We start from the raw sequence: 72089 nt of genomic DNA, 5'->3' as shown, positions 1-72089 counted from the left end.
AATGGTTTTGTGGGCACACCTCTGGTAAACCCTCCCGAGATTAACTCGGTTTTATTTATTTTTTATTAGTTTTGCTCGAGGACTAGCAAATAATAAGTTTGGGGGTGTTGATAGACGCATTTATGTCTCCAATATGTCTCATTTGTATGTATTGTTAGTGCTCGATTTTGTATTTATTGTGTTATTTTATGTCTTTGTAGGAAATTTTAGAGAAATAAGTCCTTGCGGCGAAATGGGCTCGAAAAGTAGTGTTTTACACCCCATGACAAAGTACTAAAGGTACCGCAGAAATGCACCGGAAGCACCCCAGGAATGCACCGGAGGAACCCAGAAAAAAAATGTTGGAAACACCCCAGAAAAATTACTAAAGACACCCCAAGGGACATGTGTTATTCGGACTCCAGCAGCGGATAAGGGGCGACCACTGGATAAGGGGTGTCCTTCTTCTCAAATTCAAATTTCAGTTTTGGTTGGAAATTTTTTTTCTTCCCTGGCAGATTTCAATCGGATATTTGGAGGGGTTAGAGGTAGACTAAACCTCTGATTCAGGTTGGGTAGACGTGATATGGATATGGGAATCTATTTTGGTTGTTGGAATTGATCCAGTTGGGCTTGATTCTCGGTTTAAAGAAATCAGGGAGTACGTGGTTGAGAAAAGATACTCGGGATTGTGTCGATGTTGTATGGAAGATGGCATGCGTTTGCAACGTCTTGACACATTCCTTGATGATCTGGGAGCATGTTTGGAGCGTGTAAACACTGGTTGACAGCGTGAGTAGGCAAGAAAGGAAAGAAAACAATCCGAGAATATTTTCTCTTTACTGCCGAGTCATGGGAAATATTTTGAAGTTATGGAGAGATTCGAGGGCCCTGTTGAGTATAAATAAGTTTCTCCGGGTATAAGGAAGGGATGTCGAGAGTTTTGGGAGCTAGGGAGAGCTAGAGAAGACGAAATCAGAGTTTAACAAAACTCTGTTTCTGCTTCTGCATGAAGATGAACACGAAGAACGATAGACTGTAAGAGACTGTCGTTCTTCAACAGTGACAGCGACAGTGGAGTGTGGGTCGTGGTTTCCCAAAGACTACAACATTTCATATGTATCGTTCTTGTGTGACGCTTCCTGTGGGTCGCACATTAGCTTTTACACCATTTTCTCTTCTTCTCATCATTTGTAAACCATTTTTGATCCATAATAATTTATTTTGAGAGCATTTATACTATGATGAGCTAACTACCTCGTAACCAAGGCAATGGAGGAAGCTATTCACGCAACATAAATGAGTAACTATTTCATTTAATTATATAATTCACCTAATCGCTGCTTTTGCAGAGTTTTAAATTGTTTGAATGATTGTCTTAATTATTTGTTATTCAGTTTGATAGGTTATGCTTGGTTTAATCTCTTGATAATCTATGCTTAAGGTTTACAAATAATGTTTAAGAATCTGTATGATTGATAGTGAATTAAAGATAAAAGAGGAATTAAGAATTGAATAGAGTTTTGAAATATTTATCATTCAATTTTGCATAATAGTGGAATCTAGTGTCTTGGTTACCTCTCGCACCTATTGTTAATATTTTTGTATATATAATTTTATTAAATCTTTAAATTTAATCTTCACAAGTCTGAGAGTTTGAACCTATTTACTACTACAACCCCATCAAAAATATTAATCAGGATTCTCCAATCATCTTCTGCTCCGTCTGACATGGGCTGATCTTTGTCGGACTCGTCGACTTCATTATCTGGTTCTTCTATACCTTCGTCTTTTTTTTTCTGCTTCCCTCATGGCCCTAGTTTGGACGACCAAGGTTTCCTCAACTCCTGAGGTTATCCCTTCTTTCGAAGGTTCATATATCCTTCCGATTTGGACGGAGGTGGCGTTTTTGTCCCTCAGCATTGACGATATGAATGCTAAGGCATCTGCGTCTCTGTTGTCTTTCCGACATACATGTCTGGACATGACCTTGCTGATCTTTGATGCATGCTCATGTGTTAACTTTAGGAAAAAAGACAGTATTGGATCCAGAGTTTGATATTTGAGCTCGATTTGTCTAATGACCAATTGTGAGTCACTAGTTAAACGAACATATGATAAGCCTAGATCATGTGCCAAGCGTAGGCCATATATGACCTCCTCATACTCTGTTATGTTGTTAGTGTATTGTTCAAATTCTAACCTGAATGCATAGATGAGTCGGTTTCCGGTAGGAGTTGTTTTTACAATCTCTATACCTGCACCTTCTCCGTTGGAGGATCCATATACGAATATCTCCCACCTTCGTGAGAATTTTGCGGTTCCAAGAGGTCTTCTGGTTCCGGATTGTCTTCCTCCTTTCCTGGGATGTCATCTATCTCTGCTTTGTCGTTTAGAGGTAGGTCTGCTAGGAAGTCTGCTAGGATTTGTTATTTCTCAACTTTCCTTGTTTCGAAGATTATGTGAAACTGTTTGATCATGGCGTTCCATTTTGCCACTCTTCCAATTTTCTCCGTGTTGTCGACGATTTGACTTATCTGAGCCTTTGTGAAAAATCGGATGGTGTGTGTATCGAAATATATCCTTAGTTTCTGTGTCGCAACTACTAAGGCATATATGAGTTGTTCCACCTTGGTATAATTACGCTCCGCTGAACTGAGTGTCTTGATGATGTAGTATACGTGCTTTTCTCCTTGCCTTGGTCTCGTACCAATACTGCGCTCACAGCGTAGCTTGTTGCTGCTAGGTATAGGGTGAGTATCTCACCTGGATCCGGTTTCTGTAGGATGGGTACTAATGCTAAGTACTCTTTGATCTTGTGAAAGGCTTGTTCGCATTCTGTGGTCCATGTAAACCTGTTTCCTTTTCTTAGCGTATCGAAAAATGCTTTGCACTTATCCGACGACCTTGCTATGAATCTTCACATGGAAGCTAAAATTCCATTTAGCTTTTGTACTCCTTTTAGAGTTTGTGGAGATGGCATCTCCATTATTGCTCTGACCCTTTCGGGGTCTACTTCTATTCCTCGCTTAGTCACCAAGTGTCCCAAGAATTTTCCTGAGGTAACTCCGAACGTGCATTTCTCCGGGTTCACCTTCATGTGGAAGTTTCTCATGGCTTCGAATATCTCCCTTAGGTCTGAGAGATGGTTTTTTTGCTTCTTTGCTTTTGACAAGCATATCGTCTACGTGGACCTCTAGTATTTTTCCTATCCATGGCTTAAAGATTTTGTCTACTAATCGTTGGTATGTTTCCCCCGCGTTATTTAAGCCAAAAGGCATCTTTGTATGGCAATACAAGCCTCGTGGGGTAAAGAACGCAGTATGCTCCTGATCTTCTTCTGCAAGGACTATTTGGTTGTAGCCTGAGTATCCATCTATGAAGGATAGTCTTTGGTGGCCTTCGGTTTCCTTGACCAGCTGGTCGATGTTTGGCAGTGGGTAAATGTCCTTAGGGCACGCTTTATTGAGGTTTTTAAAGTCAATGCAAATGCGCACGCCTCCGTTCTTCTTAGGTACGATGACCATGTTGGATATACACCTGGAATGTTTGACTTATCGTATGAATCCATCTGCGAGTAGCTTTTGCAACTTTTTTTCTACCCCTTCGTGGTAGATATCTGCCACTTTACGAATGTGTTGCTTAAACGATGGTATCTCCGGTTTGAGCCGAAGGTGGATAGAGACCAAATTCGGGTCAATTTCTGGCATGTCTTCCATTGACCATGCAAAGACGTCTGGGTATTCCCTTAGTAACCTTTGCAGTTGCATCTCCTCTTCCTCTTCAAGTAATGTTTCGATGTTGAGCATTTTTGGTTTTGTCTCCGTCCCGATGTTGATTTTTTTTGTTAGTTCCACCGGTGAGCAGGTTTGTTGCTGAGGTCGTGAGGAGTGCTTTTCTGTAATTGTCATTTGGCAGAGACGTCTTCCCCTGGGGTGGCGGAGGTGCTTGTCTCCGGAGATGATATGGCTTCGGGTACTAAGGAGGCTCCGTCCTGCACTTCCCTAGTGTTTGCCTTACGTATTTTTCTTTCGTGTTTTTTGGAAGCAGTTCTTTCTTCGTTGAGTCTGACTTCCGCTAGATTGCATAGCCTTGCGTCTTGCTGATCGCCTTTGATTTACATTTCACCCATAGGTATAGGAAAGCGTGGGTATTGGTGATATGTCTAAGTTGTTCCTCGCAATCTATGAACCCATAGCCTGCCCATGAGTACATTGTAGGGCGAAGGTGCTTCCACCACGCAGAACCGTTTATTGGTTACTAAGGGTCCTGCATGTACCTGCAAGACAATTTCTCCTTTTGGTCTAGAGACTGCTCCATTAAAACCGTATATTGTATAAGTGGAAGAATCCATTTGCTCTTCTATCAAACCCATGCGTAGGTAAGGCTCGTAAAATAACACATTTAACGAACTTCCCCCATCCACGAGGACTTTCGTAACATTCCATCCGTGTATTGGAAGAGTGATCACTAGTGGATCGTTGTGCATTTCAATCTCCTGATTCACGTCCTTTGTTGATAAATTTAATGCTGTGGCCATCCATTCTTCCCAAGTGCTAGTAGGTGGTCTACTTAGCTTGAAAACCTCATGGGATTCTAACTTCTTTCTGTTTCGAGCTAACTCGAGGATGTCTTCGAGCATTTATTCTTGACCTCCGTTGGATAAGGTGATCATGTTGATGTATTTTCCTTCCTGAGGTAATTCTACCCTTTTCTTTGGGGCCTCCTCAGTTTCCACTGGTTGTAGCTGTATGTACTCCATGAATTTGCCTTCGTCGATGAATCTTTAGATCACGTTTCGTACGTGGTAGAATGCATCAGTTGTATTCCCGTAGTATTGGTGGTACCACAGTACTCCTTGGCCTCCTTCATTTTTTCTGGCTGCTTTCCCCTAGTATTGGGGTAAGGAAAGCCTGGATTTGCTCCCTCCTTGCTTAGGATGTGAGAGAAAGTTGTATTTAGCTTCGTGTAGATTTTATCCATGAATTCTTCTCTTCCTTTTCCTCTTTTGCCATCTCCGTATTTGGATCATTTGTCTCGAAAGTTAGTTCTTCCCCCGGCTTCGTTTTGTCGCTTAGGTATCTCCGTAATTGGCTCCAGGGAGTTGGTTCGCTGCGGAGCTGTTGTCGTAGTTGCTTGTGCCCTGGAGTTATCCTTATGGATTTCTTCGAGTCTGATGTAGTGGTTTTGGACAACCCTGAGCTCGCCTTCGGAATCGAGGGCTCTGTTGTGTATCTCGACGAAGATGGCTGAGGTTCTATCAAGTCCATACTTATAGCAGTTAATGCTAATTTCTGGATTGGCTTTTCCGATTGCCTGGCACGTCTTTTTCCACCTGTCTGTGTATTGCATCAATGTTTCACGGGGTCCGATAGCTAAAGAAAATAGCCTATCTAACCCTGCCTTTGTTGATTCATTGTACATGTATGTCTCCAAAAACACCGTAGACAATTTCTCGAAGGAGTCAATTGATTTTGCTGGTAAGTTGTCATACCAGGATAGTGCTGATTCTGTCAAGCTTGCAGGGAAGTACCTACAAAGTACTACCTCATCTCTTTCCCAATGGGCAAGGATACGAGTGTAATACCGTAGGTGCGCTGCGGGATCTGAGGTACCGTTGTATGCTTAGAACGTAGGTACTGGGCATTTAATAGAGATATGATCCCTTAAAATGCGAAACGACAATAGGGACGTGGTTTCCTCTTGAAGTACTTCTTCTGATCTTGCGCCTGCGTGGCCAGTTTTTAGGCCTTGTATCTCCTTCCGCATTTTCTCCATCTGCTCCATGACCATGTTCACATTGTGAACATCTTTGGAGAGTGCCTCATCGTAGTATTATTGAGAAGATTTGTATGTTGAATCTATCTCGTCTGGATCGTGTCGTGTTCTCCTAGTTTTCCCTGCTAGGTTAGCCTTCGGTGGGTTGGGATCCACCCTTCGTCTTCCTGGGGTAGCTACGTTCTCATGTCTCTTTAGCGGAGGGTGAGTTTGAGAACCTTCGATCTGTATGTCTAACATATCTTTTAGGTTCTGGTTCTCTTGGGCCATTTCGTGCATGGCATCCTCGTTTTGCTTGTTGCGGAGGAGCAAAGCTGCTACTTGTGCTGCCATTTGATCTTCGTTCTGGATTCTACCACCATGGGGAGTGTTGTCGGCTGGATCTTCAAAGTTCTCCTCTCCTTCTTCTACAATTGGTGCGTCTGGATCTATCTGGATTGGAGCTAAGTTCCCCAACCATCGTCCCGTGGGAACTAAGGTTCTGGGCAACCCTGCATTGGCCGCAGGTGGCTTTGTAGTGGTGGGATACTCCGGTAACGACATGTCGTAAAGTGGTTGCGATCCCGGTGTTTGCCCCATCCCTTCAGCATGAATAGGTGATTTGTTAGCAATTTTTCTTCTTGCTATTTCGCTTTGTTCGTCCTCTGCTTCATTCCTTTGATTCGCTTGAGACAGGCTTATGGGATCTCCCTCTGGTAAGTGCTAGTCGTGAGCTTGTTGGTACATCATTTGGTTTCTGCATGCCTTCGACTTTTTTTATCCTACGATCACAGAAAGTCGAAGAAATCTGCTACTTGGGTGCCTTCGTCAAAAGTAGCAATTAATGCTCTGACACAGAAGACGGCTAAGCAGATTTTTCAGAAAAAGGTCTGAAATAATTTCTTTAAAAGACAGGTATTTAATGTTTATGACACCCTTGGAAAAGATAACCTTAAAACGTTGATAACCAATAAAAAAGGGTGTCAGATCTCGCAAAAAACAAGGTTATTAAATACTTTAGAAGATCTTTCTTCCTTAAAATCTCACTGAGATTCCTCAGTCAGTCAAATGATCTCAGATCTAAAATATGCTCTTGTTAAAAAAGGTTGTTTTAGTATAAAACAAAAAATGTGGCGTTTTGTGAGAACGCTTTTGTGAAATTTTTGTAAATATGTAACAAGGTACGTCTTTAGAGGCTATAAACTCAAAAACATACACAAATAACGGATGAACAAATCACTAGAGAGTGAGATTCATCGTTTTGGAACACAGATCCCTTCGTTTCAGAAGATACATAAGTTAAAGGTAAAATTATGTCTAAACTCAAGCTCGTGAGCAAAACACGGTGGGCGCTAAACTGTGACTACTCGTTTTCCCGTAGTCTACGTAATGTATACAACTCAGAGGATCATATACTAAGTAGTATTGACGCCTCTATTGAACTGATGATGCTAAGTAATAAATGGTGATCGCAATAATAACGAAGAACACAAATATAATGTAAAAGCTTCTAAGTTATCATGAGACACGAGAGATTACGTGGTTCGACTTTCGTCTACGTCCACGGGGTAATGAGTGATTGTTTTGTATTGAGTATGGTGGTTACAAAGATCTTAATGGTGTTTACAAAGATCTTAAATGCTTTCCAAAGTAAAAGAGAGAACTCAAGTTCAATGATACTTAAGTTCCAAACATTAAAGAGGTATAAGCTTAAGACTAGATCTTCTCTCCTAGATATTGATGTCCCTAGTTTGTTGGTGAGGTTTGGTATTTATATCCCCTTCTGCTCCAGGTATATCTTTGCTGCTTCTGGGTCCATCGTTCACTGATATACCTTTCGTACCAATGGTACCTTCGTTCACCGCATGCTTTCTCCAATTGCATTCTGCCACCTCAGCTGACCCACGTTCCTTCGGGAACTTCCCAACCTTAGTACAGGTTGTACCTTCGTTCACCGCCAGCTTCTGCCAATCGGGTTCTGCCACGCCTTCTCTCTTCACTGCTTTGATTATGCGTGTAGACAAGAGATTTGTGCATTTAATGCTGATTAGGTGCGTCATCTAACTCTGTCCCTTCGCCAGCTGCCTCCTTGTAAACTAGGCTTTTACTCTTCTTATCTCAACCGTCGAGGCATCCTTCCTTGGGACGGGATAAAGTAAATATGTGAAGGTATCCTTTGTTACTCAGGCTTCTCTGTATAGCGAAGGCTACACAGTTAAGTTTGTATGCGGCCACTAAGATCGTGACACGTGCTCCTCGGAATATTGGTATTCACATGTGTCGTCTTTGGAGGCGTTATTTTCTTGGAAATCAGACATCCTTACGAAGTAGCTGTAATGTGCACAAAACACTCTACTTCAGTACATCATCATACAAGATGCAACTTAATATGATGGATCTATACAATCTGATGACAAAATGCTCATGCAAGCATCTACAAAATGGTAACTCTTAACTCTTACCTTTTTACGATTTCACTAACAATAGTGATGGTAATGTAAGAGTTAGCACTTCAATACTTGCTCGTTTCTTCGAATCTACAAAAGACGAGCAAAACTCAGGTTTTCATAAAATCATGAACAGTTACATCATACGAACATTAATCATCGAATTATTAAAACTAAATAAATATTTCATCATAAATAATTGTTTGATGTTAACATTGCTCAAAGTCAGGCTTTGATTTTCGAAAATATATATACATATATATGTATATATATATATATATATATATATATATATATATATAAACGTGATTAACTCACTAAAAAATAAAAAAAAATATTTTGACGTGAGCCCAGGCTCACGTGATTTTATTAAAAAAAATAAAATTGGATGCTCCACGGTTTGATAAAAAATATTTTTTCCTTTGTACGATTGTCTTTCTTTGAAACGAAAATTTATTTCGATTATGTGAAAAAGTTCACACCTTTTAAGATAAAGTTTTGGTTTCCATGAAAGCTCATAAACAAAATTTTATCACTGGACACGGGTCTATTTCAAAAATAAAATCTCTCAAGCTAGGGATTATTGCTAGTCTCTTGAAATAATGATCGAACGGACATATGTTTAATAAAATAAGGGTTTTTCTACAAAAATCACACTTAATATGTGCACATGTATATAATTTTAGCATGAACAACTCATGAATAGATCATCAAATTTCTGAAAAAAAGGAAAAAAATTGACGTACATGGTCGGCGCCGGAGTTGGCCGGAATTCGGCCGGTGATGGTGGTGACGATCGGCTCCAGCGTGCACAAAAAAAAATATTTCCCCTGATGTGAAGGAGATGAAGAGGTGATGAAGGTGGTGGTCGGTCTAAGTGAAATAAAAAAAAAGGGGATTAATCCCTTTTGGGCTCGGACCCGCGAATCTTAAACCGACCAAGGTTCCATCACCAAATCAGCGGTGCTACATCATTTTATGCTCGTTAGATGACACTCTATCATGCCGCTGGGATCTTCATCCAAGCCGTGGTTTGCTCGTGCAGTCGAAAATCCGGTAGCATCTTACCTTATGACTAAGTTCAATTACTTATTTCGTTTATAATTAGAAAATCACCATCCAGTGTTGACTGAAGAACATGACTGTCCCTCACTAAGCAGGGGACTTAATGTAGATGGTGGATTTTCAACAAGGGTTAAAATCATAAAAATGCTCCTGATCCAGCAATCATATGAGTAATGAGGCTCATGTCTCTCATCGAAGCATGAAATCTCATGCCGCATGAATCTCTGACTCAGAATGCTATCTCTCAGAGTATACAAAGATGTGCAGTCTCTCAGCTGAGGCAACAACGTATCTCATAAATACTGAGCAATTTCAGTAATTACTGCTATATAGAATCGAAGGATTATACGGATCCTAGACGACTTACCTGCTAGTACAGAGCAATAACGTCTTCAAGATGTAACAATGTTTTCCCTGACTATGTAAAGAAAATATGACGCTTCAACAATCTCATATCGTTCAATTCTCAGATAAATGCTCCTAGACAGCATGCCTGCTAGTATAGAGCCATCAATTAATTATTTATAATCTTTAAATTCATTAACTGAATATTCAGGAATATTCTACGTTCTTCATAATATTTCATTACTTCAATTCATGGTTTTCCCAGCAGAATCCCACGGGTTAGTAATAAATATTCAACGAACGGGCGTCTGAGCCGCTATCGAGTAAGCCTCGACCAAAATGGTGTAAGTGTTCTCAGCAATAATGCATAAGCGGGCAAATGAATGCACGAACGAGCATTCCAAAACACGAAGGAACGATGAACCTATGAAAAATCAGAATAAAAGTAATAATAATAATAAAATATTAGCAAAGGCGCTAGGGGACTGGGCTCACCAGCCGGCCAGTCACGGCGTGGCCAATCCCACGCCCAATTCTATATTTTATCATATTTTATTATTTTTCCCTCATGAAAATCCCTTCATTTGAACAAATCTCCTTCGTCTCAAGGAAACTCCCCAGTCTCATGGTGTTTCCTCGTATCAAAGAAATAATAATAAATTAGGAAAGGTGTCGCGGGACCCATCCTGCTAGTCGGCCGGCCATGTCCTAGCTGTGGCCGGTCCCACACCTCATGACTCATTAATATTTTATTATTATTTCCCTCATCCCATGAAATTTCTCTGATTTCATGATATTTCCCTCAACTCATGAGAATTACATAAAATTAGGGAAAAAGCTCACGGGACCGAGCTCATTGGCCGGCCGACCATGCCCTAGCCGTGGCCGTTCCCACACGCCCTTGTCTCATTATTTTAATATTATTTGTTTCCCTTAATTTCAACAAATTCCTTGATTTCATGATATTTCCCTAAAGTCATGAAAATAATATAAAATTAGGAAAAGTGCCATGGGACCGTGCTCCTTGGCCGGCCAGCCATGCCTTGGCCATAACCGGTCCCACACTTCATGAATCCCTATTTTATCATTATTATTTCCATAATTTCATGAAAATTTCTTAACCTCATGAAGTTCCTCAGTTTTATGGTATTTCGCTCACATCAGGGAAAATGCATAAAATTTCATAAAATTGAGAAAGGTGTTGCGGGACCGAGCTTGCTAATTACGGCCATGTCCTAGCCGTGGCAGGTCCCAAACCTAGCAATCCCCTATTTTATTAATTATTTTCATCATCTCATGAAGATTCCTCAGTTTCAGCAAAACCCTGAATCCTTCATATTTTCTCAAAATGTTGCTCAAACGCGCATCAGAAAATATCGAAACTCTCAAGACTGAGACACGGACATTATGTTGACACGGGAATGTCTCTTTGACCGACCAAGTCCGGATCTAAGGCTTTCAAAGATCCGGCCCCACATGTTTTAACAATTTTGACTTAATTTGATCAATTGCTCATATTGGGTCCAAACTTTCTCAAACAACTTGGAGTTTGCCCAAACGACCATCAGCTGGTCCCATGACCACCAAAATCCGGTTTCATTCCCTATTGGCCGGTGCCTCATCTCTTCATGATTAGGTTTCATCACCTAAAGCTGAGACGAGCACTATTTTAATAAATGATTAAACCAGAATTTAATCATCTTTTCACCAACTGGTCTTCAAGAGATTTTGGTATTTTTTCTCATTCGAGCATTTGGGAATTACATGGTCGACTCGTCATCCCATGTAGTTGGTACCTCCTTCACTCTGTGGTTAATTTTCAATAAATCATCAATTGATCAAAAATTAGGGTTTCGAATCAGAGCTCTGCAAAAAAATGATTCTTAGCAGATTCAAACACTAATGATTTTATGTTGATCATGTGATCAACACTTTAATAATTACGCTCGGCTCAGATGTCAGCATCTTAAATTAACATTTTTTGCTCAAACGAGCAATATTTTCTCAGACTAAGGAATATTAATTCAACTGTAAATATTCAATAATTTTCAGCAACATTTGCTCACCTTAAGTTATCAACATTATTTCGACAATGGTAACTTTGTCTCAACAGACATGTTCAATTCATGAGTCTTAGAACATTTGCAAATTACGTTCGACTCAGCAATACAAGGACTCATCGTCCCATAAAGTCAGCAACTGACTCCACAATCACGAGATGTCAATCGTGTCACATGGGGGATATTAACTAGGGTTTTGGTCTGGCGGTCTACGGCACGTGTGTTCATACACACGACGAGAATGTGAGCAAGTCGTGCAATAAGTTGGAGGAGTTAGCAAAGTAGTGGGTGGAAAATTAACCAAGTCTCCGCACGATGAGCAACTGGTTTTAACACGATTTCTAATTCCCCACTCTTTGACTCCAGCAACTGTCACACTTCATGGGATCAAGGTGTTTACAATTCTAGCAATATAAATAAGTCTCTGAATCATGATTGAAAGAACAATACAATCTCTCGTCAAGCAGATAAACAAGGGATTAAGAACTCAGCGTTCAATCAATCAGAACTTATTTTATTTCTTTACGTGGAATACACAACACACCTACAATATTTGATCACCATTGATGTCACACATTTCTCAGCTTCCCTCCTACATGTCGACCCATCCTCTCTTGTGACTGAATCGACTCTGGAACGGCCATTGTCTTGGTTTAGGCCGGAGTCTTACAAATTGATCTCTCGAACTTAAAGCACTCCCTTATTGCAGTGCATCTGTGTGAGGTTGAGCATTTGCTGGGTTCAAGGACTCTCCTCCGCACGGCCATCTCCTCAATTCCGTAAAAATCAGCAAATCGTTTTTCCCCATTTGCACCAACAATCCGCAGCCACGACCGCTTTACTTAAGAGAGAGGCACCCGAGGAAGGGGAAGTCTGCCGAGACGCCTATGGAAACGAACAATATCCATCCCAGTCAACTAGTATTGCCTTCACTGATGCAGACTCCTCAAGAGAAATTACCCTTCAGGAATGCGGTCCACTCATGAATCAATGATCGACCAAGCGTCAATTCCGCCTTCGAAAAGAGCCTTCTACCAAAGCCTGTCAGAACTCCCACCACAGCAACCGCTGACGCGAGAGAAGCCAGGTCCAGAATATCCACACTTCCCGCTACCTATCAGAAGAGTCATGGAGTTACTGGAAATTTGGGTACGGGAAGGGGTGGTCCAACTACCCTCGGAACAGCATCCACCAACTGATCAGGAGATGTTAGATTCAAGATATTTCCACTATCACAGGTTTATTCATCATCCTACCAACGAATTCAACGCTCTGAAGCGCATTGTCCAGGAAAAGATTGATTCAGGGTAATTACGCCTGGGGACTAGAGGTTCTCCGCCTCGCTGCGGATCGACATAGAGATGTTACATAGACAATAAAGGATGACTGGGAACTTCTCGCGGCTAGGATTGCGTCACACGATAAACTCGGATTTACAACCTGAAAATTCAGTTTAGTGGAGAGACCCCTAAGCGAATAGAGTATGTATCCATATCGGACGAGAACAAAAAGGGAATGGCCAACATCAATGTAGCATCCGCAAGCGAAGTCAACACGTCTCATGACATTACATCCTTTACCACTAACACCACCAGCATCGGAAGCATCCCATCTGAAGTGACGCCTCTTATTACCATATCTAGAGCCGCCGCTATTCTTAATATTTCTTCAAGTACGACGCCTCCAATCATCACCAGGGATGCCGCCACTTCTTCGTCAGGACGAGAGACTTGAGGAGCCAGGGGAAACCAACCTTCCCATTACCATTATCGATTTAATGGAGAGACAAGAAGTTCTTGCCAAAACTCAGACGGATATGGCCACAATACAGAAGCCGCTCCGCTTCAACGTTTCGATCCATGGGACGCTTTAATGTTTCACTCCAAGAGACGCTCCGCTTCAACGTTTCGCTCCAGAAGCCGCTTCAACGTTTTCTCCATAAGTCACCGCTCCTTCCTGCCAAGGATCGTGTCGAAGCCTCTTCAACGCCTCCTTCCTGCCAAGGATCATGCCGAAGCCTCTTCAACGCCTCATTCTTGCCAAGGTTCATGCCAGTATCCTCCACACTCCTCCTTGTCAAGGATCGTGATCACAGCTATCCAAGGTTCGTAATTGTGGCCACTTTTTGATCCATCTCGCCAAAGCTCGTGGTCGTGGACAATTTACTCGCGTATGCATCCATCCAATCCATTTGTTTCCATGGACGCCCATGCAATTCCATCCAACCTATTTTGTTTCCACGACAATGTAGTCTCTTCTGATCACATCTGCTGCCAAGAACTGTTGCTGCTCATTTGCTGATACCAGCCAGAGCTTTACCATAGCAACAACTACTACAAAGGTAATCCATGCTTCTCCGTGTTTTAGTTGCACATGAAATCAGTAATAGAGTCACCAGTACGGATGCAAGATGATATCTTTATCATGGTTAACTCACCGACCATACAAGATAGAGACATGTAAACCAAACTTGGGGACTAAGGCTCTACACGGAATCCTTTCACTGTCAAAGCTCAGGAGACATGATCAACCCAAAAGTCATATCCACGACAAGGTCATCTACTCTTCAAGGGTGTAGCGAAAGAATATCATCACCTCTCTGTCTAGAAGGCGCCTGCAACACTTTACGAGGCCTCTGCGGATCCCAAGCCTGATCAGAGAAAACAACTTCAGAAACTAAAGAGAAGTGCGACTGGGGACTGCTCATCGCAGTCCATCCCGACAACCATCAAAGATTCATGAGATAACTCCAGAGACGCGTCTGAAACATTTTCTTAAAGAAACAGAGGGAGCCACGATTAACAACATAACTCTCTCATTTCTACCTCTTCGTTATCCAGAATATTTCATCCATGTGATATTCCAACCCTCCCAGCATCACATCCAGGAGAGTACCACCATGGGATGTGTTAGGATTTCGGCTGAAACAAATCCCGTGGGCATGGATTCAACGCGATGCAGTAAAAGTAGGTTACACATGGGGAATACCACCATGGGATGTGTTAGGATTTCGGAAAACCCTATATGATAACCGCAATCGCACGGTGTCTAACTAGTAGACAGAGGCAAGTACGGGTCGTTCCAACGAGGAGCGGTGGAAATACTGTAATCAATATCTCTAATAATCAGAAATAATGTTTTTTTCTTAGATTTTTATAATTGAGAAATGTAAAATGAAATAATAAAATTAAACTAAAGTAATAAAAGAAATTCAATGGGAGAGTCGGTAACCAGGGTTTATAGTATCCACCACAACTTCTATTCAATTACTGAAATGAAACATAATCCATGAATATTTGTCTATTTTCGTTCTATCGACATCACCTATTATAAGTATTAGAGTCGCAAATATCGCCGGGACACCCTAAGCATGGTACATCAAAAGACTAAACCAAAACATGCACCATCAAATTGTGTTAGCGAGAAAATTACACGAAACTAAATATAAGTTCACAAATTTTATTTGGCTTTTCTAAGCATAACCCATCAAAGAAATTAACCAAGCATGGATCATCAAATAATAAGACAAACATATTTGTAAAACTATCAATTACGCACATAGGTTTTAAAACCGGTGAAGCAACAACTTGTATTTCGATTAATAAATAAATATTATTCAAGAATTAATCTAATCAAATCATAATAGTCTTTTGCTAAATATTATTCAAATGAAAATAGCCTAATACTCTAAGTGGTTTCAACATAAATCTTAGTTACAAGGATTTAGCTAGACATGACTTTCTCAAAAGCCATAAAAAAATCAAAGAGAATAACTAGCAAATCAAAATGGAAATTAAATCACAAGAATTGCAAACCCTTCTTTTCACTTCCGTAGCCGCGCCTCTCTTTTCTCTTCTCTGGTTTCAGCCTCTCGCAAGAGAGAGCTCCCAAAACCGGCCTCCCAAAACAGTCACCAGAACCCCCCTTTTCTTCTTCACAATACAGAAAATATATATCAAATAAAGGCGTGTCGTCATTCTCTTAATTATCCTTAATTGAAACTTGCATGGTGGTCATCAACGTGGTATCCCCATATATATTCTTCTTCATTTTGCTTGCATGCATATTTGGTAGACTTAAAAAGAACCCCACGGGTGAGAAAGCAAAATCTTTTTAATTCATTTTTCTCCCTCCAATAAGATATTCACGTGGACCCATTTATTTGTTCGAATATTCCACTACCTAACAAGATTTCCTTAACATCTAATTCCTTTTCAACTTCCCAAAAGTAGATGTGTAAATATGCGACGACACATGGCATAGTAACCCACTATAATGTTTTCTGCTTGCAATTTTCTGAAAATCACACGACTGTTCTTCTGAGCTCCACAAAACCATGATTCAGGGGAAAGCATGTGTACGTGCTTGACCTCCTTGTTTTCAATTAGACCGTCCCACTTGTGTATCATCCCTTCTCTGTCTCGTTTTGGTGTCTCGGGTAAGTTGTTTTGTGGCAAGTACTGTTTTAGTTTCACATTTCGCCATTTATTTTTGGATAATTGGATTTACTTCTACTTTCTACAAAATCATTAAAATAGTAATATTCAACAATATCGAGTTCTAGCTAATATAAATATGGGTACAAAATGTAGCACATACGTGCTTATCAACACCTCCACACTTATATTTTGCTAGTCCTCGAGCAAAACAAAGAAAATTATATCCGCTACACAGCTGGATATGAAGAGTGTGTATGCTAAACAGCGAGACGGATCCGCTAAACAGCAAGACCGAGAAATGTCTGCTAAACAGCGAGTGAGATCTGCTAAACAACAAGATCGAGAGATGTCTGCTAAACAGCTAGACAGATCCGCTAAACAACAAGATCAATAGATGTCTGTTAAACAGCTAGACAGAAAGACCTGATAAACAGCTCGTCATAGAAAATACTCTAAAAATAAAAATTTTTTTATGTAGACCCTCTAAACATCTGGTTATAATATGTTTTTTTTTAAGCCTAACGAAAATGCCACTCTCCCACACTTAAATATTACATTGTCCTCAATGTAATTGAGTCATACAACGTAGAAATTAAGATGGGAAATTCAAGCAAACAAATAAAATATAGAGGAAAGAAAACAAATCTGATGGGTTGACTCCCACGAAGCGAAATCTTATGGGTTGACTCCCATATAGCATAATCTTTGTGTATCTGCTCTCTCGAACAAGGTGATGATACACCAAATTAAGCTGCAAAGCATATATATATACAGTCTGAAAAGTTGGGGATCAATCCAACAAATCAGGTTAGTTGAAAATATGACCCTGCAACAATAATATTGATTAGTACCCAGAGAGCGAAAACTGAATTCAGTCTTATTCGGAAAACAATTTGAACCTTCCTCATCGTACGTGGTTATCTGAAGTAAATCTGAATCACAGATAATGAGTAAAGATTGTTTAGAGAACTCAACAATCGTTGTACGCTCTAAATCTGGTTCTAAATCCGAGGAAATAGCTTCCTTTGCTGAGTTGCCTATATTATTTATTGGGGACCGCATGCATTGTCAATGTCAATAAACATGGGGTCTTCAGAGTCTGCAAAATGGTCTAAACAAACTGAGATTGGTTCAAAATCAGCAATACCAGTATCAACCTGTTTAACATTCATATCAGCAATTAGAAGATCATAAGATGGGTCAGCAGCACATGAGCTCAATGGAGCAACAATATCATGAATAATCGACTAAGTGATTTATAGGAAGCTCACTATTCAAATGACTATAAGGTACCTCATTATGAATGTCTACTGTCTCTAAGTCATTAGACTCAACAATAGTATCCTCTGTATAAACAGGTTCCTCTAAATCATCATCTGCATATAACTCTTGGCATGCCAGAATTCTCAACCTTTGCTCCAAACTGAGCGGTGTATGCTCTCATATATCTCTAAAGGAGATTCTTCACTTACTACATATGGAGCAAAAACTCCATACTGTTGCCTATGCATATATTCACCAAGCGTCATCTCAGATGAGGTTGCCTGATAATTTGAATTTCTACGCTTATATTCCGCCAATGTCATATTAGGTGACGTCTCCTGAGAAAAAGTCATCATCCTCAAAAAGGTACCTGAAACAAAATTCTAAAAAAGAAAACAGGTCAAAAGGAAAAAGAAATCCTAAAATAAAAATATTGTACAAAAATAAAATAAAAAAAATAAAAAAACCTAACTATTTACAAAATCAAAAATACTAATCACAATATTCCTCAGCCGCTACCCGGCAGCGGCGCCAAAAATTGTTAGGATATCGGGAAACCCTATATGATAACCGCAATCGCACGGTGTCTAACTAGTAGACAGAGGCAAGTACGGGTCGTTCCTACGAGGAGCGGTGGACATACTGTAATCAATATCTCTAATAATCAGAAATAATGTTTTTTTTTGGAGATTTTTATAATTGAGAAATGTAAAATGAAATAATAAAATTAAACTAAAGTAATAAAAGAAATTCAATGGGAGAGTCGGTAACCAGGGTTTATAGTATCCACCACAATTTCTATTCAATTACTGATATGAAACATAATCCATGAATATTTGTCTATTGTTCGTTCTATCGACATCACCTATTATAAGTATTAGAGTCGCAAATATAGCTGGGACACCCTAAGCACGGTACATAAAAATACTAAACCAAAGCATGCACCATCAAATTGCGTTAGCGAGAAAATTACACGAAACTAATATACAAGTTCACAAATTTTATTTGGATTTTCTAAGCATAACCCATCAAAGAAATTAACCAAGCACGGATCATCAAATAATAAGACAAACATATTTGTAAAACTATCGATTATGCACATAGGTTTTAAAACCGGTGAAGCAACAACTTGTATTTCGATTAATCAATAAATATTAGTCAAGAACTAATCTAATCAAATCATAATAGTCCTTTTCTAAATATTATTCAAATGAAAATAGCCTAATACTCTAAGTGGTTTCAACATAAACCTTAGTTACAAGGATTTAGCTAGACATGACTTTCTGAAAATCCATAAAAAAATCAAAGAGAATCACTAGCAAATCAAAATGAAAATGAAATCACAAGAATTGCAAACCCTTCTTTTCACTTCCGTAGCCGAGCCTCTCTTTTCTATTCTCTGGTTTCAGCCTCTCGCAAGAGAGAGCTCCCAAAACCGGCCTCCCAAAACAGTCACCAGAACCCCCCTTTTTCTTCTTCACAATACAGAAAATATATACCAAATAAAGGCGTGTCGTCATTCTATTAATTAGACTTAATTGAAACTTGCATGGTGGTCATCAATATGATATCCCCATATATTTTCTTCTTTATTTTGCTTGCATGCATATTTGGTAGACTTAAAAAGAATCCCACGGGTGAGATAGCAAAATCTTTTTAATTCATTTTTCTTCCTCCAATAAGATATTCACGTGGACCCGTTTATTTGTTCCAATATTCCAAGACCTAACAAGATTTCCTTAACAGCTAATTCCTTTTCAACTTCCCAAAACTGGATGTGTAAATATGCGACGACACATGGCATAGTAACCCACTATAATGTTTTCTGCTTGCAATTTGCTGAAAATCACACGACTGTTCTTCTGAGCTCCACAAAACCATGATTCAGAGGAAAGCATGTGTACGTGCTTGACCTCCTTGTTTTCAATTAGACCGTCCCACTTGTGTATTATCCCTTCTCTGTCTCGTTTTGGTGTCTCGGATAACCTTGCTGGGTTTTTTTGTGGCAAGCACTGTTTTAGTTTCTCATTTCGCCATTTATTTTTGGATGATTGGATTTACTTCTACTTTCTACAAAAGCATTAACATAGTATTATTAGCAACAATATCGAGTCCTAGCTAATATAAATATTGGTACAAAATGTAGCACATACGTGTTTATCACTAACCTGGCTCTAACTCCTTAAATTTTTTAATAACTACATAAATTTTTTATTTTATTTTATAAACAGTACTTTGTCCATATATATTTATGGTTTAGTCCACCAAATTTTACATGTTTCTTTAAAAAAAAAAGTAAGCCGCCTCAATGTCAATTTTTGACTCCACCACTGCCACCATCACTGTCGCCCACCCTATGTAGGTTGTTGGACGCAATTCTAATTTTCAATCACAAAAGCCATGTATGAGGTTTAGATTGAACAAAATGTCGTCAATTGATTAGTTTCATTATTATTTTTTTCCGTGTATATATTCTTTTTTGTATTGCAATCAATTTTATTTTAACATTAAAAAATCATGATTTATACGATATAGTACCAAAGATAACAGGGGTACCATTTGGGTGATCCAACTACGGTCATGAAAATATTATCTTGTATGATATCATCCCTGAAATATATGGTACCTTCCTTTATCAAAAGTGTTAAAAATAACCAACCACATCTTCCAAACTACGATGTTATCGATGTTGTAACGACAACATAAAATTAATATTGTCCATCACTACTCACCAGCACTCACTGTCACTACTTCTTCCACCACAAACCAAGGGAGGAGCCAGGATTTTGAGGAAAGAGGGAGAAAAAACTCTTGGCAAGTTGGATACATGTGAAAATGGACTTTGTATCCCATTTTATGATAAAAGAACAAAATAAATATAATTGTGCTTGGCACCGCCCTTAACCACCACTAATCTTTAGGCCTCCACCTCTTCTACTACCCATTGTCGCCAAAAATGTCTATTGATATTATTTATCAAAATTACTTATTAATAGAAATAAATATTATAATTAATTAATAAAATATTTATAATTAAAAAATGATTAGTCATTTATTATGAGCAATTAGTGAAACACTAATTAATAAAACACTTTGTAATGAATAGATTATTTATTATGTGCAATTAGTGAAACATTAATTAATAAAGCAATTATGATATTTAAGTTGAACAAACCACCACCGTTGATTTATCTTTTCTATTAATTCCAACCAAGGTGGAACACTGGTTAGAGGTCACTCTTATGACATAATAGGTCATGAGTTTGAACCTCCCCGTTATAATTTTTGAAAATCCATATCTTGACTTGAGTATTCATTTTTCATTCATAATATTGGAATTAATGCCACGCGTGCGAGTTGTAGGGGGTGGTCAGGAGAACCACAACCCTTGATTTATCTTTGTATGGACAAATCCTGACCACCACTAACACAGGCTAACTTACAGGGTGTTAGTCCTCAAGGGAGTTGGGTGAGTTGGGTGTTGTTTGGTTTTTTCCTATTAGTCGTGGGGGAGTTCAAATGAGTCTCTCGAAATCTCTGTTAGTCGTGGGAGAGTTTAGAAGAGTCTCCCGAACTCCCTAGAAAACCTTGTTAGTCGTGGGGGGGTTTGAAAGAAACTCTCAAACTCCCTGTTAGTCGTTAAAATTAGAATGATAGGGAGTTGGTGTTTTTTGGGGAGTTCTGGAGAGTTCTAGGGAGTTTATAGTGTATTTTTTCCTCACTCCAAATCTCTCAAAAAAGTAGAGATTTCTGGAGAGTCTCTCAAACTCCCCACACTCAAAACACCAAACTCTCTCAAACTCCCCACACTCTCTTACACTCCCTCAAAATCCCAAAGATTCAAAATACATTAAACTCCCCCAAACTCACTCGTGGACTAACCCCCTGTTAGCCTAGCTTTGTTTTGTACTAATGATAAAAAAACTATTTATGATCTTTGCTTCCTAGTATTTCGAGAAAATAATCAACATTTCAAATTGAATTTTTTTTTTATATGAAGTATTTGAAATTAGAGAGATTCATTATCTTTTTAAAATGTTCACCAAAAATTTATAATAATATTATATGTGGAAAAAAAATCGATACGAAAAAAGAAAAGAAAAGAGAATCACATTGTACCAGGAAAATTATATGTAATAAGATATTATGACAGACTGTGATACATTTTGACAATTTAATTAGTAGTAATGTGCACAATAAACAAATTAATAAAGATAGTTGAATGCATTATCGAGTTTTGTCTTCCTATTTTTAACTATTTTTTGTAACTAATATTTATATAGTAATTAATATCATGCATTAGCTACTTCTTTATATTATCGCCTATGGAATTTACTTAACAATTGTTCATTGATGATAATTGCAATACTTGATCTTGAGTGTAAATTTGTGCCCCCTCAAAACCCGGGTACACATTACAACTTCCATCATTTGTCCACAAAATCATGCTAAACCACTAATTACTTTTTCATTTTACTTTTATATATTTTTTATTATCAATATTTTATTGACTGAATCTCTAGGCGGAAAATATGTTTACTCTCTCCAAAACTTCGACATTTCCGGTTCTATATTTCATATGTTTCAAATTACTATTATCAAATAATTCTTAAACCTGTGAACGTTCAATTTATGGTCTTTTAAACCTTGAAAATGTTGAAGAATTATGACAGTATAATTAATTACAGAAAGGAAAGCAAATTCAAGCGCATCAAAAAAAATTACATGCATAAATCAAAGAAGTGGAAGAGGCAGAAAACCAGGAATAAGTAGAAATTCTAAAAGATATGGAAAAATTGAATGCTCAAATCAAGTATTGCTATTCAGATCGGTATCATATTAATTAGAATAGTATTGATATTCTGATAGACTTAATTAGTACTAGTGGAAAAAGTTAAGGAAGAAGTAATTTAAGAATAGGGACCAGGAGGCAACAATTAGTACTAGTAACAATAGAGATTTCAAGAAGAAAAAGAACCCATCATAGAAAAGAGATCAGGAGGCAAATATCAACATTAAAGAGAAATGTAATTTAGTTGTAGATCCAAGCATGTGTTCAAAGATCTGAATGATTTTAATCCTAAATATTACCCATTTTTGAGGTGCTCTTTTGAATTTGGATTTTAAATAGAACTTATTTTAAGCTTCTGGTCAAAATTACTTTGAAACTTCTGAAAATGATGCCATTAATTGGGTTTGAAAAAAATTTATGGTTTATCTGATCATAAGCTTAATTTCAATTGCATCTCCATTGTTTTGGTTGAAATCTAAAGAAAATATTTGATTTTTATTTTATAAAATCTATGTTTTGCAAAGAAAATAGAGATCTCTGATCTGATATTGGAGGTCCAAGAGAGAGTGAGAAAAGAAAGTTATGAACGAATGGACATAGTTTTAATTCTTTTAGATTTTAACTTATTTCAGGGAATAAAATAATAAATTAAAATCTAGTAAAAACAGAAGGTGGTTTTGTAGATTTTGTTAGCGAATGAGAGGAGCCGGAATGTGCACCTCGGTTTTGAGGGGGTGCACAAATATTGACTCCTTGATCTTCATGAATAGATCTTATGCGCATTGTTTTCTATGAGATTATTATAAACTACCATTTTTCATTATGGCCGATCTCATGATAATCTTCAAAAGTCATGCTTATACCTCACTTTCTCTTCCTTGAAGAACTTAATGAATACTTTTCATGATTGATCTCTGGTTTACATCTTATTTTGAGATTTGTTAAAATCCTATATAGTCATTTTTCTGATAAAAAAAGATCGCCTATGTTGTTCTCTTTTGACACCAAATGGAAGAGAATTCTTAATTGAACTTGCGCTTGACATATCTTTGGAGGGGAATGTGGTAAACAAAAGTACCTTTAATCTCTCTATGGTGAAACAAACTAAGTTGTGAAACTAATTAGTGGAATCATCATTGACAATAGGATTGAATTCTTAGTCTCAATTTCTCTCCTAATGGCTTAATTCATGAGGAACCCAATTCTCGCTACCTTTGTCAACTTTGTGAAAAAAAGATGAGAGAAATTAACCTTCTACAACTAACAAAATATGGTTGTTCGAAGCATTATCTTAAGCGAAAGTTACTTAATGTGTGCTCTCATCGTCCTATCTAGCAAAAATAAACATATAAAGACCAAAGGGACGGGGAATATATTATGATAAGAACTAGTACCATTATATCTTAAAAAAAATATATTGTGCTTAAAATTGTGAAAAGGTACTCATTGTAATACCCTGATATTCGATAGTGGTTGGCCGAATGGAATATAAGTAATGATTTGTCATTTCCTAACATCGAGGCCTGATGGGTACGCTTGACTGAATTGTGGAAAAACTTCTCAGGTAAGCGTGCTCGACTGGGAGTAGAAACAGGATGGGTGACCTCTCGGGATGACCGAAGTAGGCGCCGTTAAAAATCTCACACTGCTGGATAACCGCAGTGGGTAATTGGGAACAATATTGGTGTTAGTTATACAACTAGGGGTAGTTCGCTTGTGCTCGGGTGGAGGAGTATATTGGGGGGTTATGCCAGATAATACTCTCATAGGAGACAAGGAACTTCTACATTATACCGAGGTCTTTTCAGCACAATTGGCTCCGGAGTTGGCAGAAAACTCTGCAGTTAAGCGTGTTCGAGAGGGAGCAATCCAAGGAGGGTGACCTCCCGTGAAGTTGTAACTGGATGACTGCAGCGATGCCCGTTGAAAACCCCACACTTCCAAATATCCGCAGTGGCTAAGTGGGGCCGGTATCGGTGGAGGGACGGGTCATTACAAATGGTATCAGAGCCGAAGACAAATCACCTACCGGCGGTGGGAAGGTACGCTGGATGGGGTTGTTCCAGGTGCTTCTCATGAGGTACAGTGAACGTCAGAGATCTGGGCTTGCGAATATATTCTGGAGCCGAGGACGGTTCCAATTTAAGTTGGTGGTATTGTAATACCCAGATATTCTGAAGTGGTTGGCAGAATGGAATATAAGTAATGATTTTTCCTTTCCTAACACCGAGGCCTGATGGGTACACTTGACCGAATTTTGGGAAAAACTTCTCAGTTAAGGCGTGCTCGGCTGGGAGTAGTCACAGGATGGGTGACCTCTCGGGAAGCTGTTGTTGGATGACCGCGGTAGAGCCGTTAAAAATCCCACATTGCTGGATAACCGCAGTTGGTAAGTGGGAACAATATCGGTGTTAGTTGGGATATGTTAGTTGGGTTACAACTAAGAGTCCCTCGTTTGTGCTCAGGTGGGAGATTATGCCAGATACTGCTCTCATAGGAGACAAGGAACGTCTACATTATATCGAGATCTTTTCAACACAATTGGCTCCAGAGTTGGAAAAAAACTCTGCAGGTAAGCGTGCTCGGACGGGAACAATTCATGGATGGTTGACCTCCCTGGAAGTTGTTGTTAGATGACTGCAGCAAGGCCCGTCGAAAACCCCACACTGCCGGATATCCGTAGTGGCTAAGTGGGGACTGTATCGGTGGAGGGACGGGTCATTACACTCATTGGGATAACAACTACACGCATAATGAAAGTCCATCCATGCAAATTCTAAATGTGAGGAAATGTTAAAGTTGTTATCTATCACTGTTGAATCTTCAATTATAGGTACTCAACGAACACATGAAGAACGTTGAATAAAAAAATTCAAGTTTCAAGAAAGCATCATGGCGTTTGTATTGAAAGTCAAACCTGTAAAAGTACATATGTATTTCAAAAGTTTTGTCACCAAAATTGATAAAGAGGGTATTGTTACATTGAATGCTCGTTTGAACCTCCAGGTATTGATGTGGCAAGTATTGTTGCCAAATTTAGATGCCAAAATATTTCTCGATTTATAGATTACTAAAGTTAGCTTCGGTCTAGATTAGATTAGGTAGTAAAGTCTTAGATTCATCCAAGTGACTCGTAGATTAAATATTGAAGATCAAGTGAAGGCATCATTTGAAGAATTTCATTAAATGTTAGTAACAAAGATTGATTTTCCTTTCATACTCTTTTCCCTTTTATCTATCTATCTTCACAGCAAACTCGAAGACTTTAGTAGATACACGAATTGCAAAGATGGTTCTCGTTATAAACCAGTTGTTTGGCTAAAGTCTAGTGAATTTTCAATTCAACTCATGCTTGTCGCTTTTTCGAAACTAAAGTCAAGTAAATATTCTCTCGCGAATTTTGAAAGTATAGGCTCACAAAGCGATTAAGAAATTTCTTTAAATTATATTTTTATACATACTGGGTTGCGAACCTATGTTTTAAATTCGCAAACCTAGAAGAGGGAAAAAGTTTTTAGAACACGTCGTTGGTTTGAGTTCGCGAGCCTAGTGGAGAGACAAAGGTTACTGAATCCAGACTTACTTAAGTTCGCGAACCTAGTTTTTGAGTTTGCGAACCTAGATTTGGAAAGTTTCTTCTAAATCTTTTTCTAATTGAGTTAGTGAACCTAAAATCTTAATGTCGTAAACTAAAGGTACAAAACTTCCAAAAACTCTTTTTTGACAATTTTTGTCCTTTATTTCTTTGTTTTTTAAGGAAATTTTTCACGCTCTTACAAATTTCTACTCTTGGTTAATTCTTTCGCGATAAAAGTTATATGTTATTTTCAAAAATTGATCAAACTTGATAATATAAGTTTGAGTCTCAATTCAGGAAGTTGCAACTTTTAATGCACACGCCTAACTTTAGCAGTTTGGAGTTATCTTTTAGAGTAATATACATATGGTAATCGCTTGATGCTTAATTGTTTCAAAACTTCAAACTATGGAGAGAACCCCGATGTAAGTAAAGTTCTATCTAAAAAAACAAACTTTTTATATCTGAGAACAAAAATTAAATTAAGCAACATTGAAAATCATTTGGATTGCATAAAATCATTGCTTACATCTAAAGTAACCTAGCCTTAATCCCTTACACGTTGTGTATCTTGTTGCAAAGTTTGTCTACCAATATTGAAGGTTCTTTGAGAACTACGATGAGACTTTGAAAAACTTCACTTGGAGATCCGTGAAGCACGGGTGGAACTATCTTCCTTCAATAGCTTCAGAACTTGTATCTTGATTTGATATATTTTTATAGGTCATTTTATTTTTCTATATGGACATACAAGAATTACTGATTAGAATAGAAGATTGAAAGAATTTCAAATCGATAGTGCATAACGCTTATCCATCAAAATCCAGATATGAAGATACCAAAAAATTCGTTTAACTTAATCTTTTGATTTAAATTCGTCTAAGTCTAAAGATACATTTTTTGGTCAAAAATAAATTAATTGCCGTCATGTTTGATGCAGGATAGTGCAGTCTTCACAAACCTCTATGGAGCAACTCCTATGCCCGTAAAGAACATTACCATGTAAATCAAATGTGTAGGTTCTTGTGGTAATCATGAGGCATATGGGCACAAATGCAACATAGTAACCTGGACGGTTTATTATGTCTCAAATATATTTCATAATGAAGCATTATAGTAGGCTAGTCCTTCTAGCGGCTTAATATATTGTGTGTTTAAAATGTGTTTTCTGCTATAGCAGTTATCCTCGTTCACAAAATTTCTGGTGTCTTACTTTTATTTGTTTCCGCATTATATTGATGTATTCCCCATTATAATTGAAGTACAAGCAAGTTGTACGTTAATCATCCTTGTGATTCAAGAATCTTAATTAGAGATTACCCAAGGATATTCCTTGTTTTCTTTTAAATTTAATTAAAGTTCACACAATGAATTTTTCTATTAGATTTCGAAACGAAAAATTTGGTGGTGTACTAAGTACTCTCGCATGTTCAAGATTTTGTCGCTCGCTAAAGATTACCTCAAGGTTCGCGTGACGATGAAAAACACATTACCAGTAAATTAACGTTTTATTATTACACGGTTAATTTACCACTAATGAAAGTAGTAGGCAATTCCATTGAGTTTCATTGACTAAGCTGGAGACAGTTAATGTACGGTTCAAGTACCAAACTCCTACCTGGAACCTTCAGCGTAACAATTCGATTTAATAAGAGTTCTTAGTAAATGTTTCTCATTGACTATGTTGAAGATAGTCAATGTACGATTCTAAGTACCAAACTTCTACCAAGAACAATGTTGGTACCAAGCGTAATTTATTGACAAAATCTAGGTACCAAACTACAAAAAATCCTTCAATCGGGAATTTCAAAAATGGATTCATAAAAAAGTGTAAACAGTGTCGATACTTATCTTTGTCTGTGCAAGAAGAATGAGAAATAAAAGAAAGTCGAAATCTAAACCAAGATTAATTTATATTTTTACATCGATTTTAGTTTTCATTCATATCAATCATGACATGAATAGTGGCTCAAACCTAAAATTATAAACATTGGTACGGATAGATATGTAATAAGACGTTTGTTTTTCCCCCTACAGTGCTGCGACCCATAATAAAAAGATGTTTATTTTAAGCACTTCCTCTATCTAGACCATGCCTAATCACTATCCCAATAGTGAATATCAAATATCACTTCCTTTTCGTAATACTACTAATATCTCGTATAAAAAGTCATACTACTAATATCTCGTATAAAAAGTCTATTTTATTCTTTTATAGATATATACACGATTTCCTTGCTTCTCGTCCTTCACAAAAACCCTTGAGCTTAAAATAATTGATTCATCAGAACTTGATGGATTGATCTCTTATTCACTAAGAACTCTGTAATAACAGAGTTTATCTCTGACCATGAAAATCAAACCAAATAAACACAAAACTACATTTTCGATTTCCTCTCGTTGATACCCATCACAAAGTACTTATGATCTAAATAGATGACCAAATTTGATCTTCTCCTAGTGGTATGCATTCTATTTTGAATGAATTTACTGGAAAGGGGAAGATTTGCCTGATATAGGAAATTTTAATGTTCTTACATAAAAGTTTACAAAAGTAATGGATAAATAGAATTGGAAAATATTACTTGGTGGTTACAAAGCAAACGGCCTTCAATGACTGCCAAAAAGTACGATTATCAACAAAAACAGTGGCAGACACTATGTCAGAGCACTGCCTATATGGTAACTATAACAAAAAAAAGGAAGAAAAAAAGTTCTAAGAAATATTAAAATTTTTGGGCCCCCACTATTGAGGCTCACAGCCTAGCTGGCCTAGTCCATAAGACGGCTCTAAGAATCATAACAAAAGTAAGAACTACTCTGAATCCTTGAGGCTCCCACTTGTTAACCAAATTTTCTTTCGAATGATAAGGACGGCCTCATCTTCATCCTGCTCTGAATCACCTTCACCAGTTGCAATTGCATCCCAGTGCAATGCTGATAGATACTTCTTAATGTATTCAACAATTGGTTTCTTGTCCCGGATAATAACAAACCCAGTAGGTCTGAGCATCCTGTCCATCTCAAGCAGAAGATCTTCCCCACTGCATCCTTTCTTCTCTATGTCAGAAAAGACATTCCAGGCATGAAGGAGATCGTAGGTCCTGGGGTAGGTCGAATAGGCTTCACACCTGTCAACAGTAAAATTCGTCCAGCATTCAGTTTTGCATTTGTTCCCTATTGTAATGAGTGATGCTATTGGAAATGTTAAAAAACTAACAATGATACATTGATGTATATATACTTCTTATACATGTCTAAGAATTGTTTTCAAATGAAACGCCCTAAAATGTCAAAATAAAACGATTAGACTAGCTCAAAAGAGGATGCTTTTGTAACAAAAGAAACATTCTTCTTTCGTGAATGTAGAGAAGGCATCATGTAACTCCTGAATATCATACGAAATGATAAGCTGAAGTCAAAACTAGATGGATATCTGAAACTCCTTAAATTGCTTTTAGTGGAACTAAAAGAGGCACGGTCAAGAGAAATTTCTTGGAGACTTAGCACCTAAGCTTGAAGTTACTTAGCTATCAGAGCCTAAAAACATAGTAGTACCATCACTTGCTATACAAGCATGAACTAGTGGCGAGTGGAGACGTATGTCAATATTATATTTCTGAAAACCTGGTGAGATGGGCCAACTGTCACTGATAAGAATGATATCAATCATTGCAACGAGGTCCTTGCATGTGAAAGAGGTGTACAAAGTTGGGAATCAGACAATCCAATGGGGGGCTTAAAATATAGAGATAACATGTAGCAAAGCTCACCAGTTATGCACAGAGCCTATCAGACCCCTGTCGTAAATTAGCTTTAGAGTGTTCGGTCCATCTTCAGACACAACATTCATCACCCAGACATCTTTGTCCTTTAAAGCTGCTGCAAATGATCCCAAGTTTGCTTTCATGTCCATTATGTTCCTTATCGTATTAGGCTTAATCTTTGGACTCAAAAGATTCCAATAACTCTCAACTCTTTGTTGCCATAATTCCTGTAACAAATTGCTTATTATATTAACATTTATCATCGGAAAATCTAAGTAAATAACAATCAAAGACATGATTATACCATGCATGGGCAATACAATTAGTTAAGAATGAGATTTCGTAGAAGTACCGTGTCTTTTGCAAACATCTCTTTAGAATATCCGAAATCAGCAAGACGGGGAGGAGGTGCAGTCGCACGAGATGGCCATGCAGCCAACCCACTCCCTTTAGTTCTGTGAACCTCTGATAAAGCCACCGATAAGAGATTGAATCAATATCAAGAAACAAACTTCCAGATGTAAATAGGTGCAGTAACAGAATACACTGCAACAAGGGCTCAAGTGAATTTAAAGTAGACTGGACGTGTTTTAAATTCATCATCAGCCCCTGGTATATGCTGGAATGTGTAATGCAAATATCAAACTATATCATGATTTGCCGTGCAGTGAGCTTAACTTCAACTAACTTAACAGAAATGTAAACTTCCATTTCCCAAAGAAGGAAATCTATATTCAGTTTTCATTTCAAGAGGTAGTAACCCTACAATAAATACTGGAATAAAAACATGACAAGAATAACACAAGAACTTGGGGTACTCACGTTCAGAGTAAGGTGTGATGCAAGCTTCCATCTTGACACCATAAACTGCATCTGGATCGTCATCAGATCTGCAGAGGGGAGGTTGAGTCCCTGGCTCTCTTTCCAAGTAACAATCATTTGTCAGAGGTTTTTGCCAGATTACAGTTTGGTTTCTTTTGGAAGCAATCCTCCAACACATCCGTTCTACAAGGGCACTCATTTCTTTCCAAATTCTAAGATCCTCTTCATCCTGTGCGTATGCCTCTGGAGAAGAGTAGGCAAAATAACCTCCTGGTCTGAGCAACCTATCTAGCTCAAGAAGAAGTATTCCATCCCTTTGTAGCCAATCAATTCTACAACGAGAACAATGAGCGAGCTCGAAGGATCTGCTAGGGTAAGGGAGTCTCATAGTCCCTAAAACACCAAGATATGCAGGAATTCCTCTCTCAAGAGCAAATTGGATCTGGTTCTGATGAACGTCATTTGGTGCTACAGACATTGCTATGATGTTGGAGGAGAGGAGATATGCTCCAAAACTTGCAACACCACAACCCACATCAAGAACAGTTCGGACGTTTCCATCGTTGTTTAAATTATTGTCAGAAAAGTTGAGCATCTGCAAATCCAAAACAGCTAAAGGATTATAGGTTTACCCATACAGAGCGCCAGAAGATGAAGAATGGCAGAGGAGCCAAAATTAGGCCAAATAATGCATACTGCTGAGAGAAGAATCAACTACAAGATGACAAAATTTTGGAACCACATTTGCCAGATTAAGGATGCATAAACAAGTTATTCATGTTAAACATAATAAACTGGATATCTGCCTATCTGGTTTTAGTTGTTTTAAGATTCTTTAAGGATGCAGCAAATAAACAGGGCCAAGCCCTCTAGTATGTAATCTCCTTTTTAGTGTTTTTACATAATGTGAAGTAGCTGAAGATCTTACATTGGCGAGCGAAGCAATATACTTATCAGCACCATAGTGAAAATGTGTGCCTCCACCGGGAAATGAAATCTTTTCCCCTTTGACAACCATCCAGTTCTGGTCAGACTTCTCACTTGCAAGGTGAGTATGAGGTATGTTTGGCTTCCATACTTCATCTCTACTTCTTGGCCACTTGATGGGGACCTATAAATACAGAACATTAGCATGTACCAAAATCTGGAAAAGGCAAAAAGATAATTGAACCTATCCCACTTTTCTATGGATTAGAACTTAAGCATGTATTAACCTTGTAGCCTGGTGGTGGAGGAATCAAGCAATTGAAGCGCCTTTCAGGCTGAGGGCAATGCCTCTCATAGTGCTCCATCAAAGATAAATCCAGCTTCAGCCTACTCTGATATATAAAGTTCCTATCTAGACAGGGAATTATCTCTGAATGACGATCATCGCAAACCTTCAAAAGCAGAATTGGAGACATCAAATATTTTGTCTGAGCAGAATTAAAGTTAAGTGAAACCAGTTAGATCTCGGTTACACTCAACAGAGAAAAGCTATTAAAAAAACAAATAAGAAAAGAACAACAAGAACTCATAACAAAGGCAGTTATATGAGAACTCACGGGGAAACTTTTCGGCGTTATATCATTCTCATCTTCCTGCCCAAACTTAACGGAAGGTTCATCCGACTTGCTGGTAAGATCAGCATCTTCCTCACCACCCAAATATGTTGACCCAAGCTTCCTCAAAGATGATGCACTTTGTTGCACTTGAGAACCAAAGAATGACCCATCATAATAAACAAACAGGAAACCAAGAAAGATCAGAACACATACAGCAGCAACCAAATTCTTCTTCTGTGAACCATCCGCTCTTCCCCTTGACATTTTGGTGTAAAACCTTCAGCTAAAGGCTTTGCTCCAGCTATATGATGAAAGATTACAAGAAAACCCCCATGCGCTGCAATGAGTAAAAATATCCAATAAGTGATAAATACAACACTAAAATTTCATTTCAGTATAAAAGGAGCTAAAAAAATAAGCTTTCGACGATCTGACGGAAACTAAACCGAAAGGCCCAGCCACATTTCTTGAGCAAAGGGTCTTCTTTAATATATACCAAAAAAATTAGACTACTTTGTTGTCTAAAAAAAAGACTGATTATTCACCTAAGTTCACTGTTAGAAACCCAAATGCTAGCACTTGTAATACCGACACTAAACAAAGAATCAGCATATACATAAGCTTAATAGAGTCAGTGAGTGTACATGCATCATTTTTTGCAATCCATAGAGGGGGAAGCTCATAAGTGCCAATACAATAACTTGATTTTCAACGTACGATGCAAGATGGTTTCTTAAAGATTATCCGAAACTGAAGTGAGAATCAAATCACAACAAGAACGAATTGAATTCCAGACATAAAATAACAACTTCCACTACGAACCTTCCAATGAATAAAACTGTTAAAGACTACAACTCTATTCAGCATTTTGGAATTGGTAGTAATACAACATGTTTGCTTGTGTCTGGGATCTTATAATATAATCAGATTCAATTAAACAGCACGGGTAGTGTCGGCACAACTTTAAAACAAAATGAGATCTAGTTACTCAACCAAATAAGATCCAAGACAGCTCAAGAAATATCATTGTCGGCACAATTTAATACAATATCTATAAATTCAGCTCTTTTTAAATCCATTATTTTTCAGTTATTCTTTTCATACATTCATTCAAACGTTAGCTAAACACAATTCACCAACAAAATGTATAGAAAATCAATGTCGGTGCTACAACACTCTGAATGAAAAACACAACTATATCAGCAGAATTTGAAATTCTTTGAATATAACTAATTGAAATGGAATTACCAGATCTGAAAGTAAATAACACTCATTTGATTAGATCTAATACTTCAAATCCAAATTTACCAAAAAATGAAAAAACCCAATCTGAAACCAGAAAAAGAAAGCTAAAACTAACTTACTATTTCAGACAATGCGATGTAGAGTATCCTTATCACGATCAATGATGAGAATAGATTGAATCAGGGAAAATGAAAAACCTAGATTTTATTGGGAGAATGGTAGTGAGTGGAGGACAGTGTAGAAACTGGAGAGAAACAACAAGTGCGGAATCTGAAGATTGAACTATTTAACGAACTGTGTGTATAAAAGTTGGTTTCTTTATTATTTAATTAAAGATGAGGAAATTTTTGCCTATGGAAGCTTTCCAGCCCTCGGTGAGTACGACTATTGATAGCGAGGTGAGTTTCATATTTTGATTTTGGTCCTTGTGTTTGTAGGATAAATCACCGTTACCAGACAATTATATGGGTTTTGGTTCCGAAGTCCGTTGATTTAGAGATTTTGTTTTCCAGTCCCAATGATTTTTTTTTTCAAGAAAATAAGGCTTTATTAATTCTCTATATAATAACAGAGTTTTTAAAGCATTCTCATTCACCGGAGCTCCACGTTCATTAGAGCTCCATGTTAATTCTCGTATCTGGTTGATTCTGGCCCCATCAGTTTTTTCTTTTTCTGGAAAACTTATTAAATTTAAACAAAAAAAAAATTAGGAGAATATTTTTTATTCCAATAATAAGATAGCTAAATCTTAACTAGATCTTAAAAATCTCATAACGTACCAAAAATATATTAATGAATATATATAATTAATCACAAAATCTAATGTTTCATCGTACCAAAAATATATTAAAAAATTGGCTATATTTAATCCAACATTTATATTCTCAAACAAAATTAAAATAAAATCACATCACCATCACCATCACGATTTCATCATAAAATTAAATCAATCAAACAAAATAAAATAAATAAATAATGTCCAGTGTCCAATTACACATTTTGTAATTAAACTAATTCTAATTACAATTCTAAGTTATTGATAGTTAAACTAGCTCTAATGCGATAAAAATTTCAATTCTTATGAAATTAAAACTCTTTAATCAATAATCAAAATATTTAGAGTGTTGGATGGATGCTTACCTGTAGATAAAACGTGCTTCTCTTCTTCAAAAAATCGATATTTAATCCTGCAAAATAATCGAAATACAAAATCGTTAATAAAAATAGCGGGTATTAAAGCATGATTTAGACAATCAATAAAAGTGAATGATTTTTCTTAATATTTTCATTTCATTAAAAAGTAAAACAAATAAAAGAAATTTCTATCTCCAAAAATGTGGAAGATTTTTCAACATTATTTCAGAAAAATAGCTTACCAAATAAATGTAGGGATTTGAAAATATAGCGGGTATGTTTTATTTTATCCTATTTTAACTAAAAATGGCAAAAATATTGTGTACATGATATTTACGGTAAGATATCATTGGTAAAAAAATAACAAAACAGGTAAACCAGTGATTTTCGTAGTTTAAGCTTACCAAAAAATAATGCAATGGGTTTAATGCAGTTGGCCAAAAAAAATATAATTCTTATACTATATTCTTAGATATGTCTCTTTATTTAAAAAAAATCTCTTTATTAAACAAAATCTTTTTATTCATGGATAATATATCTCTTTATATAAAGCTCCGAGCGTAAGCCAATCCTGTCGACGCCGTTTCTCTTGTAATGACGGCTTCGTATTTTTCTTTTTCGTTTTGTTATCTGATCCGGATCTGTTGCTGCTTTATACGTATCGTGGAAAGGTTGATTGGCATTATAAATTTTATTTCAAACATATCTTCGCATCGAAAAAATTGGTAAATATTCGTCTCTTTCGATCTTCTTTTCCTATTCATTTCTCCTTTTTTTTCATCGATATAGAGCGATGTCCTTTTTTCTATCCGTCTTTTACCGTGGAAGGTATTGGTAAATTTTCATCTCTTTAAATCGTCTTTTACTTCTCCCCTCTTTTACCTATAGAGAATGATGGAATGCAAAGTTGATAAAAGAGAGAAAATTTATGGATAGTTTCTATTAGGAAAGCCTTTTGGTGCTTTCACATAATGTTTTGCTGTTGGTTTAGCCGAGATTAATAGTGAACTCAAGGTTAGTTCGGACTCATTCTGCTATGTTTTGCGTTTTCATTCTTATTCAAAACATATATCTCAACACATAAACCTATGTGTTTTGATTTTATTTTTATTTTATAGAACCTTTAAACTCGATATTGCATTTGTTATAGCAATATATCACGTAGAATATCCACCGAACGAAAGACATTTTATAATCTTTTTTTTCTCTTTTTTTCAGTTGAAGTCATTTTAATTTGCTGAGAAATTTTTATGATTCTTCTTTAATTTAATTTAATTTTTTTGATTATATTAGTTAAACAAGAAATTCTTTGAACTTTGTTTGCAGTTGTTCGTGACTTAAACATAAGGTAACAAAATCATACTTTTTTCTATTCTTCCTTCCATTTTTTCCAAGGATTGTCATTTGTTGTACATTGGTTCCGTTTAAGGAGTACGATATTTTTGTAGGCTGCAAAATTTACATTGTGTAAGGATTGGGAAGGAATATACAATTATGGGAAATTATTTCTTTTTCCTTAAGATATGCTTATTTTGTCCAGCAGGCGATTGCCTACTTCTGCGCAAAAATATGCTTATTCATAATGACCAGCGAGTCCTGTACATTGTATAAAACGAAACGAAAGACAACACCTTGATTGGAAACAAACAATTTGCAAGGTAATTTAATGTTATGTTCCAATCACGTTGATGGGTAAAACACAAGTGAGCATCTACTTTTTCATAATCCAAATTTTGCTCCAATTACTACTATGTGTGAGTTGAGATGTACAAAATAATCTATTACTGGTTATTGAAAGTGTACAGACATGTGGGATTGGATGACTCAATGAAATGATTTTAACATGTGTGGTTGTACAATTTCTCACTCCAATTGATTACTAGAAAGCAAAGTTGTAAATCTAAATTTTGTCCATGTGACATTTAGTTTGAGAATACTAAATTATCAGGTTCTAATGGCTTCGCTACTTGCAATGTTATTAATTGTTTAATTAAAATTTTTTTGATGTCACAAATTCATTATTTATTAGTTCCAACTTCCAGCTTTGTTATTGTTCCGTTTTTAGTAAATATTTGGGTTCTTATAATTTTGTACTTATACGGCTAATTTCTTGCTTGCAAGATTTTTAGGACGGAAATAAGTTCTTAAACTTGATATATTGCTGTGAAATGGCTTTTCATATGATATAGATATTTTTCGTTCTATATGGATTGAGTTGCCCACCAGTGTCACCTTATCAAAAGTCCTAGCAGTGTAATCATGGGCCCTTATTAATTGTATAAAAGGGGGAAGACTACTAACCACAATGCTGCATCACTCAATTAATAGAACTTTTTTTCCATGGAGACTAGGCGAGACTAGCACACTGGTATATGTGGTTCTCTAAACAGAGAAAGATAGTTTAGAAGTAGAAAAGTATTTTCGGTCCACCATCCTTTATCAAAAGATTCAAAACATAATCTTATGTGTTCCACAAACGGAAACATGTATTACCTATCAAAGAAAATTGCCAAATTTTCGTAACCAAGTATCTGACCCCCACCATTTTAATTTTTTTTTGGTAATGTTAAAAATTTTGGCAACAAAATTCTAGGAATTTTTTTTTATCCCATGATATGCCTGTTAGAGCATTGCTCGGTCGAACTCGCATGCGTTGCTATGTCAAGCATGTTTGTTAATATTAGTGATCAAAACTATAAGTCTTGATTTCTAGTCTATTATAGCTAAGTCTCGGACTAGGATAGAAAGTGTAGTTGAGCTCAAGGACTTCATGGCGATTCATCATACAAGAAGAAGAACTACTCAAGGAACCGGTGGAACTTTTTGACAAAAAGGTATGTGAAGACTTGAACTTATCTGTCACTCAAAAGTCTATCTACTCTATCTCCTACTCTTTGAGACAAGAAGTCGTATGCTATATATATAGACTTGGATTATACACATTTGGTATTTCGAGCCAAGTATACCTCGCCTATCTATATCTAGAAATATGTGTTGGTAAGCTTCTCGCTTCGATCAAGTTTATCTTTACCTAGTGACGAAAGTCATGATATGTTTCAATCACTTTGAAAATTGCTTTGACGAGAAATAGTATAACAACTACATAACGTCCTCTAAGAATATTTTAATGATTGAAATGAGAGATTAGATTACATAACCAATGGTGGACATAAGTATTGTTGTGGAAACACATTTATGTATAAGTCCTATTTCTTGAACCAAAGTTTGCGAACTTTGTTGATCAAGAGAACCGGAAGAATAGCGTGAGCCAAGTCCGCGAACTCAGTCCGCGAACTACCGAAGTTCTTAAACTCGAGAATTTCTGCTGGAGTTGAAAAACTACTTACGTGAAGCTAAGTCTGCGAACTCAGTCCGCGAACCCAGTCCGCGAACCGGCGAAGTTCTCAAACCCGAGAATTTCTGCTGGAGTTTGTAAACTATGCCCGGTAACTTAAGTCCGCGAACCTAGTCTGCGAACTTGAGAAGGTTATATATCTGAAGATGATTTCTGAACTTAAACTTTAAAATGACTAAGGAATGCAGTTTGCAAACCGTGGATATAAAAGTTCATGAACCAATTCAAGTGAATCAAATCATCTTTGCTTCAATTGTGTCTTGTGTAGTACATGAGATTTCCTTGCAATTGAACAACTCTCTAACTAGTTCATTTGAAGTCATTTGAACTAGTTATGGTGAAGAAGAACATGGTTGATATGAAATGCTCATATGGCTAACCTTTTGGTTAACTATTGTTGAACCAACAAGTGCATACGTTTGGGTACGGTTAACAAACCTAGAAGCGTGCATTGTCAAGTGTGTGTAACAAGCTAAGTTTTCGATCTAACGGTTGAGAAATATTAGCTTGAATCTGAATCAAGTTTTCATCTAACGGTGAATATTGAATGCTTTGTTACTAAGGTAACATTGATTTCAAACCCTGATTTGAAAGACTATATATAAAGGAGACATCCAGTATTGTGCAAAACTAATCCCCACACCTTACGTATGATACTAGTTTGCGTGCTAGAGTGATTCTCCTTTAACCTTTGGTTTTCTTCTTCTAAAACCAGGTTAACGACTTAAAGACTTCATTTGGATTGTGAAGCCAGACCGATACTACTTTTATCGTAGTTGTGTGATCTGATCTTGCATCTTCTATCGTACGAGTATAATCAGATTGATTGTCTTGAGATTGATATCTCCGATAGGCAAGATATAAAAAGTAATCATAAACTACAGTCCAGTCCGAAGTTAGCTTGGAGTAGGCTAGTGTCTGTAGCGGGTTAACACAATGTGTGTTTAATCTGGACTAGGTCCCGGGGTTTTTCTGCATTTGCGGTTTCCTCGTTAACAAAATTCTGGTGTATGTGTTATTTCTATTTCCACATTATATTATTTATCTTTATAATTGAAATAATATAGGTTGTGCATTGTAGATCATCAATTAGAATATCCAACCTTTGGTTCTTTATTTAAATTGATTGATCCTTGGATATTGGTTTTTGGTACCATCCAAGTTATTCCTTGTGTTTGATTAAAGACTCGTTGATTTCTATTATCTCGAGTAAATCAAAACAAGAGAGAGATATTAACTCCTTGGGATACTTTTACCTAGATTGAGTCTGACTGTCTAGTTGATTCTCTAGAAAGTAATTCAGAGTTAGTCCATACAGATTTCTAAGAGAAATATTGGGTGGTGTTGTTAGACCCCTGCTTTTTCAATTGGTATCAGAGCAGGCAAACATGTTCAAGACCTTACAAGTCTGTGTTTGTAGCGATCTGACTCTATGGACAAGAGTGCTATCTCTGATAAACGCTTTACCATAAATAATATTTTTATCTCGTCTAACTCTATTAAAGAGAAAGTTTCTACAATCTCGAATATAGATAAACCTTCTGTACTGACGAGACAGACTAACACTGACATGTGTACTTCCAATTACCCTTCAAATGTGAGCCTCTCCATTAATGAACGATATTCAGCTGAAGAGAGTGAATTGATTCTAAATCTTGTTAGAATCCAAGCTGATAAATTCAATCGGTTGAAGCACAATGTCAATGTTCTACTTGGTGTAATAAGAGATTGCAAACCCAAAGGTAATTCTGAAGTTCATTCTTCGTGTACGTCTCTTGAAGGGATGCCTTGGAAATTGACCACCGCTTGAGTAAGCTCTCTATTCAAGGATGCTCAAAGCAATCTAATATGCCAAGTACTTCTGACACAACTAAAGATGGTTCATGCTCAGAAGTAAAAACGGAAGCCTCTTCTAGTAAAACGGATGTGCCTTAAGTCACCAACACTCAAGGATGTTGCACATCAAACGAAGGGAAGAAATCTTGTAACGATGATATTAAGACTGTGCTATCTAATCATTCTGATGATCAGAAAGTATGTCTTGTCTGTGAGACAAAGATTTCTGTTAAACGAAAGGGAACCTCTAGGTTGAATAAAAACTCATTGGTTCAACTTCAACACACCTTAGATTTAATTCTTAAAGGTGTAACTGACATTCGTATGACTAAACCAATTGGTTTTCTTACCTACCATGTGTATCTTACCAAGAAAGTCAGTTCAATGAGTTCCTCGAACACTCAATAACAAAACATACGTCTTAATAAACATCGTCTAAAGGAAGATCATGTCGCGGTCTCTGGAAGTAACGCTGCTCCTTTCGAGAAAAGAAGTTTAGAAGAAAGAAGAAAAATTTATGAAATGAGAAATAATCTGAAAAAGATAATTGAAGGGTATAAAGAATTCGTCAACAAGTTGTCTTCCTCCTCAAGCCAAAATTCTTCTGGTAAAAACTCAAACTATGTCTCGTATTTTGATGACAGTAAGTTTTATGATAATTTCTCACATAAAAAGGAGTCCCTCTCTAGATTCAGGAGGAAAAAGAGACCTGACCTTAAACACAAATCTCTTGATGAGCGTGTAACTCATACTTGTGCTAATTAATCACAAGGTTTGAAGAGCTTACTCATAAAAACCCTGTTGAGTAAGATGTGTTACTAATCAGGTATACTTTTGCCATCTGGGTCTGTTGAGTTGAGTTATCTTCTTATCGTCCATAGATAAACTATTTGATGTGCTTAAGGTATTGTTGTGTCTAAATTTGCTTCTCTTTTCTTTAGGAAGTTCCATTTGAGTCTTGTTTCTTGCTACATCTATGTTCAAAATTTCTTTCCTGAGTATGGAATTTTTCGAGTCTTTTGTTGCAAAAAAAGTCCCTTTGGGGCTTTAATTTTTTTGGGTCATGTTTTACTCAAACGGATACCCGTGTTCTGGGATGAGTCAACTGTTTAAGAAAACCCTAGAATCCCTTCCCTAAGAAACCCTTTTATACTTACCTATTGAGTTGTAAAAGTCACGTACGCATACTCTAGGTTGGTTTCTGGGTTGTCAAGAATGTCTTCTTCTTCATCTTGCTATGGTGGTTTTGTAAGAGGATTCCTTGACAAAGGTGTTGTTGAGTCCAAGAAGAAAAGAACCCTTGTAGATGAAGATCATCCTAATGATTCATGTTATTTTGCCTATGTTCATGAGGATGCTGAAAAGGATGATATGATTTCTGCTGAAGTTGTTCATGACTTTCTTAAGTACTTTGGGGAAGCAAAACAAGAGATCATTGTGACTCTGAAAAATCTTGATGCATTGAAAACTGACTTGGAAAAGGTTACTGTTGACCTTGGTCTCATAAATTATTACATCAATGATCTTCGCAAAGAGAATCACCTCTCCGATGTTGCAATGAATGTTGTTGATCACAAGCTCAAAGACCCTGTCTCGTGAGGATTCTGAACCGTCCATATGATCTTAGTTCGTGTTCGGGATAACACTGGAGTCTGTTTTTCTTTAGGTTGTTTTATTTATGATGCCTAGTATGTCTTCTTTTTGGTTTAGTTGGAAGAATAACTAGTGCTTTGAATAGCAATGATTGTGACTACACGTAGCTATTATTTTTCATCTTCTTGTTCTTTTTTAGATTTATTGGTATTAAATTCTACAAATATTTGGAGGATGATGTTTTTGCAGTATTAATCTTTATGATTTGATATATTGCAATTTGCTATGGGATATTGGTGTTTACGTCCGTGAACTATGTTTGTCCCATACTTTGTCAAAAGTAAAGTCGTTCGTGTTCGGTATTCACGTACTAGTAAAAGAATGAATGGACTTTTGGAAAATACAAAAGTTAAGACTATATTGTCAATTATTTGATGGAAGATAGGTTAAAATATTTTGTTTTCAAGGATTATGTCTATTATTGTCGTTATGCAAATAGTGATTGAAGATAAAATGAATCCTTGTGTATTCCGCAGTATTGATCATCCCTGATCTATATTATTGTGAGGCTCCGTAATGTATCTTATGTTGATCATTATACAACCAAGTTGATTTTCTTAGCTTAATTGTTGTTGCGTGAGATATGTTATGTCGATCATATTGAACAAAATTAATCATCTTGATTGGTTATTTAGTTATTGTTCCGTAAGCATTCTTATGTCGAGCAAAACAAATGACAATTAAATTGATTACTTTTGTAATTAGTTTGGTTGTGCATTCCAATTATATTAATTATGGGTTCTCTTGTAATTAATCTAGTTGAGTATTTTCGTGTCTCTATAAGTTCTCTTATATTGAGCACAATCAATTGAATTGATCACTTTTTGTGTTTAATTTGGTTGCGTATTCCGATTAAATCAATCATGGGTTTACTTGTGATTAATTTGATTTAGTTTTTGGATATATAAAAATCATTCTCATGGTTTTTGGTGTCCAATAAAATTCTTTTTTTCTTTTGAAATTAAGGTCGCTCGTTGTTCTTCTTTCGGGAATGAAATCAAATGGGGGAGAGTTCTTTTGAACTTGTGCTTAATGGTCATATCTTGAGCAGTGTGCGGCTGTGGAATTTTAGAGGGGTTATCTTGTATCTTTAAACTCCTTGATGAATGCATTTAACTTTGGCTTTATGATTTCATATAAATTAGTTGGTATGTATTTTTTCTTTTAGTCATGAAATGTCTCCTTCAGAAATTTCATTATGATCCCGTTCTTGTACCTTTGCCAATTTTGTTGACAAAAAAGAGGAGAATTAATATGTAGTTCACACTACAAATACATATGATTTTCGGATCATTGTGTAAGGGGGAGTGGTTTCCTTGTGAGATGGAGTATTGGCTAAGGGGGAGTGATACATATCACCATAGTATTATTGTTGAATTTGTGATACAACTGGACTTTGACATTGTGTAATAATACTATGACACTGTATAACAATGATCGAGACGATGCTTTCTCATTGTTATAGCTACGGATCTTCAACAGCAGTGATGCTAAACTTACAACCTTTGGGATCATTGGAGTACTTGGAAGTGACGAAGATTTCAAGGAATGTTGAAGATTAGACATGTGGAACAGGAGCTACTAAAGTTTCTTTATCTTTTTTGTATTCCATATGTATTGATAGTTTTGTCACTAAAATTGACAAAGGGGGAGATTGTTAGAGCATTGCTCGGTCGAACTCGCATGCGTTGCTATCTCAAGCATGTTTTTCAATGTTAGTGATCAAAACTATAAGTCTTGATTTCTAGTCTATTATAGCTAAGTCACGGACTAGGATAGAGAGTGTAGTTGAGCTCAAGGACTTCATAACGATTAATCATACAAGAAGAAGAACTACTCAAGGAACCGGTGGAACTTCTAGACAAAAAGGTATGTGAAGACTTGAAATTATCTGTCACTCAAAAGTATATCTACTCTATCTCCTACTCTTTGAGATAAGAAGTCGTATGCTATATATATAGACTTGGATTATACACATTTGGTATTTCGAGTTGAGTATCCTTCACCTATCTATATCTAGAAATATGTGTTGGTAAGCTTTTCGCTTCGATCAAGTTTATCTTTACCTAGTGACGAAAGTCATGATATGTTTCAATCACTTTGAAAATTGCGTTGACGAGAAATAATGTAGCAACTATATAACGTCCTCTAAGAATGTTTCAATGATTGAAATGAGAGTTTAGATTACATAACCAATGGTGGACATAAGCATTGTTGTGGAAACACACTTATGTATAAGTCATGTTCCTTGAACCAAAGTTTGCGAACTTTGTTGATCAAGAGAACCGGAAGAATGGCGTGAGCCAAGTCCGCGAACTCAGTCCGCGAACTTTCGAAGTTTTCAAACCCGAGAATTTATGCTGGAGTTGAAAAACTACTTGCGCGAAGCTAAGTCCGCGAACTCAGTCCGCGAACCGACGAAGTTCTCAAACCCGAGAATTTCTGTTGGAGTTTGTAAACTCTGCCGGTAACTTAAGTCCGCGAACCTAGTCTGCGAACTTGAGAAGGTTATATATCTGAAGATGATTTCTGAACTTAAACTTTAAAAAGACTAAGCAATGCAGTTTTCAAACCATGGCTATAAAAGTTCATGAACCAATTCAAGTGAATCAAATCATCTTTGCTTCAATTGTGTCTTGTGTATCTTGCAATTGAACAACTCTCTAACTAGTTCATTTGAAGTCATTTGAACTAGTTATGGTGAAGAAGAACATGGTTGATATGAAATGCTCATATGGCTAACCTTTTGGTTAACTATTGTTGAACCAACAAGTGCATACGTTTGGGTACGGTTAACAAACCTAAAAGCGTGCATTGTCAAGTGTGTGTAACAAGCTAAGTTTCAATCTAACGGTTGAGAAATATTATCTTAAATCTAAATCAGGTTTTCATCTAACGGTGAGTATTCAATGCTTTGTTACTAAGATAACATTTATTGCAAACCCTGATTTGAAATACTATATAAAGGAGACATTTGGTATTGTGCAAAACTATTCCCCACACCTTACGCATGATACTAGTTTGCGTGCTAAAGTCGATTCTCCTTTAACCTTTGGTTTTCTTCTTCTAAACCAGGTTAACGACTTAAAGACTTCATTGGGATTGTGAAGCCAGACCGATACTATTTTTATCGTAGTTGTGTGATCTGATCTTGCATCTTTTATCATACGAGTACAATCAGATTGATTGGATTGAGATTGATATATCCGATAGGAAAGATATAAAAAGTAATCACAAACATCTTCGTCACATTGTTTGTGATTCCGCAACATCTTGTTTCGCTACCACACGATTAAGATTGTTGTGAGGTGATTGATAACTCTAGGCTGTTCTTCGGGAATATAAGACCGGATTAACAATTGGTTCCTGTTCACCTTGATTATTATCAAAAGACGGAACAAAACCTTTAGGGCTTATCTGCGGGAGACAGATTGATACTTTGATAGACTTGTCTGTGGGAGACATATTTTTTTACTGTCAAAGCCTGCGATCTTGGGTCGTAGCAACTCTTAGTTGTGGGTGAGATCATCTAAGGGAATCAAGTGCGCAGTATCCTGCTGGGACAGAGGCGTAGGAGCATAATTGTACCTTGGATCAGTGGGAGATTGATTAGGGTTCAACTACAGTCCAGTCTGAAGTTAGCTTGGAGTAGGCTAGTGTCTTTCGTGGCTTAATACAATGTGTGTTCAATCTGGACTAGGTCCCGGGGTTTTTCTGCATTTGCGGTTTCCTCGTTAATAAAATTCTGGTGTCTGTGTTATTTCTATTTCTGCATTATATTGTTTATCTTTATAATTGAAATAATACAGGTTGTGCCTTGTAGATCATCAATTAGAATATCCAACCTTTGGTTGTTGATTTAAGTTGATTGATCCTTGGATATTGGTCTTTGGTAACATCCAAGTTATTCCTTGTGTTTGATTAAAGACTCGTTGATTTCTATTAGATCGAGTAAATCAAAAAAAAAAAGAGATATTAACTCCTTGAGATACTTTTACCTAGATTGAGTCTGACTGTCTAGTTGATTCTCTAAAAAGTAATTCCGACTTAGTCCATACAGATTGCTAAGCGAAATATTGGGTGGTGTTGTTAGACCCCCGCTTTTTCAATGCCAACTACATTCAAGAAAAAAATAAAATCATATAATTTTACCTTAAGAAAATCTGATAAAAACTTTCAACGCACAAAATATATTAAAAAATTGAATACATTTAATCCAAAAATATATTCTCGAACAAAATTAAAATAAAGTCACATCACCTCATGATTTCATCTCAAAATTAATTCAATCATAAAATAAGAATAATACTAAAAAATGTCCAATTACACATTTTACAATTAAACTAATCCTAATTACAATTTTAATCTATTGATAATTAAACTAGACCTAATGCGATAAAAATAACAATTCTTATGAAATTAAAACTCTTTAATCGATAATCAAAATACTTAGAGTGAGAATCATAATTATGATATTTGCTGCCATAATCTTAATTTTGACAACGTGTGAAAATTGAGTAATAATATAGTAGATATTTTCCACAATATTTTACAAGATAAATAAATTCCCGTACCTATATTTTTCACAATCTTTTCTATAAACAGATATCTTTGTTGTCGTAAATACAAATTAAAATTTCTCAATTTTAGTCTGAATTCTACTCCTCACGTATGTATACGGAGCTTGGCACCGGATGCTCTGTCCCTTAAGCCATTTGTGCCCATGTCTCGGCCACTCACAAGTTGCCATGTTGATTATTTGATTTTACAACATATTATATTTTTTTATTGGATTCTTAGAGTATCTTTAATAGAGTTTGGGTCTCTAAAAAAATTGGTTCCACGTAGGATTTTAGATACTCTAACATAAAAAAAAACTCTCTCCAATGGTAGCTGGATAATCAAAAATTAGTATGAGTTGATGGTTTGAGTTTGTATGAGAATATCTAAATTTAGATACTCTCATTCATACCCACGTCATAAAAAAATTATGTTTATAATTATTTTGACCTACAATTTAGATTAAGTAACCTATAACTAAATGACATTGTATTAAAATAGATATAGATATAACTACCAATGGAGATGCTTATCAAAACATGATTCTATATATACATAATGTTAATTAAATTCCAAATTTTAGGTTTCCACATAGGATATATGCCCAGACACCATTGGAGATGCTATTATTTAAGCAGTATAGAAATATTATCTCGAGACCCTGTTCTTTCAAATCGTGGAAATAAATTTTATGCCGATGTATCTTTACGAAATAATTATTCAATTGATGAGTGATAAATCATTGATCAGAAAATGAGGAAAAAAAAGGCATAATTGATGAACCTATCAAAAAAGAGAAAATTTTTATGATCGTTACTTAAATCATGTTTTGGAAATGTTAAGCACCCATAAGATTTAATAAAAAAAATCTCATAAATGAAATCAATGAAGAAACTCATTAATTTTAACTGTTTTTGTGATGAATATCTTGGTTCATTCTTTCTAAAAAATCTGTTATTTCTCTTTAATGACCTTCAATTCTCAACACATCTATTTTCCACTCTTGAAAAACACTTTCCTTTTTGAGAGTGATGAATCACAATTTTTATTAAGAGAAGATTATATTTAACATAGATATTGGATTAATAGTTGGATAGAGAGAAGATAATGTCCTGTTGAAATATAATCCACGTGGCGTCCAATGAGTGGCGGAGACCGGCCAAAAAGAGGTTTAAGAAATATAGGATTTGGATCCAAATAATAGGAAGCTATCTTACCAAAAAAAAAACAATATGAAGCTATTTCTCGAGATTCGGGTCTGTGTCTCGCTTATTTTTAATACCAAGTTATTGTTAATTATTTTCAACATAGCGGAATAGTCTTGGATGAAATCCCTAATAAGGTAATTTATTTTTTTAAAGCTCGTATATTTTGAAATCAAACCATTGCATGGAGTTTTAATTAACAGTCAGTGCAGGAAATAAAAAACGCTCTTCTGTGAAGCAAATGCAGTTAGTTTGGTTGAAAGAAAGGATTATTATTGCATGAACTCTTGCACATGTGATACCAAAATCGTACACAGGATAATCAGTCATACTGCGTTGGATGCATAACTTTGGAGCCGTCAACTAAACCAGTGTACGTATAAAAAATTCCAAAAAAAGAATATGAAGTTTGAACTATCAAATTTCATCTCAAAGTGGTGGATCACACTTACAATGCAGTGTTCATTCTTATGGACAGACCATGAGAAGAGTTCATGGGTTGCATCATAGAGGAGCTCTATAAAAAGGTATCAAAAATCAGTTATTCTAATAACTATTCTTTTTGTTGATTATAGTAATATGCTTACAAAATAAACATACTGGTACATGGAACGGAAAGCCACTCCACAACCACGACATCAATAGTTCCTTGCATAGGAAATACGCTCCATTACCAAGATATCGATCGTTCCTTACCAAGACAAAGTGGAGACAAAGGAAAGAGGAATGGTAAGAAGAATTAATTTTTCATTGCATTGTTTCCCCTTAAGTTTACTTTAGCTTTTTTTGTTCATTTTATTTTCTTACACCAAGATATTTGTTTAGCCATCAGTTTTTGTACCTTTTTTTATATAATATTATGTAAACAGTTTCCAATATTCCATACCAATAAATAGAACCGTGCATCGCACGAGAGAAAAACTAGTCATCATCAACAGAAAGAAGTTTACAAGCATTGGATGGAAGCCTGACAACAAGCTGGGTTCCAATCCCTTTTTGGATAACAACACTTATCCTATGAAAAAAGAAGTCTCCAACAGTAACATTCTCATCATGGCTAGACATATAATTTCGTAGCCTTTTCAGGAACTCTACAATATCATTCCCTAACCCGCCCAAAGTACTAAAGGCAAGAACACCAAACCCCAGTCTCTGACTTGTGCATTTCTCAAGGTACTTGGCCCTTTTTTTAAAACCCGCGGTATTAATTGCACGAACAAGAACAAAATTACGCTCCCAGTCGCCTGTGAAGGGGGAGACACCCGTAACATCCAAGCACATATCATGGCCATTATCCCACCCATACACAAGGATATACGCAAGTAGCCCCAAATCCACTTCCTTTCTGGTTGAAACACCCGCTCGATAACAAATGTCCGCGAAGGTATCACGAACCAGATCATGCCTATATTTGAGACCAACTCCTTTATTGCAATGCAAGGCGTGATCCCCAAAGATATCCATGCCTTTGCCACATCTAGAACACAAATCTCCATCCTCAAATAGGGGGATCCCAAGTCTATAACAGACAACAGCGCGAAACTGTCTAGCCCCAATTGTTTGATTAAGCCCATCAATAGGAATCTCCAACAAGTAATCCTGAGCATGTTTGACTTTATTACTCTGCCAAAGAGCAGAGTCGCGTGCAGTCATAACTAAATGGGAGGGTATATTCTTCTTCACTACATCAAAATATTTAATTGCCAAGGAGCTCATAAAGTGGGGGCAATATCATCAATGCACAAAGAAGAATCATTAATACCACATACCTTTTTGTAGAGGACCAAGGCATGTTCAAAACTGGGGCTAGGACCGGACACATCTGCTTGTCTCCAAATGTTACCCTACTGAGACCTAGCCTGAAAGCAATAAGACAAATAGTAGTACTGCATCGTTTCTTCCATAGTGTACACACCTAGGCCTCCATCTTTCAGGGGGAGCGTAGCTAACCTCTGCTGTAAAAGGCCAAAACTAGGCCCATCATCAGTAACCAACAGTCTAAGGAACTGCTTAAGGTGATTTTCAAAGGCCACCTAGGCTTCATCCAAATACTCAGGCTTGGTAGTTCGCATAGTAAAGTATAGCCTAGAGACACCAGAACAGTTCCTCAGCAAAAGCAACTCTCCCTGAGGATCATTCAGTTTCTGTAAAGCATCCATCAAAGCAATAGTCTTATTTGCTCTCTTAAACACCATATCTCCACAAAACTGAGGATCCAAGCTAACAGGTCCACCCAGTAACTTAACACCAATAGAGGGCCGGAGTATTTCAGAAGGAAACACCCCACAACTAAATCTCTGCTATCAACCGAAGGCCAAAAAAGCTCAGTTTTAGAGACGTTGAGGTGTAATCCCAAAGAAACACCCTCCTGTTGGATAATGTCGAAAGCTCTGGCAACCATCAGTGTATCTCCAACTATGGTCCCATCATCTAAATACAAAGCCTGAAGATCCAAAGAACATCTTTCTGCAATTTTGCGGATAAGGGGGTGTAAAGTCAAGGAAAATAACATGGGCGCAAGCGGGTCACCTTGGTGGACAAAAGCGCCTTATCCATATAATAAAGTCTAGCAGGGGTTGCGTAACAGATTTCTACCCAGCATGATATCGAAGAACAATGTTGTCTAATCTCATTAATCATACCATAACGACTCACCAGGTTAAATGCATTAGAGAAATCCACCAGGAGCATAGATGTAGATGCACTTTTCACTTCCAAGAGACTGTTAATGGCGTGAAGAATGGTCTCACCTTCACAGGGCACCCCCACTCCAAACTGATAATCAATAAGGTAGCCTTCTAATTCCTTACCAACGTGAGAAGCAGAAATTTTGGAAACCAGACGCCTCCAAATAGTACCAACAACAATCGTACGAATTTCACCATCTGGCTTGAGCAAGGGCGTAAGGGGTGCAGACACTATGAACTCACCCAAAGCCGAAGGGCATCCACCAGCAAGCCAAATGTTCACAAGATCAGTAATACAAGTGACAAGCTCTTCCGACACAACAACAGCAGACCCACTCAAAGCATCGACCAAATTTGGTCCCGAAGGCCATCTCTCCCACACGAGGTCCCTTTGGAGAAGCTTCTCGGCTTGTTCAGAACCAATTCTTCAGAAGCAATAAATGGTGCTTGCATTATTGGCGTAGAAGGTATCAAAGGGGGCGCCGCATAGGGATGTTTAGCTTGCAGCTCTTGCAAAATACCTTCATTAGGAGGCGCTACACCACTGGAAGTCAAGGTACGAATTGCGGCCGTATATAAGCCATAGCTCAATTTCTTACGGCACAACCTTATGTTGGACTTCTCTTGTTCTTCCGCTGACTTCCCATGGATTTCTTTCTTTTTTCCCTTGCGTCAGTTCTTGTAGATCCATTGTTTCCTCTATGGCACAGTGGGTCAAGGCACCACAACCATCAGTCTCAGACCATTCTTTCAAAGCCAAAATAATCGCAACAATCTGTAATTTCTTTCTGGTGCCAGTGCGCTCTTTAGTAGAGCATTTAGGGACATATAAAGGCAATGTTCAAATAGGGAACAACAGCAGTTGAACACAAAGAGAGGCATTAACGGGATTACACAAGACTTTCAGTATTGCAACAACGAAGGTCCGAACAAACTGTAGCTTGCACTTGGCGGGAATACTGGAGACAGTAGGAATTTGGCATTGCATCGCTTTGTCCAATAAATCCAAGGTTACGGGAAACACAACAGCCATCCCATCATCACCAGGCGAAGTAGTAACCATGCACACATCAGAACAAGCCACGGCGGGACATTGAAAACCATGAATCAGGAAATCAACGCACCTTCCTCTAAGAGGTGATGTCGTGGGCTCGCCACTGTATAAGTTGCAAGCTTTGCTCCAAGCGTGGATGTGCATAGACGAAAAACACAACCACATACGCATGCCTCTCAAATAACTTTCTCAAGCCCTATAGACCACATTATCACTACTAATTCGAGCACAACATATCTCCTTGGCCTCGACAGTAGGATAATGTTTGTCTCGTAGGTGAGTGAGAAAGTATCCTTTCATGTAACCCCTCCCTTCTTTCCCACTTTTGCAATCATCGAAACCAGCAAAGGGGCATCGATGTGGCTCACAATTGTCATCGGATGCAAAAACAGACGAGTTAGATGTTGTACTAGGCGAACTGAGCATAACCGATGACGCTGTTGAGTGTTGACAGAAATGGCAGCAACTAGGGATGCAGAAGATTGAATACCAGGGTTCGCAGTTGGATCAACGGATACAGGAAAGAAGGTAGTACCAGGCGTAACAATTGAAGTTGTTGAGTGACTAGCAGCAGTTGAGAGTGTACCATGCATAATAAAAGAGACAACAGACTGTTGAGAACCACCAGCAATAGAATTGGCAACTGGAGATGCATAGGATCGAATACCAAGGTTTGAAGTTGGGTCAACAGCTACAGGGGTAATGGAGACAGTACCAGTCTATGCAGATGATTGAATGCAGGAGGGGGAAGCGACTGAGGAAGCAGATGACGCAACAGAAGTTGCAGGTGATGTCGACGTTGAAGATAAACGCCTGAGAGGATTTGTAGAAGATTGAAACTCAAAAGTTGCATAGGATTGAATCGACGACGACCTTCTTGTGCCGACCATTGATAATAATACCAAACGAATAAAACCCTACCTTGAAAACGAGTTACAGAGGATTGAAATCGAGTTGCAGAGAATTGATAAACTCGATGAGAGGAACTGTTGAAGATTAGTGTATGAAAAAGCAGCTCAGAGGAGAGGAAAACAACCAAGAGTGCAGATTAAAAAAGACAATGAAGAACGGAGTTGATCAATTGAAACTCGAATTCCTTCACCAATTTTTCCAATCGCACAAAATCTCCCAAATCGCCTCTCCACAAAAATCGCCCAAATCGTTTTTTTTTGGGACTGGCTCCACTGTCAGGCCCAAGCCTCTAAACACAACTATACAACTACACTAATACAAACCTACGGGGTGGTGATTGAGCCCCTGACTTTGCTACAATTAATGTGAAATTATTGAGCTATAAGCTTGGTTGGATCCTAGTTATTTTGCTCCTCTATGACAAGTCGTGGGTTGGGTAAATGAGTAAATTTGTCTATTTCCACCCTATATTGGATAGGAAAAATGGTCAAGCTGGGTGGGAAAATGCTATTATCCGATATACTCCTTTCATTTTTGTTGAGAATGAGTTCATGTTGCAACACCCATACATGCTACTATCTGATATACTCCTTTCTGGTGAGTGTGTAATTCCAAATGAATTAACTGAATTGATTTCTACTAGTGAACTTCCAGTAGTAAATAATAATGAAGACAGAAGGGGCTGGTGTGGAAACATAACTGGAGAATTTTCAGTAGCCTCAGCAGTTCAATGCATCTGACAAAAGCATCTAAAACTAAATTGGCCAAAAAAGGTATGGAATTCTTCTGTCCATTCAAGTGTTTCAAGTAATCTGTGAAAATTGATTAAGGAGTGTGTGCTTCTGATGAGAGTTTAAAGAATAGAAATTTCATACTTGCTTCCAGGTGTGTACTGCGTAAAAAATCAGAGGAGTCATTAGAGCATATCCTGTGGCAGTGTGAATAAAGTTGTAAAATACGACAGTGGTTGGGAAGAATCTTTAAATTTGTGAACCCAATCTCTTTTGAGGAAGTCCTGAATTTTGCAAAACACAAGATCCCAACAGTGGGAGAGATTTGGAGAAATGTTGCATTCATAACTATGAAAGAGATCTGGTTCATGAGAAACGGATGTGATTTTGAGGGGGAAACATTCAATGATGGTATAATCAAGAATAGAATAATGAAGTTTACTCTTGAATGTGATGTGAGAATGAAATGGATTATGTGGAATACAACTTATGACGTGGAAGTTTTAAGATTCTTTGGTTTGAAGTATAGAAAAGTGGGGTGTACAAAAATAAAAGAGATATTTTTCCAACTACCAACTGATAATCAAGTGTTCTTTTGTTGTGATGGGGCTTCAAGAGGGAATCCAGGAGAGGCAGGTTATGGCTTCATAGGGAGGAATATTAGAGGTGATTATATAAATAATTTTTCTAGAAGGTGGGCTGGGAGTGGCTACAAACTTCTTTGCAGAGACATTATGGTAGTTTTGAATGCAAGGGAGTGGGCAGTGAGAAATGGGTTTACTTCTCTGATCTTCAGAACTGACTCAAAAGAAGTGATTAGTGCATATAAAAACAATAAGATTCCATGGTATGCAGTCACAAGATGGACAAAAATCCATGCTAATATATCATATTGAAAGTTTATACACATCTACAGAGAAGTAAACTTCTCGGCAGACAAATCAGCTAAAAAAGGAGTTAATTTCCATAGAGGGAAAAGTCATATTTTTGATGCTAGACCTGAATTTTTTAGGGAACTGGAAAATGCAGAGAAGTCATATGTTAGAGTTTGTTAAAATTGTAGATATATAGGTGCCTAAAAGAGGAAGGTAATTTTTGTTTTTGCTTTATGGTGCCCTCTGGTTTTTTTTGTAAATCGCTTATATATTCTTTGGTTTTAATAAAATCTGTTATTACTGAGAAAAAAAAAAGGATGGACAAATGCTCAGTCTCAAGTTGAGTTGATCGTTGAAGCTTCGTCGGTCGGCCAAGTCTAGGTTGAAATTATCGGCCTGCCTGAGCCGATAAAAACTAGTTCATCCAACGGTTTCATTTCCATCATCCATAAATTCAAATATTTTCCATTCCAAAATCACACCTTTTGTACCCAAAATTTCTTATAATTTCACTTACATTTCTTGTTTATCTCACTTTAATTACGAAAAATGCCTTCTAGAGTTTATGGTCCTAAGTGGCTCCATAAGAGGATTTATATATTAGTAAGGCATATGTTTTTCAAACTATAGAAAGTATCTCAATCAAGTCGTGTCATATCTGGGTTTTTGGCTAAACATTTCTGCAATGTTCACTGAAGAAACGCGGAACTCGGAAATGCGTGATGATCAAGATTGCAAATAATTAATCATGAAATCATATAATTCCTAGCTCATGAATAGTAAAAACCCACTATAGTAAAAATAATCCAAACTGGTGGTCAATGGGTAAGAGTCAATCAAATATATGAATAAGTTATATATTGGAATGAAGTGTTCTTCGTGAGGAAAATACTGCCGAAAAAATATTAAAACTACCAACGAAAATTGTAAGATAATGTCAATCTAACGAAGAGACTAAATGCAGTGGCAAGATATCCAAGTTACTCTTGAGGATGAAGAATTGAAAATCACACGAAGACATCATTTTGAAGAACTTCATCAAGGTGAGTAACGAAGAATGGATTTTCCTTTTGAACTCATTTTCATCCATCATAACAAAAGTTGAAAACTTACGTATATGATCATATTCAAAGAAGATCTGATTACGGATTAAGTTCTTGCTAAGTCTAGTGATGTTTCTCCTTCCAAGCACATGTTTGTCTATAACTTGAAAATAACTTGAGATAAAAGCACAAGGGTTGATGAAAAATCTCAAGGCTTGCAAAATCTTTCTTGAGTTCGTAAGGTTTTGTTTCGGTAGTTTACTACTAATGATTTTCAATCACTTGAATTCACAAACCCAAGAATTAAGTTTTCGAAACTATAAGCTTGTAAAACTCAAAATATCAGTCAAATAAAGTCTTTGAGTTTGCAAACCCCTTACAGTGAGTTTATGAACCTATTCTAGAGAATTTATCAGAACTTTTTTGTCTTTTGAGTTCGCAAACAAATAGAAGGAAAGTTCATCCCGCGATTTGGTGGGATTTGAGTTCGCGAAATGTAGGTAAGTTCGCGAACCTAGTACAAGAGAATCATCTTGAGACTCTAGATCATTTAAGTTCGCAAATCTATTATGGTGAATTTGCGAACCTAACAAAGGTTTATGTTCTTGTAACTTATTTTTATTTAAGTTTGAGAACCTATTTCCTTGAACTCGTGAACCTGCAAATATTTAATACCTCAATTTTACTCTTCTGATATTGGTGATGAAGTTAAAAGTTTAATGAGCCAGTCCATAACTCCGATTACTTTTGGTTCATTCATTGTTTTCTTTTGATATCAAGTCGAACTTTCTACACACTTACTAATTGGTATTTCTTAGCTAATTTCTTTGGTTGGAAAGTCTAGTTTTTTTCTTGAAAGCTTGAAGTTAGCTTTGGAAGTAAAATTTTCATAAAAATCACCTGGGCTGGCAATTATATACAACTTAACATAAAACACGCATACATAGAAGATGCCATAATCCATCAATTCATATAATAATTATCAACTCAATTTTAACAAGAATTTTAATACGTTTTTATATTGCAGATTTTGTGGAACAACTTGTGGGTGTTCAATGTTGGTGAAAATATGAGTTATTATTGTAGAAAACCATCAATCTTAGTACTCCAAGACTCCATAACATTTCAAATGCATGTTATTTATCCTACGATATAGTTATCCTCACTGCAATCATCAGTTCTCTCTTTGCCAAATATAAATTAAGTTGTACGTGAACCCTCTCCATTGATTATCAACATCAACATCAACGACAACAAACAACATACATATTTATTGATTTTTCATATAAGTTCTCGAATCCAAAACAACTTAGACTCCATAAAATTCTTACCACTTGTTCATTCACTTTTCTTTGGCTTCTAAAATCTATCCAAACTACATATCAAATTTGTCTGGAAAATTGGCATATGACCTAAAACTAAGAGAAGGAACACTTTGTGAAAAGTAAATAAAATTAATTTAAATCTTTTGTAGCCTTGGTTTTAACATAACTAATCTTATTTTTTGATTGTAAAAATCGAAACACATTCCAATTGCATGGGTCACTATTACACCCCCAAGGTTTTGGACTAAAGCAGGATTTTCTATGTAGCTATAATACTTGGTCGTTGAGGCAACATAAAAATGATTAAGTTACTTGAATGTTAGAGTTTTAGGTACTGAATGCAAAATTTGACTAATGAATTAGTTAACCCGAGCAAAAGTTCAAAATACTACACGTATAAACGATTTTCATAAATGTGGGAAGCTTAAAGTAAACAATGATTGCATGACTGGTGGGCTAATGGCGGTTGTATTAAAGAGAAATTCCCTAACCTTTCCAAACTGAGAGTGGGATAAGATGTGTGCGTAACATTGTTTAAATGTAGCTGAAAGAATCGATTTTTCTGGAGTTAAAATTTGATATGAGATTTCTCACTTCACTTTGCAACCAGTGAAATGTTTATAAAGTTCTAGTGCCGGTTCAAGCTGAAGTTTATGAGCTTGAGAAGATTTTTGTGCAAAAAAGAATTCCTCCTAAAATTTCTTTTTTCCTCTGAGCTATTTTTTACAAGTTGCTACCTACCATGGGCATGTTAAGGCATAAAGGGGTTACCATGGACATGTTAGCGCATTTAGGACGCAGAGACTGTGGACCACTGGACCGTATGCTTAAAAGATGGGCTTGTGGGCTGAAAAGACACGATAAGATTCGAAATGATGTTATTCATGGGAAGCTTGGGGTAGCATCGATGAAGATGATACTCACGCAGCATCGGCTGCGCTGGTTCGGGCATCTCCAACGGAGACCACCTGAGGCCCCGGTACGAGTAGGACGCATCGGACAAGACGAAGGGAGAATGAAGAAACGAGGACGACCGAAATTAACCTGAGATGAACTGATTAAGCGGGACCTGAAAGACCGAGGCTTGGAGAGAGAGTTGGCGCTCGACGGAACAACGTGGAGGACATCGATCCACGTGAAAGAGGTATGTACATGAGGTGCGTGACTAGACCCGTCTTTACCTTTGATTATTCGTTTCAATCTTTCTCTCTTAGTAGGACTGTGCAAACCGCGAACAAGTAAACCGTCATGGCATAATTGTGAAAGGGGACATCCCTCAGTAGCTCTGCAGCTCGCAGGATCGTGAAGGGGAATAATCACCCCGTAGCCCTGCAGCCGGGACATGGAGTACGTGACCTCATCACCTACATGGTCGCGAATGCGTAATCCCATGGAAGTGATGGGACACTACCTCCTGTGCTGAAAACGAACAAGACACGGAAGGTGTTAAGGATTACTCTTACCTTCGGGTAAGTTGCGTCTCGGCCAACAGACAATCGGTGTAAAAATTTCATCGCACCCTTGAAGATACGGTCTTTACGAGACAATATCCCTGCTCGACCTGGTACTTGTTACTGGAAAATAACTTTGGTTTTGGTTTTGGTTTTGGTTTTGGTGTTTTTAAAGAAGTTCCAAGACACATCAATAACTATTGTAGTTCTTCGGTCCTTCGTGGAGGGCCAAATAAAGCCGATTTGTACTTGTCAACCGCCATTTAAAGCGTATTTATGCAAATTTTTACACAAATCCCTCTCACAGAATTACTTCTCGTTACCACCCTTCAATCCGCCAGCGCAAACAATCAAGGCAAAATTCAAAGAAGTCAAGTCTGTCAAGGGGTATTTCTGTCAAATGTTGGGTTTACCTACCTACTTGCAGGTTTATGATTAGTTCTGCGAACTCGGGAATGGAGAAGATTTCAGAATCGACGAGCCGCGGGAAGAAACTTGCACGAGAACAAGAAGAAGATGATAACAAAACAGAACCTGAAATCTCAGAATCAGATTTTGAAACCCTGTCTCTTGGTAATTCTTATGATGATATCTTTGTTGGAATTATTCAATCCTATAGTGTTTGGTATTTTCTAATTTACAAGATTTTTTGTTTTTGTCAATACAGAGCAAAATCTTACCTTCAGTTATACGCTGATTGCTCTTCGAATAATGCGAGCTCAATTCCCCGTTATTGATAAGGTTGGTCAATTTATTGTTCAATTTCAAACAAATTTATGATTCAAAATTCAAGATTTTGCCTGAACAAGACACTGTATAATAATGTCTTGTTTAATTAGTGGTATTTACAGCTAATTCATGTCGATTACTATGTAGTGGACGATGTGATATTCATTTAGAGTTTAGGCATGCGGAGTTCAAGGTTGTTATCCCCTGATGTCTAAATTCATTTATTGATTTCTTCTATTTCACGTGTTTAATTGATTGTAAGTGGATTACTAGTGATGTGATCAGTATTCCCAGTTCACCTTTCAAAATTGGTGGTTTAATGGGTTAAAAAGCATGACCGACAGAGAGAGATGTTTGCTCATTATACTTTTGGAGGACGCAATTGATGCACATTGCATATGAAAAATAGTAGTGTCAGAACAATGTATTTTTCACACCTAATCAATAATGGAAAGGGTATTTGAGGTGACATTACTCTGTGGATTTTTTTACTGTCTCGTTGAGATGACCTCACTGTGTAAGTGAAGGGAGTGTGAGAACATATTGTTGATAAAGTTTAGTGCTTCCTTGTAACTTACCCCTGGTAATCAATTGTGCTTGTTGTGTGCTTTTGATGGTGTTTATAATTTTAGTGGAGTTGTTAATCTGCGAGTCATTTGTTTTGGAAGAGCAGAAATCACAACGTTTTATTTTTTCTGCATTGTTTTGAGTTTTTACCGTCTGAGTGTATTGACTAGTTTTATCTCAGTAACAGTTCTTATTTCATCACTCGTTCATTCAGTTCTTGTATCAACTAGTTTTAGCAATTGATTTTTCCTTTGCGTTTTTTTGAATTTTGCATCCCAGGTGACAGTTCAACCGTTCATTTTACGGTCTCAGCTCTATAGCTGTGTGAAAGATAGAACTCAAGTGGATAGGGAAATAGAGGTTTGCTTCTTTACTTAAACTTTTCAGTATTTCATTTTTAGTTCTTCACCGATCCTCTTCTTCAACCACATATTAAAATCCTAATCATACTGATAAGGCTTAAACAGGTAGTCAGACAGAACAATATTTATACCCCGAAATCCAATACTACGAGCCTATGAGTCAAATAACATTAGTTGATGTGGCTCCATTTGATGCAACGTTTATACTGTAACCCCACAAAAATAATTCGATAGTCTTTCTGATTCAGGATATTTTTCTCGAATTTGATCTGGATTACTGTTTTAAATTGTGTTATTTGCTAACTCAATTAGAAGAAGAAATTGATAAGTAAATTGATATTGGTCTAATTCTTTTAGTGTGACCATGTAAGAGAAAATCCATCAATTTAGCAGCTAATAGGAGAATAAAGAAGTTTCTTGTATTGATCTGCTTTGGCGATTCTGTTTATTCTCCTTGAAAATAGTGTCACAGAATGCCCACAGCATCAGCTAGAAATATCCTGATACTTTTAAAAATATCTTCATGTCATCCTATGGTCTATCTGCTTGAGACACTCACTAGAATATGGATATATCATATTCATGAGTAATTCTCTACAAAAAAGTAGAAGAAATATGTCAACTATTTAAGTGTAAGTCGAGAGTATGAAGGCAGCTTCTGTTTCTTATTTTCTCTTTTTCTTTTTCTTCTGTCCTTTCTCCCGTTCAGTCACTGAAGAAAGAGAAAAAATTGCGAGTATTCAAGCTAAATACTGGGCAAGATGATCATGGTATTATGTTCACAGAGGACTATCTTATGCAGGTTGGTTTCTGTTGTAATTTTCCATTTTCTTCTTTGCATAAATTTATGATTCTATTCTATTACCTCAAAACTATTTTTACAGTTCACTGCATTCAACAAAAATTTGTTGAGACTCTCATAAATTGATATACTGTCCTACACAATTCAGAAACTAGAAAGCATTCTGACGTGTTCTTGGTGTTGGTATTTATTTGCTATTCATGTCCTTTATATTTTTGAAAAGATAGGAATTGTTATGAGAAGGATAGAAGCAAAAAAGGAAGATGATGTTGCGGTTTTTGATTGGTTCAAAAATTATGTTATTGATTCCAAGCTGGATCCTAGTATAAGCCATCAAGAGTTGGTGAGTTATCTTATCACAGACCCACTTTTCAATTGATTTCTTTACATAGTTTAATAATTGGAAAACATATTTGAGTAGTTGTGTAATGTTGGTATATTATGCCTGCAATCCGTGTGATAGTTTACAGTATGTAACTTTACATTTAGCTCACAAATTTATAAAGAGAAATGCACTTCTTCTGTCTTTATACATTCAGTTAAAAAGTAAGAAGAAATAGTAGCTTTTGCTAATGACCTTCGTTGCGAAAGTTGTAAATGAGACTTGAAAGAACCTTTCTTTTTAATTCGTTGATCTCAGCTTCCCAGTAAAGTTCACCTCCCTTTTAAAAAGAAGGAGAAGCACTTCTATGATTACTGGAGTGTTCCTTAGCACTACATGTAACCTCTTGAGATTGAAGCTACCATGAAGATTAAAAGGCTGTCATTATGCTTCACCCTATTCTATCTCCTACCAGTTTCATTTATCGCCTAAATCTATTTGATGTTGTTCATGCAAGATTGATCTAATCAGTCAGTTTTATCTTTTTAATATTTTTGTTGTATCTAGGTTCAGATTCTTTCCTACACCTATATAGAAAATAAAGTACTAACAAACAAAGCAGACACCTGAACAGAATTAGAACGCTGAAAAAATAAGCGTACATACGAGGCACAGATTGAAAGGGAATACCTGACAAGAAAGGAAAAACCTGCCAATTGGTGTTACTGGTTGCAGCATACTTACCTTCGTTTCGTTTATGTTCTCTTTAGCCTTCAAACCACCTATACTTTACAAAATAAAAGGAAACTTCTGTATAACTGTCATAGGATGATGTTGCATCCATTAAAAGTATGTCCACTGAGTGGAACTATATGAACATGTAAACATGCCGACTATGAATTATGAGAGAAAAGCACATACAAACTTGTAGATCTGACTACTTAATTGGTAATGGGCTAAAGTAAGCCAATTAGATGGTTTTGGTTTCAGGCTTACTAGCATAGGAAAATAAGTAAACTTTGATGGTCTAGAAGACAAAGAGGAGATAAATAGGAATGGTCTTTTGTTTATTGAGAGAAGATATGAATATGACACTTAAAATCATGAAAGTTCTGATTTGTTAGAAACTTAAACGTAGAAGCAAGATCATTCAACATAATTCGTACCGCAATTTGGTTCTGGTTGCTGTGGTACCTTATTGTTTCCAAAGGCCCATTAGTTGGAAGTTTGTTATTAGCTTAACTGCTTAACTGCTTACATGAATTAGTCTTTTCCTCTTTACAATTTTGGTACTCTTTACTGCATGCAGTGTTTACTATTAGCTCTGGGTGGCAAGGTGAAGGATGCACACATAACAGTCTTGATCAATGCTGGCTTACTTGTGAGTAGATGCTGAAATTTATGTCATCAATGTTATTCAATAATGGAATGTTCATTTAAAATCCTCGGTATGCATGCATAAAGGCAGTATTTCATCTTGTTATTTTTTTACGAGTGTGGCTCTCTCTACCAAGGTTTGCTGACCGAATAAGAATATAGGATTCGGAAGCTTGGATCAATTCTGATTTTGTATTTGTGATATCCGGGATTCTATTTAATTTCATTACCATTGCTGGCTGAGTTTATGTTATTTAATTTCATCAATGTTGTGTTTAAATAATTGACCTCCGAGATTCTAGCAGTTTCTCTCTTCTTCTTTTTTTTTTCTTTCTTTGAATTGGGGATGTCGCTAGCTTTATTATCTCTAAATATTCATCTTTCTTTACAGACCAGGCAGTTAGTTGATTCAAATATGTATTGGTTTGCGATCCCGAACATTGGTTCAGTGCTTAAGAGCCTCTTACAGGTAACTCGTTTAATTGGTATACAGTATTTTTTTCAGTTCTAGCTAGATACTTGGATGTTCAAGGAGTCAAAACCAAAACAATATGAACCAAACCTGTCTCAAAATTTTTAATTATTCTCATCTATCCTTTATTAACACGTAAACAGCATTCTATGATCAATAATCAGCTAGTGAACACCGAAAATATGAACCAGGACTTGTAGGTTAGAGCAATCTTTCCCACTTTCTCTTGATGTGACATCTCCTTGATTGTTCCAGGGAAGAAAAGAGCTCCTCTCGTTCTTAAGCCGCAGGAAGTACAAAGAGATGTTGATGGCTCCTTTGGAAATGAAGCGCTTCCGCATGTCTATGCTTGACACACGCTTTCATCTGCGGGATCTGATCGGCTCTGGTCACCTGAAAACCTTTAACACTCCTACCGGCTTGGCTGTTCGAATATCTAAGGATTAACTGACACATACTTATTCACCAAGCACGATCCTTTGTATTTAGACTGTCAGAGCCGTCTTATGGACCAGGCCAGCTAGGCTATCACAAAATTTAATTTTTCTTATAACTTGATTTTTTTAGTGCTCTTACATAGTGGTTGATAGTCATACTATCTAATTAAAATTGAATGCTGTTTGTTTTGTAAGTATAGCGTACTGCTTTCAATCCCATTTAGCCATCTTCTCTTGTACACTTTAAAATATTTGAATTTACTGTAATAATTAAGATATCGTCAAAAAAAAGAAAAAAGACTTATGCCTGCTGCCTGATTTGCTACTGCATCCATCGCCTGGTTGGCTTCTCCATGAATGTGGTAGTTTTAGTGGCGGAAACATGGCCGATACTTATGGCGATCAGAAAACAACAACAAACAACAATGCACAAAAGTTTACTTAGAGTCAAACTCACAAAACCTCATTATTTCACCACAATCCGGATCGAGACACTATCGTATTTGCGAGGATGCCGTTCCGAATTACTGACGACTCACGTCCCGTTGACCGAATTTTGGACCGAATCTGGGTTTTACAAAACCGCCTAATACTCGTACGTTTGTCGTTCCGTACGTTTACCGAATCCCGAATTGCTAACTTGGTAGAAAATCCCACTATAAGTTTAATGTTAGATTAATTGGAAAAGTATATTACAACAAAAATCATCAAATTGGAAAAGACCAAACCATCAAGTATCAACTCTTTGAAATCAAGATCCATATTACAATGTCGCTTGGTTGAGCCGCAAGTATTGGTATGTCAAGCTTTTCATCAATGTTAGATGGTTAAATCTGTATCTTGATTTATAGCCTATTAGAGTCAGTCTCATACTAGGATTAGAGCATGATAGTTGAGTACTAGAAATCACCAAATACCATCAAAGGTTGAAGACTGAAGAACAGACGGAGGCATCTACAAAACTTCATCAACAAAGATATGTGAAGACTTATTTACTCATTATTTTTACCATTCTATCTTCAAAGACAATATCATATGGCTTTACTATATGATGAATCATAAGGAAGAAGTTTTACATTCAAGCTTGTACTTGAAAAATCTTGAAACATGAACTCAAGCATTGTATGTGCATAGGACTTATCACTTTAAATGTTGAGAATAATATTATTGTTAAAAAAAGTATGTCTGTGAACTATAAGCCTAAAAACATCAAATTGTACTTTTCTTCACAAATTGAGTTTTTAGTTTGCGAACTATACAATTTATTGATGTTACTGAACTCCAAGGTGCACCACTATTCACAAACTGATTTCTCAGTTTGTGAACTATGCAAGTTCAAGGTGTTCCTCGATACTTTTTGATATTTGGCGTGTTCACGAACTATGCAATTTGGGTATGTTCTTGGACACGTCACATATACTGAGTTCGCAAATCACTTTTCTTAGTTCACGAACTCATCTGTTTTTGGGGTGTTATTGAACTCCAGTATTGCTTGATGGTTCACCAACCATACTTGGATATTCGTGAGTTGACTTTTTATGCACGGTTCCTTAGTCGACAAAAGTGCACATTCTTTTTGTATTACAAGGAAAACTTTTCACATGACGGTTTCCATTATTTGGAATCAATCTATGTTGAGAACTTTAGTTTGCTTGTGATCCAAGTAATTCTTGAACATGGAAACTAGTTCACGAACTTGCTTTGATTATAAGAAAATTTTCTTGAACCTTAAGCAATCTAGCATGTTTCATTATAAATAGATGATTCTCTCAAAGTAGAATCTCAAGCCCTGCACGATGTATACTAGCTACGACTGGAATCATCCTCTAAATACCTTGGTTTCTTCGTGAAACATAACTATGTTACGACTTTGTAGACTTCACTTGGCCTTTATGTATACCAGTCAGACTATCTTTTACATGATAGATCTTTGATACCCGAAATCTTATAAGGATTTGAGGTATTAATATGATAAACTAGATGACTGCTGCCTTGGGAGGGATGGGGGTGGGGTGAGAGGGACAAACCTGAACACGAGCATTGGGACATTGTTGTAACTATTCTACAGCTAATATTCTATTATTATAACAAGTTAAGATATTACGAATGCAATCTTTTATTTTTTGATAATTAAAATTATACAATTCATATGGATTATTTCAAATTCTCATCTATGTTCATTGCTCAGCGGATCATCCCATGTGTTTGTAATTCTCATATTTGCTTATTGCCGAATTCTAAGTACCTTGAGGAACTTTCAAGTCTAGATCGTTTCTCCCCTTTGGTCGATACTATGCACGACAACCCTAGTATATATTGTCCAAAGACTCCAAACTATAAACACAGAAGAAAACTGAAAGTCAAATAACTAAATAATGTCATCGATGCAATCTACCAACATTCATAAATGAATACGGTGCATCGCTGGTTTTATTCTAATTACCAACGCTTTTTCAATAGGAGAGGGTGGGATACCAAGTCTACCATCAAATTTTTCGTTACAAAACTTATAGACAATTCCTTACTTGAACTTTAGTCCGGATTAAAGTAAACAAGAAACTCCTTGGATATTCTCAGTAAAATATTCTTGAGTCTTAACATACAACTTATTTGTACTTTTTATTATGAAAATTAAATGAAGACGGTACTAAGTACACCATAATATTTTCGATATCAACTTATATGACACATACCTTGCGTGACCTAATATAGACGGAGACTGTCAAGAAGATAGCAGGCACAAGATGTACACTTGATATATAGTATAAGTTCGGACTGAACTAAGTAAAAGTAAAGTAAAAGTACACAACAAAATTTTGTTAACGAGGAAACTACAAATGTAGAAAACCCCCGGGACCTAGTTCAGTTTTGAATACTCTCAGAATTAAGCCGCTATACAAAGACTACTACCAACTTCGTATAGTCTAGACCAAGTAAACTAGATCCAATTTACCTAGCTCCTTCAACATCCCCGCGCCTACTACCAATCTGGTCAATGCACGTGAATCCTAAGTTAAAATCCATTATCTTAAGTTGCTTTAGCCGTTGTGAATATTTATACCACCCAACTCCTTTGGATCGTATTCTGAAATAGTAAAAGACTAAATTATACTCGGTAACTTCTCTAAATCTCAAAAACTAAATCATAAATATTATTGAGTTATACAAAGGCTCTTCTGTTTAAAATACTGAAACTTCTTTATATAGGTTTAGATTAACCAAGATATGATTATCGGGATACCCAAATATCTATTCACAACCTATCATATTCGGAGCCTGAAGAGAACCACTAAATGATAGATCATCGATCTCTACGACAAGTTATAAGATGTCTATCGAGATAAACAAGCTATCTCGTATCCCAATCAATCAGATGTGCACTAAGTATATCACAAAGATCAGCAACCACTAAAAAAATATTATTGTTGTCCAATTTTCGGTCTTCAATTTACCTGCACAAATAACTTGATTTCCTTATGATTGATCACGCACAGAGCAGAGTCTGTTAATAATGGATGATCACAAGCCTATCTTCAAATCTAAAACATATCTAAACTTTATTGATCCTTGATCTAGTTCGAGTGACCTTATATCAAAAGAGAAGGATCACGAAATAAACACACTAGGTGAATGTCAAGGTTCAACCATTTTTAGTCAATAAAATCAACAATTGAAAACTAAAACTAAAATAATAATACGACTCTAGTTTAACACCAATGGTACTTGTGGATGCATCTTAATCCCATAGAAGTATTTAAATGAAACAGACATAAGAGATCTCGCTTAATTAGGTTAGTCTCCTCTCCAGGTGAGTATTACGAATAATACTACTAGTCGGCTTCCCACATTGACTACAAAATGAAGTGTGTGTGTTCTGGGATAAATTTGTAAGAAGAAAAACTTCACTATTTATATACCAAGGTAGATTGGACAACAAGGAATTTTCATAACCGAAAATATCAATAGATATGCAATAAATACCAAGTTTTGGTTTTGTCTTATTCCAACTAATATATACTGAAATATCTCATGGATGACAACTCAATATTAGCTAGTGTACAAGTATATTTACTAATATATTCTCCAGAGATATATTTTACTTACTGGGTTAGAAAAGATATATAAATCCGAAAAACCTAATAAAATATTCTTAAATATTTCAGTTTGGGATGTCACCTTGAGTATCAAGGAATATCTTTAAACAATATATATATATATATATAATATTTTTATCACATTTCCAAATACTCATAATACTGACATTGTGAACTTTCCTAAATAGAAACTGAAAAAGCGGGGGTCTAACAACCACACCCAATATTTCATTTAGGCAATCTCTATGGACTAACTCCAATATAATTCCAAGAGACTCAACTAGACAGTCATACTCAATCAAGGAAAATATATCCAAGAGTTATATCTCAATTTCTCAAAACAATCTGCAATCGAACAAATAGAAATTTGTGAGCCGGATTAATATGAGAAATAACTTGGATGGTACCAAAGACCAATATCCAAGCGTCAATCAATTTCAATCAACAACCAAAGTATGGATTCTCCAATTGATTGAACTACGTACAACCTGTGATATTTCAATTATATAGAGAATATAATGCGGAAAAGAAATAACACAGACACCAGAAGTTTTGTTAACGAGGAAACTGCAAATGCAGAAAAACTCCGGGACTGATGTGATTTGTAGATAGTAGTAAAAGTGGTTCAATTCTCAGACTTGTGAAGGATATTAATTAGACCTAAATTCTAATATTAAAATAGAAAACTCACTAAAAATTATAGCAAACTCAATCAAAGATGATATCAATACTAAAAGAAACACTGAGGCTAAGATTCCACTATTTTCCAAGTTCAAAGTGATTAAACCAATACTTATATTTATGCAATTTTCTTGTTTAATTTGATTCTAAAATATTGCAACAAGTAGATTTTCAAAAGTAATAATTGTAAATACCAAGTATGAAGCATCAAAAGTCTTAAAACTAAGCATACTCCATCAAAATAGATCACAATCACTCAAATAAAAATCATATTCAATAATAGTTCAAGGCAAATAATCATATAATTATTGCAAATAAAAAGATAAAATAGAATATACCACTTTTTGTTGGAAAAATAGCTTCCTCTATCGCCTCAGCAATGGGGTTTAGCTCCTCATATTAATCATGATCTCAAAATATGTGTTTGTTGCTCAAAAGATGATTAGAAGAGTGAAAAGTAATAACACAGACTGTTTGCAACAGTGTATTGTTGTTGCAAAACAACTATTACAATGGAACTGTTACAGAAAAACTGTTGCTTTGTAACTGATTTTAAGACCCTAAAATACGACTGCCATGCACAGCTTAATGTTCTTCAGCTGTTAAACAACGACACTGTTCTGCGACTGTTTACCGTGCGTCAATGTTCTTCGCGTTCTTCTTCTTCAGCAGCAGAAACAGAGTTTGGTAAAGCTCTGATTTCTTCTTCTCTGGCTCTCCTTAGGTTCCCAAACTCTCGACACCTCTTCTATATGACCCAAGACATCTATTTATATCAAAAATACCGATTAAATCTCTCCCAAATCTTCCAAATTCTCTTTCCTTCTCTTTACGGCCAAGTTGCGGCAATTTCTTGTTTTAGGATTTCTACGCGTTTCTGAGCTTTCCTTTTTATTCTACACTCTTCCTTAGATAGATACAAATCTTTGGGAAGGTTTACAGCGCTTTAATCTCTCTAAAATTCCCCAAAACAGGTCACACACGTGACTGTCCATATTTTCTGTTGTGAGAAAAATCCGTCGATTGAGCCCAGTCTAATCGATTTAAACACCCATATCAGAATCCTAGATCCATAAGGAGTCTATCCTATGAAAATCAGAGGTTTAATCGACCTCAAACTTCTCCAAATCACGATTGCCAAAACTGTTCTTCACTGGACTATTTTCCCGCCAATAACTTGGTTTTTGAAATGTTGAAGATGATTGCCCCTTATCCAGAGTAGGGGTGCGATTAGCAACCGCCTGGAAATGGGATGCCCCTTAGTAATTAGGTTACCCCTTATCCAAAGTGAGAGTCCGAATAGAAAATGTCCTCCGGGTGCTTTCCGACAACTTTTCGAGCCAATTTTTTCCAAAAATGTTTATTAGCCAAAAATACATACAAATAAATAAAACACCATAATAAGTACAAAAATGAGCCCTAACAATATATAAAATCGAGATAAATCGGACACAAAAATGTATCTATCAGGGACATAGTATAGATTTGAACACCACACTGTATAAAGATTCCACAGACTCTAGCCTACTACAAGTTAACTTCAAACTGAAATGTAGTTGATCCCTAACCAATCTCACATTGATTAAGGTACAGTCGCGTTCCTTACGCCTATGAATCCCAACAAAACTGTACACAATTGATTCCCTTAGCTGATCTCACCACAACTAAAAGTTGCTACGACCCAAACTCGAAGACTTGATAAACAAATCTGTCTCACGCAGAAAAGTATATTGAATAGATAAATTTGTCTCCCATAGAAATGCCTACGAATTTTTGTTTATTCTTTAGATAAATCAAGGTGAACAGGAACCAATTGATACACCAGACTTATATTCCCGAAGAATAGCCTAGTAATATCAATCACCTCACAATAATCTTAACCGTATGGTAGAGAAACAAGATATTGTGGAATCACAAAGAATGAGACGAAGAGCTTTATGATTACTTTTTATCTTACTGTTGATGGTGGTTTTTAGCTTAGGGTTAAAATCGTAAAAGCTTAGTCAAACAGTGACGTCACTCTGAAAAGAAACAGAACTTGAGTAATAATGTCTCCACTAAACGCATTTATTGAGCACTTCAATACGTATGTGAGAAATTTACCAGGGTACCTTTTTTTAATGCTAATTAGGGTTTCGACATGCCAAACCCTAATTCCCACGTCACTGTACCATAGTCATGCCGTGCCAGCCACATCTCCGCGCCAAAGCATGCCAACCATGCCAGCCGCACCACTGTGCCAAAGGCATACCGTTCCAGCCACATCTCCACGCCAAAGCATGCCAACCATGCCAACCGCACCACTGTGCCAAAGGCATGCCATGCCAGCCACATCTCCGCGCCAAAGCATGCCAACCATGCCAGCCGCACCACTATGCCAAAGGCATGCCATGCCAGCCACATCTCCGCGCCAAAGCATGCCAACCACGCCAGCTGCACCACTGTGCCAAAGGAATGTCGTGCCAGCCACATCTCCGCGCCAAAGCATGCCAACTATGCCAGCTGCACCACTGTGCCAAAGGCATGCCCTGCCAGCCACATCTCCGCGCCAAAGCATGCCAGCCGCACCACCGTGCCAGAGGCATGCCATGCCGGCCACATCTCCGCGCCAAGGCATGCCAACCATGTCAGCCGCACCACTGTGCCAAAGCCATGCCGGCCCTGCCACCATGCCGCTGGCTTCCAAACGGAGGGTTGCAACAATCAACGACTACCCTTCCTTCTGAGATGCAAATCTCAACCGTACAAGTTCGCCACCTAACGCGTGGCAACTTCCTGCCCAAGGCCAAACATCACGGTTTATGCCAAAACCCTAATTTTGTCCGCGCCTAAAACATGCCAAACCCATGTCGGCCCTACCACCATGTCGCTGGCTGCCAAACGGAGGGTTGCAACAATCAACGACTACCCTTCCTTCTGAGATGCAAATCTCAACCGTACAAGTTCGCCACCTAACGCGTGGAAACTTCCGTCCCAAGGCCAAACATCACGGTTTATGCCAAAATCCTAATTTTGGCCGGCCTAAAACATGCCAAAGCCATGCCGGCCCTACCACCATGCCGCTGGCTAGCAACGGAGGGTTGTAACAATCAAAGGCTACCCTTCCTTCTGAGATGCAAATCTCAGCCGTACAAGTTCGCCACCTAACGCGTGGCAACTTCTGGTCCAATGCCAAATTCCACGGTCCATGCCAAAACCCTAATTTGGTCGCACCTAAAACATGCCAAAGCCATGCCGGCCATGCCTCCATGCCGCTGGCTGCCAAACGGAAGGTTCAACTATCAATGGCTACCTTTCCTCCTGAGATGCAAAGCTCAGCCGTCCAAGTCCGCCACCGAACTAAAAGACTTGTGGCGACTTTTTTGGCCACAACGTCAAATCCTTTGGCTTGTGCCACCAAAACCTAACTTTGGCCATGCCGCCATCCCTCCTGAATTCTTCCTCAGTTTTATTGCCGGGCTGTTTTCACCCTCTAAACGAGATCAAAACCTAAATATTCTCGCGTGAGGATATAGAAACTTCTTTTTCGATCAAAATGGAGGGATGGACTGTCAAAATCCGAGTCCGTACGGCAATTATACAACGGTTATATTAAAGGGCACTAATTAGGGTTTCGGCGAGTCAAACCCTAATTTAGACAAAGTCGCACGCTGCCAGCGACTCCCTTCCAAGCCGCAAGCTTCCAGCGACTCCCTTGCAAGCCACACACTGCCACCGGCTCCACTTCACCCCAAAGCCATGCCGACCTTGCAACCATGCGCTGGCTGCCAAACGGAAGGTTACAACAATCAATGACTATCCTTCCTTCTGAGATGCAAATCTCAGCCGTACAAGCTCGCCACTAAACCAAACGACTTGTGGCAACCTTTGGCTACGCTGTCAACTCTTTGGCCATGGCACACACTTAGCTATGACAATTCTTTGGTCACGGCACCAAATCCTAATTAGACACGCCAAGAGCATGTGCAAGCCATGCCATCACCGTGGCCACTCCACTGGATACCAACGGAAGGTAACCACAATCAACTGCTAACATTCCTCTCAGGATGCGAAATCTCGGCTGTCGAAGGTCACCACCGAACCGGCAAGCTTCTCAATCTTAACTTGCCAAACAATAGCAATATGCTACACGTTTTCCACAAAAACACTCGAGACATCAAAACATGTGACAAACTGGGGGATGCTCATCAGGGTATTGGTCTGGCGGTTTACAGCGTGCGGCGTACACTACGCCCATTACAAGAAAGTGTCATAAGGATGAGGCGGTTAGTAAATACAAGGAGTAATGGTGAAACGTTTCCTTCATTATGTAAACATCAATTCCAGGCGTTACCCGTTACCGCTTTCTTCCATTTACTCAACCGTTTGCACTTCTTACGAGACCAGGGTACGTTTCGTTGCGACTTGTATAAATAGGCTTCACCTATTTCCTCCAATGACAAGTTTTGGTCAGGAGAATACAACACTCATAAATCACTTGTTAGCTTTCCCATCTGATAGATTTCTACTTTCTGATACAAGTCATCAAACAACTACTCTTCCAGAATCAACCATTCTGGTCTCAACACTCTCTTCGCTTCCATCCCTAAGACCAACCCTTCTCCTTCAATTTGTGACTGAAGCAAGTCTTGAACGGACATTTCTTGGCTTAGGCCAGACTTGTACATATTGATCTCTCGAATCAAAGTACTCCCTTGCAGTGCATTTGTTTAGGGTTTAGACTCGTATCTCACCCACACACACGAAATTACCTAAATCAGCAGAAACCATTTTCACCCTCAAACAATTGGCGACCATAGTGGGAGATTAATATCTTGGTTACAATGTCAATTTTCAATTCCTGATTTCATATTTCAAACGTCGATCTCAAGATGGTAGAAGCAAAAAATCCGCTCGGGAATCAATGGCTAAATTATCAGATATCACACGACAAGGAGTGACTAGGGACTTCTTCTCGCGATCACGGCGGCGCTTCCCACAAAACTCGGACTTGTACCCGGGATATCCAGTTTCGTTATGAGATCCAAAAAACCGAGTAAGTCGTGTTAGGAAAAATACATGGTCTACTACTTCAAATCTTCACAGGGGTGATAAAAACCGATAGCCATATTGTTCCCATGTTTCATTTCATGCTTTCTACTTCCGCACAACATTCACAATTCCATGACTTTATATTCATAACCAAAACAACATTATTATAAAACAACATTATTCCATGCTTTTGATGCTACTTATAGTCATAACCAAAACAACATTATTATAAAACAATTCATTCCAAAAGAATAATCCAAAACCCTCATAGATAAAGGTGATCTATTAATTC

The 72089-nt window shown here is 37.1% G+C and overlaps 2 protein-coding genes across 3 annotated transcripts; one reads left to right on the top strand and one right to left on the bottom strand.

Moving 5' to 3' along the window:
- Positions 1-28210: 28210 nt before the first annotated feature.
- LOC113283123 (probable methyltransferase PMT8) lies at positions 28211-33517 on the bottom strand. The gene is made up of 8 exons (XM_026532277.1): positions 33222-33517; positions 31858-32194; positions 31528-31692; positions 31242-31424; positions 30314-30908; positions 29844-29956; positions 29498-29718; positions 28211-28855 (listed from the first exon to the last, which is right to left on the bottom strand). Exons 2-8 carry the CDS (start codon positions 32119-32121, stop codon positions 28540-28542), a joined length of 1857 nt encoding a protein of 618 aa, XP_026388062.1. The 5' UTR covers positions 32122-32194; positions 33222-33517; the 3' UTR covers positions 28211-28539.
- Positions 33518-57302: 23785 nt separating this feature from the next.
- LOC113283122 (serine/threonine-protein kinase 19-like) lies at positions 57303-62218 on the top strand. Of its 2 annotated transcripts, XM_026532275.1 has the most exons (8): positions 57304-57496; positions 57591-57664; positions 58499-58579; positions 59291-59383; positions 59607-59726; positions 61015-61086; positions 61474-61551; positions 61810-62218. In XM_026532275.1, exons 1-8 carry the CDS (start codon positions 57355-57357, stop codon positions 61999-62001), a joined length of 852 nt encoding a protein of 283 aa, XP_026388060.1. In that variant the 5' UTR covers positions 57304-57354; the 3' UTR covers positions 62002-62218. The 2 variants fall into 2 exon arrangements, with proteins under 2 accessions (XP_026388061.1, XP_026388060.1); XM_026532276.1 differs by lacking the exon at positions 59607-59726 and having other exon boundaries at positions 57303-57496.
- Positions 62219-72089: the final 9871 nt, after the last annotated feature.

The sequence above is a fragment of the Papaver somniferum genome, chromosome 5 (assembly GCF_003573695.1).
Source record: "Papaver somniferum cultivar HN1 chromosome 5, ASM357369v1, whole genome shotgun sequence".
Taxonomy (NCBI): Eukaryota; Viridiplantae; Streptophyta; class Magnoliopsida; order Ranunculales; family Papaveraceae; genus Papaver; species Papaver somniferum.
This window is presented reverse-complemented; position numbering and strand designations above follow the sequence as displayed.

Excerpts from the sequence above, each read along its gene's own strand:
- LOC113283122 (XM_026532275.1), top strand. The coding sequence starts at position 57,355 with ATGATTAGTTCTGCGAACTCGGGAATGGAGAAGATTTCAGAATCGACG. Across the intron at positions 58,580-59,290 it reads AAGTGGATAGGGAAATAGAG|TCACTGAAGAAAGAGAAAAA; the intron begins GTTTGCTTCTTT and ends TCTCCCGTTCAG. Across the intron at positions 59,727-61,014 it reads GTATAAGCCATCAAGAGTTG|TGTTTACTATTAGCTCTGGG; the intron begins GTGAGTTATCTT and ends TACTGCATGCAG.
- LOC113283123 (XM_026532277.1), bottom strand. The coding sequence starts at position 32,121 with ATGTCAAGGGGAAGAGCGGATGGTTCACAGAAGAAGAATTTGGTTGCT. Across the intron at positions 31,425-31,527 it reads CTCCACCACCAGGCTACAAG|GTCCCCATCAAGTGGCCAAG; the intron begins GTTAATACATGC and ends CTGTATTTATAG. Across the intron at positions 29,957-30,313 it reads CATCACACCTTACTCTGAAC|AGGTTCACAGAACTAAAGGG; the intron begins GTGAGTACCCCA and ends TGGCTTTATCAG.